Raw genomic sequence first — 72,089 nt, 5'->3', positions numbered from 1 at the left:
CAGTCTCATTGAAGTAAAATTTTTGCACGTTCAAGCAATGAAATTAGTTCCAAGCCGTTGAAGACAGGCTAGCTGTACTTTTTTTCTTGCATTAATTTCATTATTAACGTGATTAAAAGCATATTTTGTTAAAATTTTAAAATATTTTTCTTGTGGTGATCCTTTTTCAAAACGACATATTTTTTTCTTTAAGACAGTATTTACTTCAAAAAACGAGTCAACAAAGAACTATTTAATTCTATTGTCTTTTTTAACATGGCGTTTGGTGATTCGAGTCGATTGTTAGTAGAATTGCCTAAACTGTCCGTTACAAATTCGTCGTTCATAATCCATTCTTTTCGAATATTGTGCCAGTTCTTGTTGAAGTAAGTCATGATATTTTCTCAATTTAGAGCTTTAAGCTCCTCATATAATATCATGTATTCTTCTTCCGTTCTGCAGTGAACCATGTTGTTTAAGATCAATTTGGAATTGTCTCTTAATTCGCGGCTGATTCCCATTTTTTCGCAGGTTATCTCTATATTAAAAATTTGCTTGGTATGAAACATACAGATAAAAACATGAGCTTGAGGAAAATAAATTTTTATCACATCTTTTTCTAACATGTCCTTATCTGCCATTGCAACCTTTACCTGAGTCTACGACTCATTAAAATTTTTAAACGTTTCGAGAAACCATGTGATCGAATCTCGATCTTCATACATTAAAATACAAGCAGCAACGATTACACTCGTGCCATTCGAATCTTCTACAACAATTAAATAAACTGCTGCTTTAATGTTTAACAACGTATATGTAGCATCAATGAAAATAATTTTTCCATAAGCATTTATGCAAATTTTCATTGTTTCGGTCGTAAAAAAAAGACTTCTAAATTCCCCATTTTGAGTTACACATAACTGATATTGCGCACCTAAAACAATTCAAAAAATAAATTAGGCAAATGGTGAAAATTTATTTAAAATAAAATATTCACATATGATATTTTAAAAGTAATTAAGGTGTCCATCAAGACCTGTGAAAAAAATTTTATTCATTTTCATTTGATTAAATTTAAAATAATTTGATTTTTCAACTAATTATAATTTAGAGTAATTAAATTTTTAATTGATTAAACCCTTAAATAATTGGATTTTTTAATTGATTGGTCTTGAGAATAGTTGAATTTACTGACTGCAATTTCAAATTATTAAATTAATTAAAATGTAGAAAATTTAAACTTTTTTGTGCCTCAAAATTGATCCGAGACCTGTAATTTCTTTTTTAAATTAAAAATTTTTTTTTTAATTTTTCGGGACACCGTAATAATTATAAAAATATTTTTCCTGCTTAGAATTCATTTTTGTGAAATTGCTACCACATTCAAAGGCACAATAAAATTAAAAAATATAATTCTTACCATTTTTAGTTAAACGATTCGTTGTTTCTGTGATGTTATTCTCATCACTTACTTTTGGAGTAATTTAAATTTTTTTGGGAGTTTTAAATTTAAAAGTTATTTAAATTCTTTGGTTTAAAAATTTGTTTGAATTAAAATTATTTTATTAAAATTTTTAGGTAAATATTAAACTAAAAATTAAACAAAAACTTTCAAATATTTTATTTAAAAAATCAATTTTTCTGAGGCCTATTATTTTTTAAAAACAATTAAATTTTCAAATGTATTGAAAAAAGATAATTATTAAATTCTTTGACATTATTTTATAATTTAGGGACAATTTGTGCAAAATATTAATTTAATAATTTATGTATTCTATTTAAAAATTTACAAATGCATTTCTTAAATGATTTGAAAATTACCTTTATCACAGGATGATTATGTGTGTAGTTAACCTTAGATAAGATTAAACAATTCCCTTCCTCATTCGCCACCAAATTAAAAAAAGCTTGACAGGATTCTTTCGAAGTTCTGTAACTTATTATTATTAAAATAATTAAAATAATTAAAATAATTATTAAAATAATTATTAAAATAATTATTAAAATAATTATTAAAATAATTAAAATAATTATTAAAATAATTAAAATAATTAAAATAATTTTTAAAATAATTAAAATAACAATTATTATTAAAATAAATAATAGTTTGAAAAACAAGAGTTTATTTGCAAGCAATTACCTGTACGAATTGGAAAAAAAATTCTGAAAACTTACGTAGAATCTCGCACGCCTTTTCCTCTTGTTTTAAATTTTTACTCTCCCTTAAAACAAGAGTATTTCATTCTATAATATTTTAAAGTCGGATTGATTTTCTTTTTTATTTCCTTCTTTATACAACCATTGACAATAACACTGTTACGAACAAAAAAAGAAGTACATGTAAATTTTTGGAATTCATCCAATTTTTCTTTAAATTTATCAAATGATGAAACAGAATCACCAATTTTCAAAATTGCTTCATCCTTTATTTCAGTTTTAGTGTCTGATAGGAGAAAATCATTTTATTTTATAAATAAAACGTTCAGAATTTAAGGAACATAAATTATACGTAAATAAAATAAACATAATGAAACATAAATAAATAAACATTTTAAATATTACTCACTATCAATTTCCTCAGTTTCTGCACCAGACTTTTTAAATATAATTATTATTATTAACTAGCAACTTTGTCGTCCGCAAGCGGCCGACTACGTTGCTCGTGTGCATTAACCATATCTTTATTCACTTCTTTTTTTTCAAAAAATTTAATATTAGAAATTTTAAAAAAATTTCTTCATATTAAATCTACCACCCAAGGCACGGTTGGCCTGAACTAAATTTTATTCAAACTTTCAGTAACTCTAAATTTTTTTGTTGATTCTGAATTTATATTTTTTTAGCATTATTTTAAGACAAAAAAGAAAAAATTCGGCGGAGGGCTTTTTGAAATATACCATTTTAAAAAAAAAATTTTTTTTACTAAAAACTAAGTTACAGATTTATTTGAGTTGACTCGTTTTGTTTGTATTTTTTTTAAGCAGTCTAATAAATGTTAAGGTATTTAAAGGATAAGTAGGATTTCAAAGCTGCAAAAGGTTTTTAATTTGACAAACAATGTACCGTTGACAAAAAATATTTTATCGAACTAAATATTTGAAATATAATTTGTAATAAATCTGTAATAAAAATTACAATATTTTTTATACACATTTTAAAGATTTATAAATGAAGTTAAATTTTAAAAATGTTTATGCAAAATATATAAACATGTAGCTTCAGATGTGCGAACTATTATACTGACACACTGCACATCTGAAGCTACATGTTTATATATTTTGCATAAACATTTTTAAAATTTAACTTCATTTATAAATCGTTAAAATGTGTATAAAAAATATTGTAATTTTTATTACAGATTTATTACAAATTATATTTCAAATATTTAGTTCGATAAAATATTTTTTTGTCAACGGTACATTGTTTGTCAAATTAAAAACCTTTTGCAGCTATGAAATCCTACTTATCCTTTAAATACCTTAACATTTATTAGACTGCTTAAAAAAAATACAAACAAAACGAGTCAACTCAAATAAATCTGTAACTTAGTTTTTAGTAAAAAAATTTTTTTTTTTAAAATGGTATATTTCAAAAAGTCCTCCGCCGATTTTTTTCTTTTTTGTCTTAAAATAATGCTAAAAAAAATATAAATTCAGAATCAACAAAAAAATTTAGAGTTACTGAAAGTTTGAATAAAATTTAGTTCAGGCCAACCGTGAAGGAGCACGGAATATTGCTTGAATGTCAAGGTGATATCAAGCGGGAATATTTTTGTGACATTTAGGCGATATCATAATGTCCGCTTCATGGGGACATTCTACGGTGATATTCTTGTGAAATTCGCGTGATATTTGTATGGTACTGAGGGAATATTCCCGTGAAATTCACGCAATATTAAGAAAATATTCCTGGGATATTAAGGGAATATCCCTATGATATTGAGACAATATTCCTGTAATTTAGAAAATTCTAAAATGTTGTTTATTTTGAATATTTAATTAAACAAATAAATCAATGAAAAAAAATTGAAATTTTGTTAGAATTTTATAAATTATCTTATTAATATCACTGGAATATTCCCTCAATATCAGAGGAATAATTCACTCAATATCACACAAATTTCACGAGAATATTCCCTCAATATCATACGAATCACACGTGAATATCACCGAGGAATGTCCCCGTGAAGACATTATGATATCGCCTGAATGTCACAGGAATATTCCCACTTGATATCAATGTTACATTCAACCAATATTCCGTGCTACTTGGGCGCTTAACTTTACTTTTCCCTTATGACAGCAACTACTAAATAATCTATGTGACGGTCTCTCACACAGAAAATGTAACGCATAACAAAACTTACATTCTACATTCATCAAACCTAAATAATTCTGTGGAACCTTACTTTCATTGAAAACTTTAAGACATTATTGCATCTCCTACACTTTTTTATTTCGGTTATCGTTTTCACATGCCAAATTCTTTTCTTGACGCACTTTCTTTTCATCTTCCGTTTCCGTAGAAAATTTGTTCTTCTTACATGACAAATTATTTTCTTGACGCACTTTCTTTTCATCTTGAGATTCCATTGATATTTTTCTTTCCTACATGCCAAATTTTTATCCTTGTGTATTTTCTTTTCATCTTTAGTTTCTATAGATAATTTCTTTTTTTGCATGTCAAATTTTTTTTGCGCTCTTTCTTTTGTATTTCTGTTTCTGTTTCATTACGATTACGTTTTCTCAATCTACCATTCTCTTGTCTAATTATTTTCTGTTCATATTTAACTTCGCGCGTTGCCTTCCCTTTTCTTTAATTCCTAGAATTATCTTTTTATCAATTTCTTCACTCAGAAAATACTTCATTTCTGAATATTCAAGTGGTGAAATTTTGTTCATATTATTATTAGTTGTACAAATTATTTTCTCTTCACTAGTGTCATTTAGAGAATGTTTAATTTCTAAATATTGTGTTAATAGAACTCTGTTAATATTATTGCTGGGAAAAGTATTAAAACAGAACAAGGGTTCAAAATATTATTTTTAAGTTCCTGAGCTCGATTTATGAAAAGACGGTTCCAATCATTCTCTATTATCGAATTCCTATTGTGAGACGTTCTTATTGACGGAAAATGATTTAAGCGATTATTTTCAAACATTGACTTTAAATGGTTTCTCATTCTGTTATTATCAGTTTCATTATTTACGCTGTTTGACATTACGTTAAAAAATATAGATGTTGCAAATGCTATTGCATATACTCCACACTCAACACTACCAAAAGGTTGTTGATCAACAACTACAAAAAATACTGTTGGTTTAAAAGGGAACAATCTAATTAAATATTTCATTTGATGCACATTTAAACACCCCTCATTAAGGCTATAAAAGTATAAGTACTTTGCATATTGAAAAAAGAATTGGAATCTTTTCTTAATAAATCTTCAAATTTGTACATATGCATGTCATTTAACAATTTATTTCTATTTTTAACAATTTTTAAATCTTCATCACTCAAAATAACATACTCTTTTATGTTGGCCATAGTATACTTCGTTTAATTTTATTTTTGATTCATGAAAATCTAAATATCTTTAATCCTCTCGCTCACTCTCTCCAATATAACAAATTTTGCCATTTATTAAATATAACCAATTTTGCCTTTAATTCAATATAACAAATTTTGCCTTTTATCCAATACAACTACCAATATCCAATAGAATGAGAGAACTATGAATGAGTAACTACTGATCAGCCAATAAGTGCAAAAGGACACTCTTATATGATTAATCAGTAGTTCATTACAGATACCATATATACATATATATACACTTGTATTAAAACCCCGGATTAATTACCACAAAAATCCAACCCTTGGACAATAGAACCTTTGTTAAATAATCAATGAGAATTAACTCTGAGGACCCAGGTAATAATTTCTTTTCTCCCATTTATTACATGGAAAAATACCCTTAGACAATAGAACCTTTGTTGATAAGGATTAACTCTGAGAACTTAGGTAATAATTTAAAAATTTTTTTTATTAAAATTTTCAGGGACTCTAATACAGGTATGCACACACATATATATATATATATATATATATATTTATTTTTATTTTCAAAACAAAAATGAAAAAGATTAAGATTTTAGACGAAGATATTCTTATGCCATTTTGAATTGTCTAGATAGAGAAACGCAATGTTAAACGAAGAAGTACTTATGTTATATTCCTTGGTGTAAGAAAGAAAGGTATGCGTTACCTATTTAGTTTTAGACTTTCTTTATAGTTTTTTTTTCACGTGATAAAGACAGAAAGAAATTATTACCTGGGTCCTCAGAGTTATTAATTAATCCTCTTTAAAAGATTGCAGGTCAAGTGAACCCTCATTTGCAAAATAAAGATATATCTTTCTCTCTCCATAACTTGTTCTTTTTCTCTGTCACCGAAAACCCAGCAGGGGTCCGGACGGAATGAATGAATGGACGGAATGAAGGAATGGACAGAATGAAGGAATGAATTCAAAGATTATTATAGTTAATTAACTATAATAATCTTGGTATTCATTCATTCCGTCCGGACCCCTGCTGGGTTTTCGGTGACAGAGAAAAGAACAAGTTATCGAGAGAGAAAGATATATCTTTATTTTGCAAATGAGGGTTCGCTTGACCTGCAATCTGTTAAAGAGGATTAATTAATAACTCTGAGGACCCAGGTAATTATTTCTTTCTCCCTTTATCACGTGAAAAAGCTATAAAGAAAGGAATATAACATAAGTACTTCTTTGTTTAACATTGCGTTTCTCTATCTAGACGATTGAAAATGGCATAAGAACATCATCGTCTAAAATCTTAATCTTCTTCCTTTTTGTTTTAAAAATAAAAAAAAATATTCATATACAGTAGGACTCCGGTTATCCGAGCTAATGTGGACCGGACCTACCTCGGATAAAGCGAAAACTCGGATAATCCGAATTGTTATTACAATTTAACATTATTATTGTTTAAACAATTATTATTTATTACAAACGGGAACATAATATTTTATATATTTCATAATAATTTAAACAATTTGAATGTATTTAAAATAAACTCATATTTATAAAAAACTAAAATTAAAAATAACTCGGATGAAGTAGACTAGACTCAGATAATACAGAATTTCCTACTAAGACACCACCTCGGATAATCGAGACCTCGGATTAACGGGGTTTTACTGTATCTGTATATATGTATATAGGGAGAGTGACAAACAGTGAGACACTTTTTTTCAAAGACATATTAATATGTCAATTTTTTATATTTTTGGACACTTTTTGGTATTACCATAAAGTTGAAACTCTTTTTTACATAATGCATATATTCTATTTAAATTATATTGTGATTAAATAGAAAAATTTCAAGTTTTTGGAACTTGATACATTTTTCTTGTTTTGAAGGTTTGTGTTAAACAGTGGGACACCTATTATTAAATAATGAATAATTGTTTCAATAATGCTATTATTTTTTTTACGTTTATAGTACTCCTTTACAGTACGTCATAATTTGGTCATAATAAAAACAATTTGGAGGAAAATTTAAATAGTCGTTCTCTTATCAAGTGTTATTTTTCAAATGTTGCCGAACAATAATTGTAATAATTATAAATTTTAGTAGTAGGGCAGTGCCGGTTTTAAAACAGTTTGACCTTGAAACCCTTTTTTCAACCCTCTTGGCCCCCACCACCCCATAATTTGCATATTAACCCTTTTATTCACCACCCACCACCCCTAATTTGCATATTAACCCTTTTATTCACCAGCCACCGCCCCCTGATTTGCATATTAACCCTTTTATTCACCACCCACCACCCCACTAATTTGCATTTTAACTCTTTTTATCACCCCCACCACCCCTTACCACCCACTTTCAACCCTGTTGGCTACCCACCTTTTAAATTTTAACCCTTTTGATCACCTCCCACCACCCCTTAACCCACCTTCTTTCAATCCTCTTGGCCACCTACCCCCCCTAATTTTCATATGTATTTTTAAACTTTCACCCTTTTGGTCGCCCATCCACCCTAATTTGCATAACCCTTATCAGTATAAACATATACGGTCCCAAAAATTCAAAAATCATAATTAGAACCTCGAGGAACAAAGGGTTCGCGAGATACCTCGCGGGACTGTGGGTGGTTGGGAGTGGCGCACAGTGGATGAGTCAAAAGTGAAAGGTGCGCGGCAGATTTGCGCGTACGGTCACCGAGGCCCGTTGGTAGTCCATGCGTCAAGTGGGGATGGAGTTCAGTGGTGGGATGTTGTGTATGGTGGGGACTACATGTACCTCACTTGGTCACCCTCTACCACTCACTCACGTCATTTTAAGCTTCCCTCCCACTTTCCACCCACTAATTTGCATGCCGATTATATTTTTCATGCTATGTAACTATTTTACCATATACTAATGTTGTTTTTTAGAAGAAGGCGGCACTTTTTAAAACTTCTTTTTTCCATGGTAAGTCCCTATTTTTCAATGGTAACTCTACTTTATCATAGATCGATGTTACCGACTGTTGTCGCAAGATGGCGCTGTTTCTCGCGAGAATTTTTGAATTTTTAACCCCTTTGCATAAGTCCCTATTTATCAGTGGTTACAGGTTATATTTTAAAAAGGTTGCGTACAGACCGTTTTCAAGCTCTGACTTGACGCTCGGTCACAGTCCTCCGAACATTCATCCGTTGGTTCAGAGCATCGACATCGAACGTACTTTTTTAAAAGTTTATTTTTAAAAAATGACTGAAAATTATCATTTCGGTTTAATGAATCCAGTTGTTCTAAGTGCAATTGTGAATATGATTTGTGCCGATAACGATGATGATGCTGAGGAAATTTAAATTCTTCAAACATTAATAATGGCCAAAGAGGCCCACAAAAAAATTATAGGTTATTTTGAGGAAATAATTCCACGATATTCGTTATCAGGTAAGTTTAAACTCAAAATAAAAACGCATAAAAATGCTTACTTTTCTTAAATTTTATCAACAAATTCACACATTTTCACCAACGTTTAAATTATTGGTGACATTAATTTAATTAATAAAAGTTATAATTTATTAAAATTTGTAATCGATTTACAATTTAGTAAAACTAAATAAATTTATTGACAATTGTAATTTAATCGCTTTTTACTAATCTGAAGTCCACAACGTTAATGATCAAAGATTTTTAAAGAAATAATTTTTTAAAATAAAAAATTATATTTTGTGTGTAAGATATTTCTTTTAATTTTTACTCATCAATAAATTATAACAAAAACATCTTTTTAGATATCAAATATTACAATTTTTGGATTAAAGGAAAATTTTTTTTCTAATCATTGATCAAAAGCGTTGTTGATTTCAGCATCGTCTGAATACATTTTTATCAATTAGATACCTACAAGTAAAACAATTTCGATATTTTTGCAGATTTCAAATCACATTTTCGAATGACTCATTCAACATTCAAGAAAATGTTAGAAAATCTTGCCCCATTGTTAATTGGTGGAAAAAATGCTGGACAAGCTACCGTGGTTCCAGAGAAGCAATTATGTATAGCTGTGTGGATAATGTGCAACCAAGAGGTTTACAGGTATGATTAATTAATATTTAATAATTCACTACATGATTTTCTAATCGATTTGGAAACATATGATTCAAAAACTATTAAGTGTTATATATTATTATTTCCAAGAAACATAAATAAATTTATTCTGCACTGAAGAGTGATGAAACTGTGACTTAATAATTTTATTTTTAAATATTAATTAATGACTTTTATTAATTAATAATATTAATTTAGCATTAGTTTTAAGCCGAAGAGCTTCGATTCACATCTTCGAGGAATCAAGTTTTTCCAATTTTCGTTAAAAATAGTTGTAATATTTTTTTTTCATTTTTTTCACTTAAGGTATCACATCGGTAAAACCTTTTTCTATAGATTTTCTTGAAAATTTTACCATATGTTCTTATTATCATTCTTGACAAATTTGCAAAATATGAAGAATTTTCGCCGTACGAAACCAGAGATATTAGCAATCAAAGTTGCTTATTTTGCATGGGAGACGGGACTAATGTATGGGGGAGAAGTACATTTTCATAAATATCATCAGAAGTTTTCTATAAATTTTTTTCAAAAACTAATGTTGAATTCAGGAATAAATTTGGAACTAAAATATACAAAGAAATTTATAATTTACCGTGACGTTTATTTGTAATTATAAATTCTATTTCATGACGTCATTTGCAATATATAGCACACCCGCCACTTTGATGTGGCAACATCGCAGGATGGTAACATTAGTTAGAGAGAGACAGTAGTCCACAGTAGTCAAAGCGAGACTTATAGCGACGTTGTCAAACCTCCTACTCCTTCCAATCGCTGCTAGTGTGGGGTATACGTGTACGAGTGTATTTGTAGAAGTAGGTACAGTATGGGCTGAGAGTATAGGGAGTTGAGGGCGAAAGTATAGTGCGGGAAGTAGTAATGCGAGCTACAAACTTTTGACTCCGATTAGTGCCGATTTGATACCTTAAATTACACAGCCCCACAAAAAAAAAGTGTCATGTACTTTTGACCGGAATACCCTAACCCTATGTATTTTGACGCGCTGAACACGAATCCGAAGTCCGTTTTGCTCCATCACGTCAGCATTTTTTCTAACCTCAAAAAACATATCGGATTTTGAGAAGTAGGCGATTTTTTAAAAATTTAATGTATTAACTTCAAACTTGGTATCTGGGGGTTTTTCGTGTCGCTGATTACGAATCTGAAGTTAGATTTTCAAAATCAGAAATGGCAGATACAATATGGCGGACGAATTTTGAAAAAATTTTAAGATTTACTTCAAACTTGGTATCTAAAGGTTTTTTGGGTCGGTGATTACGAATCTGATGTCAGATTTCCGAAATTCGATATGTCTGATTCAATATTAAGGAATTATTTTTTAAAAATTGTCAGATTTTTATGAAATTTGGTATCTACAGATTTTCTAAGTTGCTGACAAGTAACACTAGGGAAGTGCCATACGCCGATTTTTCTGAAACTTGGCAGTTTTGTAGTTTTTTGAAAACACTTTGACACGTATGTTTTGTTTTTCCCCAAAAGCTGATTTAGGGGGGGGGGGGAAATACCCCTTGAATTTTTTTTTGGTAGGGGGACATTATTTTACGAAATTTTTCAAAAATTAATGTGCAATAGTGTATCTGGGCGTTTTTTGGGTCACTGATTACGAATCTGATGTCAGATTTCAAAAATTCAAAATGGCATATCCAACATGGACTTCTATCGGCCACATTAGATACGCCATTATCAATTTTTGAAAACTGACATCAGATTCGTAATCAGCGACCCAAAAAACCCCTAGATACCAAGTTTGAAGTAAATCTTAAAATTTTTTCAAAATTCGTCCGCCATATTGGATCCGCCATTTTCGATTTTGAAAATCTAACTTCAGATTCGTAATCAGCGACACAAAAAACCCCCAGATACCAAGTTTGAAGTTAATACATAAATTTTTAAAAAAATCGCCTACTTCTCAAAATCCGACATGTTTTTTCAGGTTAGAAAAAAATCCTGACGTGATGGAGCAAAACGGACTTCGGATTCGTGTTTAGCGCGTCAAAATACATAGGGTTAGGGTATTCCGGTCAAAAGTACATGACACTTTTTTTTGTGGGTCTGTCTTATTGCTAAATTAACATTATTAATTAATAAAAATCATTAAAAAAAATTATTTCAAGAAATAAGACTTTCGAAGAGAGAAGCCGAAGAGCTTCAATTCACATCTTCAAGGAATCAATTTTTTCCAATTTTCGTTAAAAATAGTTAATGATTTTTATTAATTAATAATGTTAATTTAGCATTACTTTGTGTGGAAAAAATACAAAAAAAATATTACAACTATTTTTTAATGAAAATTGAAAAAAATTGATCCCTTGAAGATGTCAATTGAAGCTTTTCGGCTTTTCTCCTTGAAATAAATTTTATAATGACTTTTATTAATTATAAGGTTATATTAGTATTACTTTGAGAGATAAAAATTAAAGTAATTAAAGTAAAGTAAAGTAATTATGTAAAAAATCCGGAGAATACATAAAGTGGCCTCAAGGAGAGGAATTGAGAAGAACTCAAGAGGAGTTTGAAGAAATTGGTGGATTTCCAAATGTTATTGGCGCTATTGACGGATCCCACATCGAGATAAGTGCTCCTTCTGTGGATGGTGACAGCTACGTAAATCGGAAAGGTTATCATTCATTACTTTTGCAAGGGATTTGCGACGCAAATTTACGCTTCATCGACATTTTTGCTGACATGTGTGGAAGCGTTCACGATGCTCGCGTTTGGAGCTTAAGCGACATAAAAGAATCTATTGAAGAAAACAAGCAGCAATATTTCCCAGGTGATTCACACATTCTCGGCGACTCGGCTTATGGTGTACAATCTTATTTGATGGTGCCTTATAAAGATTACGGCAACATGACAGCTGCACAAAAAAATTTTAATAAAATTCTCTCGAAACATCGAGTTGTCATCGAAAGAGCATTTTGCTTGCTTAAAGTGACCCGCGCGGAAAGCATCGCTTTGGAAACGTCTCATGAACCAAAAATTGAACGAAGATGGCGATGTGCAGCGCCATGTAGAGGAATTTTTCGAAATCGTTGGTAAATTGTTGGAATTAAGAATCGATGTCAGCAATGAGCTACAAACCATCATGACCGGAAACTGCCTGATTATCAGAAAGTGAATGAACCGACAAAAATCAGGGAAGCCCATACTGATTTTCAACTTGATGACGAAGAGGAAGTGATCGAGGAAAGAAACGACGACCTGATTCAACAAAGACGAGAAGAAAGAAGTGTGAATCAACAAAGGCAAGAAGAAACAAGAGCTCCAGGACGACCACGATTTGAAAGAACAGGGATACGAGGACGTCCGAGAAAATTATTTTCAACAGTTCAAAAATGCAACGAGGATCCTGACGAAAGTTTCGACGAATTGAACGATGAAATCGACGAAATCGAGGAACCATTGGAAAACAACGAGACTTTGGAATTCGATCAACAGCAAAACGAATCTAGGGAAAATTCGGAGTTTGCCGGACTGGCTGAGATACCTTGGAAACAGGCAATGAATGGAAGCGACGCTAAAGAGTGGAATGAATCCATCACCGACGAAATTGAGTATCTTGTCAAGAATGATACTTGGAAAACCGTTGATCGGCCTAACCAGAAAAATATCATCGGCAGCAGAACCATACTTCGAAACAAATACGATGCAAACGGAGTCGTCGAAAGGAGAAAAGCTAGAGTCGTAGCTCAAGGGTTCACACAACGACCAGGAATTGACTACAACGATACATTTGCTCCTGTTGCTCGCCTCAGCTCAGTACGTTTATTACTGGCGCTCGCCGTAAAATATGATTTTCGCATACGACAGTTGGACATTACGACAGCTTATTTGAACGGAACGATTGAAGAAGAAATTTACATGGAAAAACCGAAATTACTGAAAGAATCTCTGGAAAAAGTCATTTTACGCCAGGGAAATCAAAGCACAATTGGCAAGTGTGCAGCTGAAATGCTGAAGGAACTCGAATCCGGTGACAAAGTATGCAAATTGCAGAAATCCATTTATGGCTTAAAACAAGCAGGAAACCAATGGAACAAAAAGTTGAACCAGATTTTGAGTCGCCTACAAATGAAATCCAATGAAGCTGATCCCTGCGTTTACTATCTTCATCTGAACCGAGATATCCTGATTATTGTGGTCTATGTGGACGACATTCTTGTGGCATATCGAAAAAAAACTGATTTAGATTACTTTGTTGCAGGTCTTTCACAAGAACTTGAAGTAAGGGACCTAGGGGAAGTAAAGTATTGTTTAGGTTTCGAAGTCACGAGAAAGAAAAATTCCATCACCATAACACAGTCCGGGTACATCAGAGATATCTTGGGGAAATTCAACATGGAGGATGCCAAGCATGTGTCAATCCCGATCGCTGCAGGTATGAAATTCGATAAAAGTGAAACCAAGAACAACGTCGACTCGAAGAAAAGGCCCTACCGCGAACTGATCGGAGCGCTCAATTACATCGCTGTTGTCTCAAGACCCGACATCTCGCACGTGGTGAGCTGTCTAAGTCAGTTTAATGATTCTTCCGAAGAGCAACATTGGACGGCCGCCAAGAGAGTTTTACGATACCTCAAGGGAACAATAAATGTAGGTATTGTTTACACTAAAAACTCGTCAAATGTTGAAGGTTTTGTGGATGCTGACTGGGCAGGGTGTCCAATTGATCGAAGGTCTTTCACGGGATTCGTCTATAAGTTGAGTAATGCAGCCATAAAGTGGGAATCGAGGAAACAGCGAACAGTGGCATTGTCATCGACCGAATCCGAGTATATGGGTCTAACCGAGGCCGTCAAGGAAGCCCTTTATCTTCAAAAATTCCTCTCCAACCTTGGATTCGACGAAGCAAAAAGGATTGTCATTGGAAACGATAACCAAGGGGCTCTACAACTTGCCCGCAATCCCAAATTCCACTCTCGCAGTAAGCACGTCGACATCAAACACCACTTCGTCCGAGAAGCTCTCAAAAATCATCTTGTTGAGATTGTGTACGTGCCTACGGAGAAGATGCCCGCTGATGTCCTAACGAAGGGTTTGTCAAAAGACAAACATCAGAGATGTGTTCTGGACATTGGATTAAAGTGTTTAGTGTCCGATTCAAATGGTGTTCCATTCGAGGGGGTGTGTTAGACTGATTCGAATGTTGCGCCATTTTGGTGCTCTCAACGTAAATATATTATTATTTCTCTTTTACCGCGACATACGTCTCTTATGTTCTTTTACTTAAAACTACTTACAGTACACGTTCAGTATCTCATTTAATTCGAGACAGTTCGCATATATGGAATCTTTGTATATGGAACTTGGTTTTACTTCAATATATATAATTTGTCTATACCTTTAAACTTCACTGTTTTATTATCCTAATCCTGCTTAACAATTCGGAATAGTCTCATTCTTTTGAAAATTTTATAACCTTTCTAAATTTGTTTTAAAAATTTTTGTAGCTTTATTTTTTACTGATTTATCTAAGTTCTAATGCAGTCATGTTTTTAATAACGCTCAAAATAGGTATCCGCATGATTATGAACGGTACTGTAAACTAAAATATTAAGTATTTTTTTCTCTTAGACTATTTAAGGGTCAGTCCACTGAATTTTTAAAATGTATGACGCTTTATTAGGAATTATTAAGACCTTGGATGAAAACAGTTAATTTTTCGGTTTTTATGCTAATCTTCTATAAGGTATATATTCTACTTTAACTCCTGTTTTTAACCCACTCCCGTCCCAGCTTAATTTTGATTTTTATATTAAAATTTTCCATTTACTTCTGCTTACAGATATAAAAAGAAATCATGGATTTACAAAAACTCAACGCTATTGGTCACATGGAAAGTTTCCTGCCAACAAAACCGCTTGCTAAGTTGACTCCAAATGCTTTATATACTGTAACCAAAATAAAGAGGGTGTAGACAAAATTCGGAGGTAGGATTGTAGCAGAACTAGATACTAGATTCAACACTTTCCTCCCAGCAAGGTTCGCGAAGCTGTTCGAAGCTGAACCTACGTCACTCACAATGAAGGATGAAGCTGCGCAATCTCAAAAATTACAATTAAAATATATCGGCGGAAAGTTTAATTTAATCGAATTTGAATATAAGTAATATTAAAAACTTATTATAATATAAAATAAAAAAATAATTGTAATATAAAATTGTAAATATTCATAATGTGAGAAAAATAAATGTATTAATTTACATAAAAATGGTTTCTTTTCTTATTTTACCTTCATTATTAGTCTTAATACTAATGGTATAGGTTCAAGTAATAAATAGGCGTTTTTTTTTATTTTTTAAAAATTAATAAATTAATTTATTCAGATAAAGTATTTAAAATTTATCATACATAAGATTCAGAATTTTGATAAAAAGATTTTAAAGTAGTATAAGTACAATCCACTTCATCGACGCCATCTGATAAATTTCTCAATTCATTCGATACCTTCAGAAACCAATTTCGAAGAATCATATCCCCATAGCAGCCAATCTTTACTAAAAATTTTGTAAAGATTTCCTTGAAATCTTGGGAATATTTAATTGAAAAGTTTAATGAAAATTGCATAAAGATTTAAATGTCCCACCAAAATAAATATTTGGCGTAAAAGTTGACTACAAATTTAAATGAAATTTTCAGGAAATGTTCGTCGCGAAAATTAAGTAAAAATTTAAATGAAATTTTTATGAAATATTTGTCGCAAAAATTGAGTAAAAGTTTCAATGAAATTTTCAGGAAATGTTCGTCGCGAAAATTGAGTAAAGATTTAAATGAAATTTTCAGGAAATGTTCGTCGCAAAAATTTTAATGAAATTTTCAGGAAATGTTGGACGGAAATATCTGTAAAAAATACAAAAATAATATTAATAATAATAATAATAATAATAATAAATAGATAGATAGATCTTTATTATTATTATCAATAAAAAAAATCTACTATCTGGGAATAAAAATAAAATAAATAATATATAAACATTGTTGCTCTGCTTTAATGCTTTGTTTCACATTGAATCAAGCACTGCATACTTGATTGAGCAAGAACATTTGAAAACAAATTTTGGGGTGCTGGGGATTGAACCTACGTTCGCCGCGCGCTAGCTAAAGACCCTAACCACTACACTACAGATATCTGGCAGAAAAAAAAAATCTTCCACAAGCTCTACAACTTGCTGATAGACAATTAATCCTACTTATCGACCTAAAAGGGCGGGCTCATTTGAAAATGTTTTTCACAGAGATATTTGAATATTCTGAATATTCACATTGCAGGTGAATATAAAAATTAAAAGTATATCGAAATAATGCTGTAAAACCATGACTGAAGGTCATGTGAAAAGGTTATAATAAAATTAATTATTTTTTTAAATATTATCTATTAATTAAAAATTCACAAATTTGCGAAAATTAATTTAAAAATTTTTTATTTATTAATAAACAATTATATTAGTATTGTTAAAGACAAGAAAAAACGTTTTAAAAATAATTAAGAAAATAATTTTGTTACATCCCGTAACAAATTTCTTTTCTTAAAAGTATAAAGAACACGTATATGAGGCACTCCACGTCAAGTGATCCGGGTCTAAATTTTAATTACCTGGGATCAGGTTTAAAGTTTGCTTAAACTTTAGTCCTACTAGATACAACTTCAAGTACCAAAGATTATTAATTTATTTAAACAATTGTAAAAAGTGGAGGGAGTCAAAGTTTTAATTTTTTGCTCTACATCGTATATTTCAAAAATCTGCAATTCCTTTAAAACATAAAAAAAGAATGTTTATTATATATGAATTTTTTTGCATTTTTTACGCACTTTCTAATGGTATAAACAATTTTTCGAAAAAAAATTTTTTTGACCTTAAAAAAATAAAATTAAAAATAAAATTTTGATTTTTGAAAAAAAGACATCTTTTTTTAACTTTTTTATTTTTTTCATAAAGTTAAGATAATTTCCAAAAAAAATATATAGGGCAAAAAGTGGGACGAGAACTTTTAAAGGGTCAAATTTAGCGATGATTTCTGCGGTGCGACATGTCGTGCCCTGACAGTGTTTGCTTAGTTTTGATATAGTTCTTTCTGCATCCGCTAGGTGTCGACAAGAATGTATATGAAATTCTCTTGCTGGTGAGATTGAAACTAATAAGTATAAGTATAGAAGACTAAGAAAACCAATTATTTTAAAATCAAGAGTCTTCTATACTTATACTTATTAGTTTCAATCTCACCAGCAAGAGAATTTCATATACATTCTTGTCGACACCTAGCGGATGCAGAAAGAACTATATCAAAACTAAGCAAACACTGTCAGGGCACGACAATGTCGCACCGCAAAAATCATCGCTAAATTTGACCCTTTAAAAGTTCTCGTCCCACTTTTTGCCCTGTATATTTTTTTTGGAAATTATCTTAACTTTATGAAAAAAAAATAAAAAAGTTAAAAAAAGGTGTCTTTTTTTCAAAAATCAAAATTTTATTTTTAATTTTATTTTTTTAAGGTCAAAAAAATTTTTTTCGAAAAATTGTTTATACCATTAGAAAGTGCGTAAAAAATGCAAAAAAATTCATATATAATAAACATTCTTTTGTTATGTTTTAAAGGAATTGCAGATTTTTGAAATATACGATGTAGAGCAAAAAATTAAAACTTTGACTCCCTCCACTTTTTACAATTGTTTAAATAAATTTAATAATCTTTGGTACTTGAAGTTGTATCTAGTAGGACTAAAGTTTAAGCAAACTTTAAACCTGATCCCAGGTAATTAAAATTTAGACCCGGATCACTTGACGTGGAGTGCCTCATATACATAAAATAATCTAAATTATTAAGTATTAGTAGAAGGAGGGTGTATATAAGAAAATTCATTGTTCTCACCCATTCCTTCTGTTAATATTTGCAAGCAATCATGTTTAATACGAGTTGTTTTGGAAGCATTTTAGTTTAATATAAAGGATTCTTTGTTCAATTCTTTTCTCACGATGAGTCTTATGCAGTTGCATAGGCTAATATCTACCGATGTGTTTACATCAAATCAAGTCGCATGTACATTTAATAATACTCTTAGCAGTAAGAGACCTAAATGTTTAGTCTTCTTACAGCTATACTATGCCACTTGATATGATTTTCACACCATTACTATTATAAAAATGTAGCATCCGCAACTGAAGTCAATATATGACTCATATACTGCATCGCGAGGCGCAAGCACATAAGCTTATGCTACGTGACCACAGGGTAGCTTTCGCCTCGCGTTGCAATACAATACCCCTATAGAAAAGACTTTAGATGCATATGCCGAGCAGCGACCTATATCTATTAGATCCAAGAAATTGTCTTCGTGATTCTAAAATTATAATTCAATCAGGACGTGATCTCTGCTCATTTTCTCCCACTGAAGGATGATTTTGCTAGTATAAAAACCCTGCAATTAGCATGGGGCGTTGTCAGTTCTCCGGTTCTAAGATCGCACTTCACGTCAAATAATACGTCAACCATTTGCTCTTTTCGATAATTGTAAAATCTTTCAAGTCTAACAGTACAAGTAAACTCGTGTTCAAAAGAATAAGTTCTCTTGGTCGCCCGGCTTGCGAGTATATTCTCAAAAAATCTGCAAAATCATATCAAAATACGTATAGAGACATTTGTGCAGAGATTAACGTTCTGTCGAGAGACCCTTCGGTGATGCACTTAATTTAAACTTGCAAATTTCTAAAACTAAGTAAACTTGTGTTCTTAAAGAATAAGTTCTCTTATAAATTGAATTGTGAGACATTATTAAAATTCGCATCTAACCGTCGAATTAGTGTAACTTTTGAAAATAAGTAAGATTTCGGAAGTTATGAACTAAAAGAACAGTGAGTGTTAAAACAACGATTTTGTATAACAGTTGAACGAACGCCGCTGCGTAAAACTCTCAAGTGTTAACCACTTGACTCATCTTGTTTTTCGGCCCTCATAAGAGGTAGTTGTAAGTACCAATTATCTATTTGTTAACTTCTACATTTTCATTTAAATTGTAACACCTGTATTCACATTAAAACTGTACTTTTTCATATCATTTGCTTTTCAAATAATTCATTAAAATAAATCAAAAGATTACTATAATTTCGTTTTATTTCGTTTTATTCAAAAATTAATCATAAAACTCATAAATCCTATAAATAAAGGATAAAGTTTATATTTTTTGTAAAAGATTGTGGCCTTTACAAAATGGTTTTTAAAGTGGAAATAAAATTTTTTAAAAATTAATATTTCGATTCGAAATAAAATTGACTAAATAGACAGAAAAAAATGCTTGTAATATATTTATTTGTGACAATTTGTAAAATTTAATTATTTTCAAAATGTTGAATTACAATTCTTTAAAAATTCGTTTTTTTTAAATTTTACTATAATTAATTAAAAATTAATAATTTTTGAAAATTCAATTATTTTGAAAAGAATTGAATTAAAATATTTTTTAAAATCTAATTTTTTTAAATACCCACTTTAAATAAAAAAATTTTAAATACATACAAAAAAATTATATTAATTAGAAATAGGATAAGTAAATTAAACAATTAATATAAACACATTTATTACAAAATTTAAGTAAACACAAAAACATAGTATAATTCTGTTTGACAGAAATAAATGATATCTCAAGTAAAGGTCACCAGAAAAATAAAATTCGACCAGATTATTAAAAAATAAGCTTGTCTTTATTGATATGAGCTAGAATTTAATTTAATTCAATTCTTTTCAAAATAATTGAATTTTCAAAAATTATTAATTTTTAATTAATTATAGTAAAATTTAAAAAAAACGAATTTTTAAAGAATTGTAATTCAACATTTTGAAAATAATTAAATTTTACAAATTGTCACAAATAAATATATTACAAGCATTTTTTTCTGTCTATTTAGTCAATTTTATTTCGAATCGAAATATTAATTTTTAAAAAATTTTATTTCAACTTTAAAAACCATTTTGTAAAGGCCACAATCTTTTACAAAAAATAAAATATTTAAAAATTAATTTTTCATTAATTAATACATTTTTAATTATAATAAATAATTTTTGAATAATAATTTTGATTTAAATGTTTAAAAAATAGAATTTTTGTGTTCACATTCATTTTTCATTTTAATATATTGAAATTATTTTCTTAATTATTTTTAAAACGTTTTTTCTTGTCTTTAACAATACTAATATAATTGTTTATTAATAAATAAAAAAATTTTAAATTAATTTTCCCAAATTTGTGAATTTTTAATTAATAGATAATATTTAAAAAAATAATTTATTTTATTATAATCTTTTCACATGACCTTCAGTCATGGTTTTACAGCATTATTTCGATACACTATTAATTTTTATATTCATCTGCAATGTGAATATTCAGAATATTCAAATATCTCCGTGAAAAACATTTTCAAATGAGCCCGCCCTTTTAGGTCGATAAGTAGGATTAATTGTCTATCAGCAAGTTATAGAGCCTGTGGAAGATTTTTTTTTCTGCCAGATATCTGTAGTGTAGTGGTTAGGGTCTTTAGCTAGCGCGCGGCGAACGTAGGTTCAATCCCCAGCACCCCAAAATTTGTTTTCAAAAGTTCTTGCTCAATCAAGTATGCAGTGCTTGATTCAATGTGAAACAAAGCATTAAAGCAGAGCAACAATGTTTATATATTATTTATTTTATTTTTATTCCCAGATAGTAAATTTTTTTTATTGATAATAATAATAAAGATCTATCTATCTATTTATTATTATTATTATTATTATTATTAATATTATTTTTGTATTTTTTACAGATATTTCCGTCCAACATTTCCTGAAAATTTCATTTAAATTTTTGCTACGAACATTTCCTGAAAATTTCATTTAAATCTTTACTCAATTTTCGCGACGAACATTTCCTGAAAATTTCATTGAAACTTTTACTCAATTTTTGCGACAAACATTTCATAAAAATTTCATTTAAATTTTTACTCAATTTTCGCGACGAACATTTCCTGAAAATTTCATTTAAATTTTTAGTCAACTTTTACGCCAAATATTTATTTTGGTGGGACATTTAAATCTTTATGCAATTTTCATTAAACTTTTCAATTAAATATTCCCAAGATTTCAAGAAAATCTTTACGAAATTTTTAGTAAAGATTGGCTGCTGTGGGGGTAACAATGTTTACAGCACAATGATTAGTATCATATGTATCATCATATCAGAGCTTTCTTTTCTTGTTTCTACTAGCAGTTATGGTTGTTTACGTTTTGTATTCTTAGCTGTCTCAGATACTATTTTAATTGTCTCTCATTAAAGCAATCAATTTTCCGCTGTCAATAGTGGGAATGACTAGTAAGGTCTAGTTTACTTAGACCTACTACTCGAGCTTTTGGTGAAAACACTGGTAGACGAGGCTCCGTGATTCGCCCATCGGCAGACACGGCTCCGTGAATTCACCATAAGGTTTGAAACGCAACCCAAATATCGGCACGGAGATCCGATTGTTCAGAAAATTGAACACTAGCTATCCTTAACGACTTCGAATTCTTCTGATCGACAAGGAGTGGATATCTAACACGAAAAAGAGAGATAGTTTTCTTTTTTTGTTGATTCAGCTATTTCAATTTCTTTGTGAAGAGTACTGGTAGACGAGGCTCCGCGAATTGTTCGCTGGAAGACACGGCTCCGAAAACTCACTAAGGAATTTGGAAAGCACATGTTGCCGAGATGAAGAATTTCATTATCTAGTTTTGAAATTATCTGAGTTTTCTTTCTCAAGTGCTCTTATTTGATTTAATTGCAAGCGGTTTTGAGAGAATTTCGGACTGAGTGCAATCAGATATAGAATTCTTAATGTCGATTGGTGAAAACTACTGGTAGACGAGGCTCTGCGATTTGTTCGCAGGAAGACACGGCTCCGAGAATTCACCCTTATTGGCAGCAAAACCGTTTTGCAACAAAAATCGATACGACTCTACTTGTTTCTGGGTTCTTTGTCATAATGAAAAATCGCTATGCCAAATAACCTTCGAAAAAGGGGAAAAAAATCACGAAGGAAGGGTAGAGCTAGAAAGGAAAAGGGCTCGAAAAACCCCAACCCTCAAAATCAAGCTGTTCAGATAACGAAAGTAACACCTATTAAAAAAGACGACAATTTCGTGAAACCTTTCATTCCCGACTAAAAAAACTCAGTAAGGCGTATAAACAGACAACGCGCAACGAACGAACAAACGAACGCACATTACTTTGTAACGTATAACCCGAAGTATCCGCTTATGAACGTAGATCTAGTAAGCCAAAAGCAATTGAAAAAACTCTCATTGACCCTACTAAGATCTGCAGATATCGTCAACCGAAAACCTGGGTCATTTCTTCTCGTTAAAAGCATTGAAACAGTCAACTTCCCTCTTTCAAAAGTATTTGGAAAACTGTCGATGCTATGAACATCTGTTAACCAAGGTTATTTCTTTTCCTTTATTATAGCGTTGTTACGATGGCAATTTCTAGATACAATAACAATTCACAAACAATTACTGTAAGTTCAGAAAAACTAGTTCACTGCAATCTAGAAATTCCAATTAGCCCATGTACAAAATATAGCTACATCTGTCAATCAACACTTGCGCAAGACTGTCTTATTCTAGGGTTTCCGTCAGGAGATTGCATAAACAACGAGTATGCCGAAATTTTAGGCGTTGTGTACCTCGCTATCGAAGAAACCGAAATCTGTTTCCACGTGGTGCAATCTTCTTTCTCTGAGAATTGTTGCGTGACTCCAGGAATTCTTGGAATAAAAAGTATTTTGGAATTAGGGATTTCTGTCCAAGATCATACTAATCCTACATAGAAATTTCCATAGGAAAATTTCTTTTCAATCAGTAAATTTTACTTTTTAAATATATAAAAAAGAAGAGAAAGAGAAACGATTTCTTATTTTTCTAAAAATGCATCCTGAAAATGGAAAGAATGGAATATATTGTGAAATATAATCCCAAATTCCCAATATCCGATTTTGAAATTCTGACGCAAGACGAGCTATGAAAACTCCCGTTGACTCTTATAGAATCAGCTAATATCATAACGCCAACAATCAAGAGCACTCTTCGAACCAGAAGAATCGAAACTGTCAACTTCCCCATTTTGACAATTCCAAAGAAAATATTATTCTAGTAGATACATTTTGTCCTAGACAAACATCCACAGAATAAGGTATGCTTGTCTATTTCTATGATTCCAAATGTTTCCTCGAACGGTTAGGGTTGTAACGGGTTGCCCTCTAGAGCGTTACTTAGAATTATCTGAAAGAGCAGAAAATCTAGAGACATTCCATCAAAACCTTTACATTTATCACCTGGCTCTGCGCTGCAAGGCTGAGCAATTAGAAGTACGAACCAAATTCTTGGCCCAATGGTTGGCTACCCTTACCGATTCTAATTCCGGATTTTTTGTGAAAATCAAAACCTTAAAGGAAAAACTGTCTGAGCAACAAGACATTATTACAACTTTGACAGATGAACTCAATCGACTGACATTAGATTAAGACATAATTTATAAATGTCTCCTGACTGGAAGAATGTAATTTTTGACGACACACAAGAGGAGATAGTAAGAGTTAGTAATTTTTTCCAGTCTCTCACTATAGACAGTCTAGAATTACGGGTGAGGAATTTCCAGTTACAAAGACGATTGGACAAGGTAGAACGAGAATTAGACTTCTATTTTCGGCTAATTCGATTTGAAAGCGACAGATTTCTTCAGCTACAGGCATATATCTCAGAACTAGAAAGTCTGAGTTTTGAATCGATTTCTCCCTTTCTGACACCTTTGAAGAAATTGTCTAAGAACCAGGAAGGTCGATTTTGTCTCGATTATTCGCTGTTAAATAATAGCGAAACGAATTACCCCAGCTAGTAACAATCAACGGTCGCGCCGATCAAGGTATAGGAATTTTCCGCGGTGGAGATAATATACATACAGTAATCTCCCGCAAAGTTATTTTAGACAAAGAAGAAAGGAAAATCTGTCTATCTAATTTTATTTTCTTCTTCTCCCTTGTTCTCTATTTTTTTTCTTTTTATGCACATCTACTGCACCTTTTCTTAATCTAAGAAATAACTTTTGAGAGCAATCAGAATGGATGAAGATGAAGGTAACGATCCTCCCATTGGCAGGGCTGGGATGGGAGCGGGTCTTAACCCCAATGTTTCTATTCAACAGCAGGCAATTAATCATGACACGCGCGCGGCCATGACCTCCGTCTTGGAATGTCTAACCCTACAACATAGCACATATCATATTCCCAATTTTGACGGAAGAAATCCTCCCCTAAAAGAATTTATTCAGGACATTCTGAATGGGGCCGTTTTTATAACGGAGGCGACTGAGCCCGCATTTGTTAAAGCCGTGTTTAGCAAATTAAAAGGGGCTGCTCGAGAAAGTTGCAGGGATAAGCAATTTAACAGAGTAAGCACGTTAGTCGATCATTTAAACAAACGTTTTGCTCCCACGAAATCCAGTCAACATAGAAGAAGCCCTTAAACACGCGATCCGTGCCGAAGAAAGACAAAGATATTCCGAATAATCTAGGGCATCGTCATACCATATCACCCGAGTAGAAGATCGAGCGCGCTCAGTCAGCCCTTATTCGCGGCAGGTGGAAAAATCCAGCAACACGGAGAAACGTCGAGTAGAATCGGACCGAGAGGAAACCCTTTCAAATAAAACTCGTAGTGCCATCCCTAACACGTTGCAGCTGACCCCTGAAGAATTGGCCCAATTTTACCGGTCTATGATGTATCAATTGCCCACACCAATTTCGTACCAATCCCCTCCACCACAACAAATTCCAGTCCCGAATCCTCAATATCCTCCAGTATAGTACCAGCAGCATTTGCCCTATCCTAGACAGAATCAGGAGTATAAAGCAAGCGGAACACCCCCTAGATCAAGTTCGCCCGCGCCTTCCAACGATTACTTAATGGCGTTCTGAGTACAATGCTTGACGTAGAAGCATTCGTGTACTTGGACGACATCATTACTTATTCGAATACCTTGGAAGAACATGATAGACGAGCCAGACGCCTTTTTAATCGACTACGAGCGGCAAACCTAAAACTTCAGCCTGATAAATGCGAGTTCTTGAAAACTGAAGTTGCTTACCTCGGCCATGTTATAAGTGAAGAAGGCGTGAAACCCAACCCTAGCAAAATAATTGCAATAAAGAATTTCCCTACGCCAACATCCCCTAGGGACATCAAATGTTTCCTAGGACTGTCGGGATATTACCGACGATTTATAAAAAACTACGCAAAATGGGCCAAACCTCTAACCAAACTATAAAAAAAGGACGCCCCCTGGAATTGGGGAAAATCGCAAAGGAAAATTTTTTCTCGACTAAGAAAGTACCTTTGCCGCGAACCCATCCTCCAATATCCAGATTTTAACGCAAAATTTAAGTTAACGTGCGATGCATCCGAACACGCTGTCGGTGCAATGTTGACACAAGTAAAGGACGGGATTGACCTTCCGGTTGCATATTACTCGAAAATATTAAACGCGAACGAACAAAAGTATCCTAAGCCTGAAAGGGAATGTCTCGTGATTTTGTATGCTGTAGAACATTTTAGACCATATCTATACGGCCGCGAGTTTGTTTTAGCTTGTATTTTTGAACCCGTTCACTAGATGACTTACATTGATAATCCTGGACCTCGGATTCAAAGATGGAGAATCCGCCTGCAGAATTATCAATATAAGTTCGAGTATAAACCGGGAAAAATAAACCGAATTGTTGAAGCCTTATCAACCAACCCTGCAGATAGGGACAAAACCTCAAGGAACAGCCAAGAGTCTGACTGGTCTGACACGTCCTCTTTGACTTCTGATACATCAGACCCAATGACCAAAACCCCTAAGGACACTGATGACAATAAGGAACTAACCGAGGGACCCTCGGAAAACTACCGCGCTTTTCCTATAAAAACACGCTCCTCTTCTAGGCCACCTAAGGCAAGTAGTTTTCAAATAAGCCAAGAAGACCCAGTGAAGAACCCAAAAGACCCTCAAGAACCTCCTGCCCCTTCCCAACAGAAGAAGAGGAAGGGTAGTTTAAAGGAAGGGCTAAGGTCGGTTAAATCTAGGGTGGATTCAAATCTTCCTCACAGATCTATACTGAAGGCCCCCGCCACCCGTACTAAGAACAAAAAAGGATCAGATACCCCTTCACAATGGACAGCGAAACTAGGGGGATTAGCGAGTACATCAAACATTAACCGTCCTGCAGAAATAAAAATGACTCTATTAAGAAGGCCAACAGACGCATTACCAAGCCCTAGTGCTGAATTGACCGGCATAAAGTACCCCGTCCCAGATGCTGCCTCTGCCCGCACCTTTCCCGATGTAAAAGGACCCCCTAGACCAAGAGGAAGACCTAAAGGGACAACAAAGTCCAAGGAGCTATGTTATGATCAACCTTACGCTCCTCCGGCAAGATCGATAATAACTGATGCTGATAAAAGCTGCATTGCAGAACGTTTAAGGCCCAGAAAAGGACCTAGCGTTGCTCACCTATCAAGTGATCCTTCATCCTCAACAAATGAAGCATCAGCTGAAGACGACAGTGACTCCGACCCTCTGGCCTTCAGAAAGGATCACAGCGTTTTTCCACATTTACCCCCAGACCCTGAACCAATCCGATCTACTATTTCAATGGTTACCTCCCCTCAAGGTCAAAATCCAATTTCTTGCTCTCTATTAATTCCTGAAACCTATACGGACGTCTACGTGGACGGTGCATGTGGCGAGAATGGTGGAACAAGTCCAAGGGCTGGAATTGGAGTATGGTTTGGACCTGATAACCCACTCAACGTCTCCAAGCGATATAAGGGACGACAAACGAATAATGCATCAGAAATCGAAGCAGCCGCTGTGGCCGCACGTCAAGCAAGAAAGGCAGAAATCCAGAGGTTAAGAATTAAAACTGACTCGCAATATCTCGTTCATAGTGTAAGGAATTGGATACCACGGTGGCATCAAAATGGCTGGAAAACCGCTGAAAATTAATCAGTAAGAAATCGAAAGGCTTACGAACGACTGATCAACGCCATAGGACCCCTCGATGTCCTCTGGGAGCATGTTCCAGGCCATGATGGCATCACTGGAAACGAAAACGCCGATCGCCTGGCTCGAGAGGGAACATTAATGGAACCAAAACCAAGTTCTGCATCATCCTCAGAATCAGAGGAACAGCTACCCCCCGAAAATATCATCATTGAAGTAGAGCGACGTCTAACGAGCAGTGATGAAGACACAGAAAGCCAAGTTGAACTTCAACCGATGGGACCTCTGACGGAAAAAGAGCAAATGATTGACGATGTGGAAAAATCGATTAAAAAGTTCGATACTACTGTTGCCAGTTTAGGACTCAACTCCCCTGAGCTCACCAACAACACCTTATTTTGGGATTACGAAAGGTTAGATTGCAGTCCCAGGAAACAGCATGTTTCCGACGGAGAAGAGGATCAGGAACATTTAGAATATCTCAAGTCGCTAGATCCCGCGACTGGCTTTGAAGATGGGCTCCCTGCACGAGTTGTAGCATTCTTGGACAATTTTAACCGCAGCCGTAAGAGAAATCAATCTGGAAGCAAGGAATCTCCTCCTTCACGAAAAACCTCGCCAAATATTTTTCCAGAATCAACAAATAACACCCCGGTCTCCGCCCGACCCTCAACATTCGAGAAAAGAAGTGTTGTTCGATTTAAGGATATTCCCGAAATATTTGAGCAGGATGAAAAAGATCTAGATGGTTCATCTAAAGTTCAACTCTTCACACCAGGACCTCAAGATGGTCCCAGAGCTCAATCTACTCCATTTACTAATTTACGGGTTAACGAGGAAGAACAAAGACAATTCGGACACAAAAAGAGAACCGATGTAGTGCCGCGTCGAATTCAACCAAAAGATAGTGAAAATAGTGTGAAGTGCGCGCCTCTTATCAGTTCATTCATAGACATTAAGGTTCCCTATTGTGATCCCCCGTCCCCTCTTTCCTCCACTGAATCCTCGAGTGACGAGGAGAAGGTGCCAAAGGTACCAACAACCTCAGTTGACGACAAACCTCGTTTAGTCATAATAAATAAATGGACTGAACCCCTAACATACAAACGTGACAATTATGCCCACTTCATTTAAGAAGACTGTGAGCCCGTGGACTCAATCTCTAAGCTTTTGATGGCTACTGAAAAAATTGACCTCCGGGATATTCGCGATCAGAAGCCAACCAAGGGACAGATTTACGTTACCCCCTGCGGTAAATATAAAGTTTATTCCATCATCGTGAAACAACGCCACTTTGACGAAGTAAACTGGAATAATGTGATCACGGGACTGAATAATCTAAAAATCGCCCTCGAAAATGACAAACAAAGATCTTATCGAATGGCAAATACTGGAGACCTGCTGGGCGCTCTGCCCCAAAGTAAAATGTCAGAACTTGTAACAGGAATTTTCCGCGGTGGCGACGTAACCATCACCTTATGCCACGGAAAAATTGAAGTACCCCCTATAGAGTTACGTCCTAAAATCATTTCTGAATTTCACGCTAGTTTGATTGGAGGCCACAAGGGTATAACTAAGACCTGGACCGTCTTCCTGGACATTGGCAAACAATGCAGATTTTTTGATGACTTGAAATCCAGACTGGAGAAATTGAAGAAACAGTGTAGACCTAACGAGCAGTGGTGTGAAGAATTAGTAGGAGTCTTTGAATGGGAGGACAGATGGGAAATGGCCTCGGAACTTCAAAATCAGTTCCAAACCCAGATCGAAGAACTAGAAAATACTAAAAGAACCTCACCTAGGAAGATGTCCTCACAATTGCGACTGCGCAGAGCTGTGCCCTTGCTCGGGTTTCTCGGGAAGATTGCTGGACCTGTTGCTGGAATGCTGACGTATGATGATGCAGAACGATACGATACTGCAATAAAGGACCTTAATGAGGCCCAAGCAAATCTCTCGCACTTGGCTGGTCAACAAACACACGTGGTCAGGTCCCAGCTTGACTCGCTGCACTCCCAGATCCAGCAGCATGGTTCATTAGTAAAGAAAATGCAGATGTATCTTCAAGCAATGCTCACCAATGACCAGGAAGGTCCCAACTCGAAAGCCAATATGCAGCGAAGAAACCTTACATACGCCCTAGCAAGAACGTTAAAGTTTAGTCTCGACCATAGCATCCGAGCAACAACGACTATGCTTCATGCAGTGTATGAGGCCAGGCAAGGTCAGCTACACCCAGGCCTTTTTACATCAGAACAACTGGAGCCCATCCTACGAGAAATACAAGATAATTTAAAGGACGTTACTTTTCCCATTCAAGGACCACGAATCAGCATCGATGAACTGATGCGAATCTCAACTGTTACCATCCTGTGCGAGAACTCCCAATTAAAGGTCCTGATTGACGTTCTACTCCTGGAAAAATATAATTATCAGGCATACAAAATACATTCACTCCCGATTACTAAGGATGTGCTCAGTAACGGCACTGGAAGAGCATATATAAAATCAAATTATGACTACCTGATAGTAGATGAGGATCTGCGGACCTATCTGTTGCTAAAGGAAGAAGAATGGGAGCTCTGGAAATCCACCGCAGCTTACCATGCCTGTTTAAAGGGAGCTCCGATCTACGAATTCCAACTTCGATCATCGTGTGAAGCCCTGCTCCTGATCAGTCCAACTCTCGAAGCGTTAAAACTCTGTAATGTCCGCATAACTATCAGCTTGGAGTCCTATTGGAAGCCACTAACAACCTTGGCTGGGTGGATTTATTCGCTGGCAACTGCTGAAACATTGACAGTCGTGTGCCACTCCGTTGACCCAATTAAGATTTCCCTGAGTGGCACCGGAATTCTAAAATTGGCGCCCGGATGCTCGATCAAGGCAAAGGATGTCATAATTCCAGCATCCACGTTTCCAACAGGACAATCTGAGGTGATATATGAGTCTGAACTGCACCTAAATCTTACAGAATTGTCACCCTCTCTATCGAAGTATCACCACATCCTGAAGGAATCAACAATTTAAATTAATCAAGAATTAGGCCTGGAATCAAAATTGTTTTCGTTCGAAGCTAACTCTAAAACATTGGACGATTTGGAACAGCAACTGCACGGACTTGCTTTCCAACGACAGTTAAGAGGGAAACAATCCTACCTCGTTTATGGATCCTATCTGGGACTTGTTCTTCTATGCGTGTTTTTGCTTTTGTACATTCTCCGGTTGACACTGAGGAATTTGACCAGTATCTTGACTACTTTAATATGCAAAAGATCAAGATCCGAGAAAATCAAAATATCCACACTAAGGAAAGAATTTTCTACATCCAAACCCCGAGAGAACTCAATCCAACCTTATGAAGAGATTGAAACCTCTCAAAAATCTAGAAGATCACCCTCCGAGGCGCCGGCGCCCTCTCACTCCGCATCCACCTCAAGGAGTGAGATAAAGCCTGCAACATTTGAAGAAAATTCTCCCATGAAGATCAGATGACTCGACGTGATATTGGACACTGAAAACCATGAGGCAACATCTGGTTTTGTAATTAAAACAACAACGGAAGAAAAATGCGGTTCAAGTAAGTTATCCAAGGAAAGGGACTCCATCACTCTTTGTTCTAAGGAGTGTCAACAAGAGACAACACCAACAACGATAACAATTGAGGCACCCAATCGAACAACCGGTCGCGAGCTCGGGCCAGACGCTCGGAAGCCAGTCAGCGTACGAAAATGTCAATAAAATTGAAATTCAAAATTTTAATTTTTTAAATATATTACCTTATAGAAAATTAAAAGGCCCATCTTTTTTTCCTTTAACTTTTTTTGCATCTTTTTTTCTTAATAAGAAATTTTCCATCTTTTTCCGTTTTCGAAATATAAGAGAAAAACTGTTTTTTAAAAAAAGAAAATTTTAATTGTTTTTTTGACTTCAACTCGCGACAGCTCAGACAATTTTACGAATTTCTTAATGAAACAAAAACGAAAATACGTGTTATTATATTCTACGAGTGACTAAAAAAAGAAAAAAGTTGTTTTGATTAAAAATAAAAAAGTTATTAATTTTTTAATGAGACATTGCAAAATTCATGAACTGCAATTTTCACCCTGTGAGGAATTTTCGTAAATTTTCACCAGCAACAAACTTCCAGTAAGAAAGTTGTTCATTAAGGTCTAAAGAAGTTTTCTGGAAAGTTACAATGCAATTGAACAATTAATAACAAAATGGTGAATGTTTAAACTTTAAAGTTGCGCGAGCGGCTGAACGTTTGGCGTGCGTTTGCTACGTAATAACTTAATTTCTTATTAAGAAAAAAAGATGCAAAAAAAAGTTAAAGGAAAAAAAGATGCGCCTTTTAATTTTCTATAAGGTAATATATTTAAAAAATTAAAATATTGAATTTCAATTTTATTGATATTTTTGTACGCTGACTGGCTTCCGAGCGTCCGGCCAGAGCTCGCGACCGGTTGTTCGATTGGGTGCCTCAATTTCACCTGCCACAATAGGAAGATCTCCACCGAAGAGGTTGCTGCAATTGCCAGTCCAGCGTTAAAAAATTCTTAAAAAATTCTTGTTCCATTACAATAGAAGAGAATATTGCACTTATATATATACTTCATACGGGATAGCCGAATTAATTTTGTTCATACTGTTATTTTGCGTCAGTAGTATAAGGCGAATAGAAATATGCATTTTTTTTGTTTTGATTAGTTTGACTACAGGAAGGGCAAGAAGAATTTTACTACTTAAAAAAAAAGGAGAGAGGAAAAGTAACGTGATGTGTCAATGGAAGTATTTATCTCGTTTCATATTAATAAAGTAAACGTCATAATGAGGGTATTCCATTTTTGTTCATATTTTCTATTCTTAGTTTATTTTTTTTTATATATAATTCTGGTAATTATTACAATTCCTCTGAATTCATTTTGTTTGCTGATAAAAAAAAGAGGTTGTGAAAGGGAAAAGCTTGCCTTAAAAAAAAAAAAAAAAGAAAGAAGGAGAAGAAGAAAAGAGGGCAGGGGTTTAAAACGTGCCACTACCACCAATCTTCCTCTTCAACTATTTCCTCCTCGTTTTTTAAAAGTCCCTCCTCGCCAACATCCTCCCAAGTCTAAAAAGGGGAGGTATATATGTATGTATATAATTAAAAGGCAGGTTTAAAATAAAATTTATCAAAATAAAACACATTTAAACAATATTTATCATTTTATCAAATTGAATAAAGGAACATGACTTACCACTTGCCAATTGGCGTAAGATTGTGCTTCCCCTTTCGACGTACGATAAAATGTTTGTACGAAGGACAACCGCAAAGGTTTGTAAAAGAGTTGACAACCCTCTTCTAAAGGTACCCTTGGAAGAGATCGCAAGGACCTAAAAAAAAATATAATATTTAATGCGCATATCGCGGCCCGCACTCACCCAGTGAAGGATCTTATTAAATTCTTTATAACATTGACATTTCTTTGTTATAATCAACTGAAACATGAAGGTCCATTACCGTGTGGCGGTTCCCTCCTTTTCGTTCCAGGCCCCTTGGACAAGCTTCAAAAAGCCAAGATCCCTGCGGATTCCCGCTGGATTCTTGAAGTTTTTCTACAACAAAAGAAACACTAGGAATAACTTTATTTTCAACGTAGTTCTTTTCTGGGCAATTAATATTGCACTCGACTAAGAGTTTATTAACTAATACCGAAATTTACGATTAATTAATTTTAATTCAGTTTAATTTTAGTTTTATAATCATTCAGTAATAGTTAATACAATAAAGTAGACGTCAAATGTCTCACTGAGGAAATAATTTCATTATCTTACCGTCGCCCAATAACCCCTGCAAAGGTATCTCCGAGTATCCTCCTCCCAGGTGTACTCTTGACACCAACTGCTCTTAGTATAAAGTCGTTGGGGACTTCTGCCTATTAGCTGTCTACTATGGAACCATAGTTCTTTTTCGTCCCTTCGAGAGGGAGCAGGTTTCCAATTCCCGAACCTTACAGAAAAGCTAGAAAGAAATACATTTATTTTATCACGGATAAATTAAAAAAAAAATTTTTTTAAAAAGAGAAGAGATGAGGAAGGGGATTGTGCTATATTCACATGAGCCACTATTGTTTTTTTTACATTCTCATCACATGAGAAGGTATTATAATTGGTCGAAAATTGACTTTTACTATTTCCATGAAATCTTTACGTTTTGAGGTGCCCTGAGTCGAAAAAACATGGTCCGGCGAAAGTGTCTGTCTGTGTGTCTGTATGTATGTATGTACGTATGTAGACACAAAATGTTGTTGACACAATAACTTTTGTAAATCGAAACAAATCGTTTTGCAATTTTGCATACACAAAGTTAGTATCAAAATACAGGTTAAGTTCGTTAGCCAGCCATTTTCATCAAAAAATGCAAAAACTGCGGGATTTTCAAAATTTTGAAATTTAATTTTTTTAAAAAAAAAATTTTTTTCACTACACAGCATTACAGTCCAGGAAAAAGAAAACATTTTTTTTAAATAAAATTTTTTGATTAAATTAAAATTGTAAAAGTTACAGTGGTTTAATTGTCGAAAAACACCTAAAAAACGCCCAAAAAGACTTTTTTTATGAAAAATTTAATTTTATTAATGGGGTGAAAAAAATCAGTCCATAAAATAGACACATTCTCATCATAATAGACTCAGAAAATATGATACAAGTGAAAAAAATATCAATTTAGAAAAAAACCACTCTATATACATATTATTTATATTTTTTTACACAAAAATCAGAATTTCTGATTCAATTATCTTGTAATGTATTCATCTTGGCATAATGACCCCACAGACTTTTTTCTTCAAAATTTTATCAGCTACAACTTTCCCATTAAACATTATTCTCTATCTCTTTACGTTTTTAAGATTTTAATGAAAAAAGCATTAATTTTTACATTCTCATCACATAAGAAGGTATTATAATTGGTCGAAAATTGACTTTTACTATTTCCATGAAATCTTTACGTTTTGAGGTGCCCTGAGTCGAAAAATCATGGTCCGGCGAAGTGTCTGTCTGTGTGTATGTGTGTATGTATGTATGTATGTACGTACGTATATAGACATAAAATGTTGTTGACAAAATAACTTTTATAAATCGAAACAAATAGATTTGCAATTTTGCACACACAACAGTCACAAAGTCGCAAACAAATACACTTGCATATACCTGTAAAGGTTCATGTACTTTGTTCCAATTCTTTTTACAGGTTTGTTTTCTGCTCTTGTACAAGATCACGCGAATGTGCTAGTACTTGAACTTGAACAAAAAAATGTACATGATATTGTACAAGATTTTTCAACTGGGAATAGTATATATAACCCTTACTTTTATGTATAACAAGCTTGAAGTAAATAAAATAAATTGTTTAATTAAAAAAACTATTTGAAAAAAATAATGGAGATGAGATACTAACCCCTTAAATGTATTCGTTTGCTCAAATGTTTCATATATTTAAATAATAAAAAATCCAAATACTCAAAAACACTTCTAATTCCGCATCATACATTCGAGCGTGAAACGCGAGTGCCAAGATGAGAATGTTCTCCTTAAAGTCGAAGAACTTTAAGAAAATTAATCCTATATAATAATAATAAAATTATTGTATATAATTTTTATATTAAAATATTATAATATAATATTAAATGTAGAGTCAGCATAACATTTGGAGCGAGTAGCGCGACGGAATGCTCTTCGCGCCCCAAGGCGCGCTCAAACCCGCGAGCGCAGCGAGCCCCCTCGCGCGAAGCGCGGATGTGAATGTGTCCGCTACCCCGAAGGGGGAGCGGGCAGATTTTTTTTCATAATACTATTCCATGTAAAGATCGTTTATTGCATGAATAAACGTCGTGTGAAGTTAGAAAGACTATAAAACACTTAAGAAACATGATAAAATTGCCTCCCTTCTCTCTATATAGAGTTTGCTTGGGATCCATGCGTTTTTCGGGTGGATTTCTTGCAAATGGGACTGGACAAAATATATGTACGTTTGTATACTATTAATACCTTTGAATACTATCTATATATGTGCCTTTTTTTAAATTAACGCCAACTTCAAAAAAAAAAATTTTTGTTTTGCAAGAGTATAATATATTTATCTTATACATATATTTTTTTTTCTCTCCCCGTGTTCATTTGAATTAAAAAAAAATATATGTATAAAACCTTAAAATTATGTTTAAATAGTGAATTTTTCTGCAATTAATTAACATATTAAAATTTTAAATGATTGAAATATAAAATCGATGCTTGGGTGTAGTGCGGTGCTGTCTCGGGGTAGGGTTTGTGCCGTGCTATCTCACATTTTGTAGTTTCGAGTAAGAGTAAATTAAAAAAAAATTAACTCTATTATTAAAAACATTAATCACGGTATTATATTTGAAATATCACTTTACTTATTTCGCGATAGATTTTTCTACCATAATATAAACCTATTATTTGTTATATACCAAAAAAAAAATATATATATATAGACGTTATTTAATAAAAATAGTAAAATATAATTAAAAGGCAAACGTAAAACAAGGTTAACCTGTTTTAATGAAATAAAACAATTATAAAAAAAAAATTTTTATATTTTTTTTTGAATCACATGTTTTATAACAATTAATACAAGCTTATTTTTTTTATTATGTTTCAAATAAGTAAACTTTTTATAAACTTCTACAAAATAAAAAAAAATATATTTTTGTATACCGGCATTAAAAAAAAATTTTTTTTTTTTAATTTCTATTTTAAAATTTCTATTGCTAATATTTTATTATGTTTTAAAAATCTAAAGTAAATTATATAAATACTATAAATACTATAAAAATACTATATAAATTAAATAATAATTACTGTAATTGACGTTAATAATTAAAGGAAAACAGTTTATTTCAATGAATTAGTTATTGAATATTTTATCACCTATTTAACAACTTAGATCCATTTTTCTACCTTTCAGTAAAACTTTTAATCCTATCAAAGGTTATAAGAACCTCACTTTGTAGATTGTTTCTTGACAGACGCAACACAAATGATAGACGGAACAGTTTTACATTCAAGTTAAAAGGCGTAATTATTTTAATTACTTTTTTTTCTCCCCTCTCTCACATATTGTAAAAAATTATTAATTTTATATAACATATTTATTATATAAAACATATATAGATACATAATATGATAGTATGTAGATAAAATATAAATAATGATAATATAAAAAAAAACTTTATATATAATATTACTTACCCGCGTAAAGAGGTTTTTTCTGCCACTAACTTTTTGTACAGGAGGCAAGTTTTCATCCTATGAAGATGTGCCGCCGCTATTAGGGATGGACTCCTAAACTTTTTCTCCTCCATCTCCCACAATTGCTTGGCGGTCAGGGTCGCTCTGTTCTCCAAAAACCCTAAAAGTTTTTTAGTCTTGGGCTTAACCCCACAGAAGCTGACATGTCAACGGCACCCTCCAGAGCAGGCTGTCACGTCCCGAGCTAAGGTAGAGTTTATTTATTATTTATAATAATAAAAAGGAGATAAGTTGCTGATTAATCAGGTTGGTAAAGCCTGATATTTATTTTTAATGTAGGATCGCGTCACTTCCTCAAAACTAAGGGTTTTGTGTTAAATAATTTAAGAGAGATATTCCTTTTTATGACTGACAATTTATTATAAACATTTGTTAATTATAAAAGTACTTACAATTGATGCGACGATACAGTAATGTAACAAGCTGCAACCAGGATTACAGAAGTGAGTCTCTGGATGCGTCGTAATTATTAATGATACAGTTCGCCTTTATTACACCTTCACAATTTTGAATATTACGACAATTAAGAATTGTTTAAATTGACACTAAAATGTTGTTTTATAGTTACAATGAAAATATGAACTTTTAAATAATAATAAGAAATTAAGAAGTTCACGAAATTCACGATTAACAGCAATGAGTGATAAACAATTACGAAATCGAAGGGCCGAATTTAAGACACCGTTCGGGCAGAAACTCGTCTGAACAATTGACATTTTGCAATAGAAAAACTGGGGTTTATATACTACATGATCTTTGTTCATAGGGGTAGAATTGTCACGTATAATTTGCAGACAGCGCAATTATCACGTACAATTTTCATTTAGCGCAAAAGTCACGTACATTATTTATTAATAGAATTATAATAATATCTTAATTAATTTATTAAGAATTTAGTTTATTGATTATTAATTATAAAACTATCTTTTATATTTGTTAGATTTTTATCAATAGTTATTGATTGATATTTGATTATTGATTTATATGATATTCTATTAATAATTAATATACATATATGTTTTTATTATTATTAATATTATTGAAGTAATGTAATGATGATTGTTTAAACAATTACGAAATTCATTAAAGATATATGGTTGCAGTTAGTTTGTAATTTCGGCATCTTATACACATACATCATTACTTGATAATAGACCGACTAACGATTAGTCATTCATATAGTCACAGTCGGTTTCTTACCGAGATTAATGTAGATAATTAACCGACTGTAATCTTTTGTCTATTAAATCTTGATCGATAATAAAATCTTTTATATACTGTAAGAGATTATACATTGATTATAATATTTAAGAATTACTTATTATTTTAATGACATATGCTTGTATTTGCATATATTAATAATTATGATATATATATATATAATTATTATATATATTTATTCTAACTCATATATACCATATTTATTATAATTAAAGCTATTGTAATTTTGGTTGCCTAGTTGTAGGCGAATTTAATAATTGAAGAAAAAGAATTTGTTATATCGGGATGTAACACAGGCATCGCGGATGAAGGGCCTACTACGACATCCCCTGCACCACCGTCCTCCGTCGGAAAAGCGCCATACACGCGACCTAGGAGGTACTCCCTGAGTCGAGCGAATCTTTCCCCCGGAATCAGAGTGCGTATCTTTTGAGCCCTCGCATTTGCGTCCTCATTAGAAAATGTCAAGTCGCTATTTTCATCCGAAATTCTATCCTCTTCCATCTCGCAGTAACTTTTCACCAAGTAATTCCACGAACTTTCCAATTCAAGCAAAACTTTTTCGATATTTTCTTCCGACATTATTAAAAAAAGGGGGGAACTTCTTTCTTCTCCACTTCACAATTTCACAATTTAAAAGGTAATAATAAGAGGGAGAGGCACTAAAAAAATATATATATATATTTTTCTGACCGTGTAGTGGACAACCTATTTCGATAACTGCCAGAGAGCAACTAAGTCGCAAATGCAAGGTGCTGAGTCGGGGCGACAAGGGCCCATACATTAGTCATAAGACTGAACCGTATCAAAGCAATCCCAAACCCCCTACGGAAACTGCCATGGTACAAATGATGTAAAGAAAATACATCGGGATAAAGGTTCTTGAGAACTAAGTTTAACGTCTCTAAGAAGCAGTTGATAAAATGAATTGTTATAAAATTTGTTAATAATTACCATTTTCCACACGGAACAAATAAAAGAAAAAAAAATAAGACTACATCTGAAAAGAAGTACATTTTATTGTGATATCAAGCGTCTCTTCCCATTCTAAATAAATTAATTCGGGGAAAAGATTTTGCCTACAACATAGAATTAAAATTGGCAAAATAATATATATGAAATTAGTCTCTTCTTGCCGTTCCTGTAAGTTTAAACTCTATCGCCGCATCATAATAAGGGCACTATTTAGTAAATAAGTAAACAAATGTAATCAATCGCAATCATAAGGAATAATTACTAGCTGCACTTATCTTGTTGGTAGGGATACAACTCTGTAAAAAAAAACAAACAAAAAAAACAACAACTCTAAAATTATGAAATAATATTGGGTATGACATTATAATGTTAAATAATAAAAAAAAAGATTTTTTTTTGGAACACGGAAGTCAGGAGGAAATTGCGCCTCATAATACCATGATGAGTCGCAGCCAAGCGCAATGAGTTTTTGGGGACAAAAACGGAATTTTCACGGTGGATTGTCACGATTTCAGAATTTAACACCAAAATCAAATTTAATAAAATTTTGCAAGTACTGTATATTTGTATGATAATGAATGATTGTGGGTTGCAGGTGATTATAAATTAACTATATATGATTTCGTGGTCATTTGTTTGTCATAAAAAAAAATTCGATTATAAGTAATATAGTATATACGAGGTTAATTTCGTTTTGTCTCCCGCTTTTCTTTTCTTGTTCTGTTGCTTGGTGGTTAGGCTAGCGGCAATGAAATATGAACCACCGACAACAGATAAGCAGCACGTAAAAGCGCTTGCCTGTGCCTCAAGAGAACTGGCATGATTTCATGAAAGAAATGTTTCCCTATAATATTCACTTGGTTATAATTCATTTTAAAAACTAGTTTAAGTTTAATAAATTTTGTCAATTAAATGTGTAGACATTTAATAATTAAAGGAATCTAAACGGTAGTGTTGTAACCATTTAAATTTAAATAATAAAGCGATGTGGCGGAATTTCAATTTAAAATAATTCTTTTTTTTTCTTTTCTCTTTCTTCTCTTCTCATGTATGTATGCGTGTCGAAGCAAATATTGGGTTGAAAATTAAGAAAAACCAACCAAACAAAACATTTCTTTCTCTCTGTGGATGTAGCATGTGTTGGGGCGGCTACGGCAACACACACACAACCACGGGCTCCCGGTTCACGAGTATCAACACAACCATGAATTCTTCGTACTACGGTAACACACACACCGCATGCCTTTACTCGCCGCCATGGCTGTCTTACGGAGATCCCCTCAACCCTCAAATGCCGGAGGAGTGCGAATTGCGGGTGTATTAAATATGAAAAATACCCCCTGTAATTGGCACTAACACAGGATTATGACGGTGTTTGTGACTGTGGGTGGGTCACAGTTGTAATTAAACTTAACATTGCAATTGTGACTTACCACTTATAGTTAACAAAAAAAAAGACATTAACATAAAATATATATTAAAAAAAATATATATAAATAATATTTCCAGAAAAATATCAAATTTCTTTTGATATTTCCGTTCTCACGGAGACCATCGTGAGATTAAGAACCATGTCAGCAAAATATACTGTCCAATGGGCCTTGTGTGTTTTCCCTACTTCCATTCTTATTACCCCCAAAACCATGAATTATCCCACCTAGACTTCGAGGCGAGGACTAAAGGCATGTTAAAAAATCTTAATAGGGGCAGTACAACTTTCCTCGCTTATTAATAAACACTTCTCCTGGCTCTGGCCTGGTAGAAGAGTTCCTTAAGCTTGGAAACGCCGCGACTTAGCCCGTCCGCGCGTCGAGTCCATGTTAAAACTTTCTATTAAGTAAACTTGGGTGGACAAAAAAAAATAATAAGAAAATAAAAAAAAACAACTTTTCTGTTACGGACGGATTTCCGTAATTTTTAAATTTTTTTTAGGCGATAAATATTATTTATTAAAAATAATATTTATATTATCAACGTTACAACTATATGGGCAAATCCACAGAACCGGCCGATTTTTACTTATCAAGATGAAAATTTTCCAAATAGCAAGCACACCTTTTATTTATGGTTTACTTTCTTTAAAATATATTCAAGAACAATTATCTTCTTGCGTGATTCATTTTTATTTTAATGCCGTTTGAGTTAAAAGCCAAAAACGAAAATATTATTTTTCTTCTGGAAACTATAATTAAAAATGGCATTTCTTTGTTTTTTTATATATTATTTGAAATATGTGCAAAACATTTTTAATAATAAAATATGATAAAATACAAATAACACAGCCCCACAAAAAAAAAAAGTGTCGTGCGCGGCAGACCAGACTAGTCATTTCCTATGTATTTTGACGCGCTGAACACGAATCCGAAGTCCGTTTTGCTCCATCACGTCAGGATTTTTTTCTAACCACCAAAAACCTGTCGGATTTTGAGAGGTAGGCTATTTTTGTAAAAATTGATGGATTTACTTCAAACTTGGTATCTAGGGGTTTTTTGGGTCGCTGATTACGAATCTAAAGTTAGATTTTCAAAATTTAAAATGGCGGCTCCAATATGGCGAACGAATTTAAAAAAATTGGTGGATTTACATCAAACTTGGTATCTAGGGGTTTTTTGGGTCGCTGATTACGAATCTGAAGTTAGATTTTCAAAACTAGAAATGGAATTTCTTATATACATAAGTAAGGTATTCACGTCTTTTTATGATAGCGCACACTTTTGTCCTCAAAGGATCTGTGTAATGGTTTTCTTTTCAAATTGGTGCCTCCAGGTACAATATCCCTTTTCAGCATCCAACAGTAGTCGGCCATCATATTTATATCCCATCTTCCTTGATAACGACGCTCAAATTCTTTCAGATCTTGATGGAATCGTTCTCCTTGTTCTTCACTGTAATCTCCAAAATTTTCAGGGAATTGATCCCGATGCGTGTCTAAGTAATGCAACTTTATGCTCATTAAGCATCCTAACTTACCAAAGTTTTTAATCATATCACTAACTATTTGCTCCCAATTTTCACTCTTGTGATTACCCAGAAAATTTTTGACAACTGCTTTGAAACTAAGCCTTGCGGATTTCTCCTTTTTATTCATCTTGGTGATAAATTGCTCATCTTTTAACAATTTGCGAATACGTGGTCCGTCGAAAACACCTTCTTTTAGTTTCGCATCAGAGATTTCTGGAAACTTTTGTTCCAGGTATTTGAAACAGTTTCCTTTTTTATCTAAGGCTTTGACAAACTGTTTAATTGCTCCTAGTTTCGTGTGTAAGGGCGGAATTATCACCTTTGAAGGGTCGATATAATCCGCCATATTGGAGCCGCCATTTTAAATTTTGAAAATCTAACTTTAGATTCGTAATCAACGACCCAAAAAACCCCTAGATACCAAGTTTGAAGTAAATCCATCAATTTTTACAAAATTCGTCCGCCATATTGGAGCCGACATTTTGAATTTTGAAAATCTAACTTCAAATTCGTCATCAGCGACCCAAAAAACCCCTAGATACCAATTTTGAATTAAATCCATCAATTTTAAAAAAAATAGCCTACCTCTCAAAATCCGACAGGTTTTTGGAGGTTAGAAAAAAATCCTGACGTGATGGAGCAAAACGGACTTCGGATTCGTGTTCAGCGCGTCAAAATACATAGGAAATGACTAGTCTGGTCTGCCGCGCACGACACTTTTTTTTTTTGTGGGGCTGTGTTATTTCTCCTGCGGCCTCATCTCGCTTCGAAATATCTTTTTTTTTCTCTCTGCAAATTTGTCCCATTTCGGAACAACCATTGAATTTGACGAATTCCTTTTCAGTCGTGGTTGTTAATATATGACTGGTTTTATCGGTTGAGGTCTTGCAGGTGTTGCACTACTACTTCGCACTGGTAGCGAACGCATAACTTCGCGTGACGTCAAATTACCGACTGGTTTGACGCCAAGAATTCTTGGAACCGCATTTTCTGATGATTCCAAATTATCAACCAAGAAGTCTTCATCTGGAATGTTGATAGTTTCAAAATGATGATTAAGCAGTGGTAACCGATCGATTGGCTTTAAATCAGTCGGTGGTTTGACGCCAAGAATTCTTGGAACCGCATTTTCTGATGATTCCAAATTATCAACCAAGAAGTCTTCATCTGGAATGTTGATAGTTTCAAAATGATGATTAAGCAGTGGTAGCCGACCGATAGGCTTTAAATCAGTCGGTGGTTTGATGTCATTAATTCTTGGAACGGAATTTTTTGATGATTCCAAATTATTAACCGAGAATTCTTCATCTGGAATGTTGTTAGTTTCAAGATGACAATTAAGGAGTGGTGGCGGATCGATTGGCTTCAAATCAGGCGGTGGTTTCACGTCTCGAATTATTTGAACCGCATCTTCCAAGGAGTTCACATCATCATCATCATCATCATCATCATCATCAGAGGAGTCTTCATTTAAGTTAATAATTTTCAGATGAAAATCTTCATTATACTCAAATGTTTGACCTGGTCGAAGTACCGGTGGTGCTATTCCAATATTTTCTTCCATTATTTTATTTGGAATTGGATTTTTTTTTTTTTTTTTTTTATTAAGGAATTGGATTTTCTTGTGCGATAATGAAATTATCGATCGAATAAATGTTAATCGAATTATCCAAATGTTCTTCTTCAATCGTTTCATTTTCCTGACAATTAAACCGTGAAGTCATGACATCTGGAAAAAGAAGTAAAAAGAAAATTAACAATTTAAACCGTTAACTAATGACATTTGGAAAAAGAAGTAAAAAAAAATTAACAATTTTAAATAATTATCTCAGCTCATAAAAATTATGATTTAAAAAAATCGAAAAAATCACATTTTGAATTTAAATCGGAGTTTATCGTAATTTTGAAAAATTGAAAATTCTTTAATAATAATTTTTTCCTTAAATTCAATAGCGACTGATCGATTTATAAAGTAATAATTTTTTTTCCTTTCTTGAAAAATGTATATATTTAATTTTTTAAAAAATTGCTTTTTAAATTTATTTCAATTTTATAATGTTTTATATCGGTTTTAGTTTGAAAAAAAATTTATACACAAATTTTTAAATTAAAATAAAAATTTTTGTTCTTAAAACTTTAAAAAAGTATTATCTTTTTATATTAACAGTATTCTATTACAAAAAACTGATATCTATACACTAAAAAGAGAATTTTAATTTATAAGAAAGAAAAATGTCTTATTTTAAAATGCAAAAATTTTAGTATGATATTTTTTAAAAACTTTTTGTTAAAACATACTTTTAAAAATTATAATAAAAAAATATTTTTGATTTAAATCATAATAGACCTAATAATTTTAATTAAATATTATTATAATTAAATATATACTACTTATACTCACAATCATGTTCATTTAAGTACAGCATTGACTCATCGTTGGACGTGCTTGGTTCCTCGTTGAAAACTGGTTGATGTGTCAATTGAGACATATTGTCATAATTATTCATAATCACTCCATCTTTAAATAAAAGAAGGAAATTAACAAATATTAAAAATGTTTTAAATTTAAAGTACAATTTTAAAATAATAATTTTAATAACAACCTTCAAGGTACATAATTGAATCGTTACTTGACGTAGATTGTTCGTTAAACATTAACTGTCCATGACACAATTTTGGTTTTCTGAAAAATCATTTTAAAATAATTATTGTAAAAAGCGGAATATAACGTAATATTAAACTAAAAAAGTATTAAATTGTAACTCAACGCACTTATAATAAAATAGTCATTACAAAAAAAAGATTAAAAATGAGAACAATTTTTTTAAAATTTAACTAATTTAAATTTTTTCATTTACAAAAGTGACATGACAATTTTTTAATTTTTTCAATTTTAATTTAATTACTTTGATAAAATTTAATAATTATTTATATTATAATTTTTTTTGCATTTAAGATTTTTGTTTTGAAATTGAAATTTATTATAAGTATATTATTTAAAGGTTGTGGTAATTTTTGTTTTAATACAAAAATGAAAATTATAAATTATCTATTTTGAGCACAAATGTTTTTGAAATTAAAAATTCTTAAATAACAAATTTTTTTTTTAAATTTAACAGCGACAGATCGATTCATAAAATAATTAATTTTTTCCTTTGTTGAAAAATGGATATATCATTTTTTAAAAAATTGCATGTGAAATTTATTTCCACTTTAAACTGCTTAATATTGTTTATTGTTTTAATTAAGATTCAAAATTTTTAGTATGATATTTTTTAAAACTTTTGTAAAGAAACATTTTTAAAAATTTTACTAAAAAAATTTTTTGGATTTAAATTATTCCAGACCTGATATAAATTAAAATTTTAAATACCGATTCTTAGACATACCTTATTCTTTGTTTGATGAAGGGTTGCAAAAAGCACAGATCAGTAAAGTATACCCAGCCAATATTTCGATTTCTATTGTGAGTTGTGAAATTCGCCTTGAAACGCTTCCACTTATTAATTGGATCTGAAATAATAATTATTTATTTTTAAAATAAGAACTTTTTATACATAATCAAGTAAATTAAATTTTGAACTGAAAATTTTTAAACAAACGTAATGTTACCGTAATGAATTTAGTAAAATTACAAAAGTTTGTCACAAAATTTATTACAAATTAATTTACTAAGTGCGGACGGAATGAATAAATAAATAAAAAGATTAATAGTTTACTCACCAACAATGTTAAGTCCATGCCTTGCCAACAGTTTCGACAAATTGTTCCACATTCGTTGCTTTGCATCTTTATCATAAATTTTGTTTAACTGAGGGTCATAAATCCAACGATTGCTTTTAATTATTGTTATAAACAATCTGTCCGCAGCAACGACGTCATTTTTTTTCTTATTCATTTTAAAATTAAACACGTATAAGATTGAAAAAGGTCTGAGAAACGTTGCGAAAAATGGCGTATAAGAAAGGTTAAGTTAGGTTTTATTGCGCATTTACTTGTGCGCAATCCACTTCAGTACCGGATTAAAATAAATGTATCCCGGGACAAAATGGTAATTAAAGGCCCTCAAACACTCAATTACCTAAACGATAACTAAAAAAGAGGTTATTGATATTTACATCTATACTTATTGCTATGATATTTTTTTGTTTTCTTTTGGAGGCCACCCTCGGAAAAACGATTAACAGGTGACCTGCCCCTCTTAACCCTCTCTATGTTCGGCACTGATCAAATGTATATATATATGTTCCTATATGAGCACCTCAGAGCATGTATAGAAGTATGTATACGCGTCGTCAATTTAAGTGGTTTTGAAATTTTATGAAAATAAATAAATAAATGAACAATATGCAAGTAGACGCCGCGGAAAACTTATTTAATGAAGTTTTGATTCAGTTAGTTTCTGGAAAAAGATTCTTAAATGATAAGACTTCCAAGTTCTATAAAGATAACTGCAAGCGAAGAGATGCATGGCAGGATATTGCTACCAATGTTAGTTTAATAGCTAACATCGAAACAACACGTAAGTAAACGCATATTTACACAGACGTTACAGCATGTCTAAAGAATGTTTAGTTAACAGAATGCTTTAAAATATGCAACTGAAACTGTATATAAATATTTAAATTGCATTATGTTTTACAAGAGCTAATATTCGGCGCGAGAAGTTCGGTTACTTTGAATTTGAAAATAAACAAAGGGGCGGATACAGACTTTTTTTTGGGGGGGCAATCACAGTATTGCAAAACTTTTACGTTTATATGAATGACAACACCTAATATTACATGTAAAAAAAATCGCATAGTACCATATTTTTCCTATTTTTATTTAGCCGAACATATTCAAAGCTCTTGGGAAAAATTAAGACAATTATTCGAAGATGAAAATAAAGCAAGAAATGCTTACACCCAATCGGGTTCAGCGGCTCCAGAAGAAACGGCAGGAGGTTTCGCTTATTTTGAGATGATGTCTTTTTTAAAAAATAGTCCTAAACAAAGCGCGTAAGTTTTTATTGTTATTTTTACCTATATAGAAAATTATTAAAATATCAAATTTTCATATTTTAATTTCAATTAAATTTTTGAAAAATAATAATTTGAAGTTTGAAAAACCAACGATTAATTTATGATATTGTGTGATTTTTAATAAATCCTTCTTTTTCAGGGCAATAAGTTGTTACAGAAAACCAAAAGAAAATCTGGTAGATATTCGCGAGATCCATGGTGCGTCATGTTCTGATGAATCTCTTGTAAATGTGGAAGGTTAGTATCCGGCTGTACAATTAAAAAAAATTGTGGAAGGTCATGATTTTTTAGGGTTTTAAAATTTTCATAGTTATTTGGTATTTTTTTCGATTAAGTTGTGCATATTTTTTTCAGAAATAAATATTCTTCAGTCAAAGAGAGGCGTTTCTTGTACTGCGGGGGCATCAATCGGGGGTACTACGAGCGAACCAGATGCAGAAATCGAAAACATTGCTCGCAAAATAGAAGTAGATAATGATTTCTATCATGTAATCGAGAACACGTTTCGGAGAGTTCCTGATGATAAGCAAGGAGAGTGTTTTTTCGCAATTCGAAGATTAATTAGAAGTGCTAAAGAAAATCGTTTAAAAAATTAATTTTAAATATTTTAAATAATCACCATTCTAAATTTACAAAATATCGATAATTTTATATTATATTAAAATGTTAAATGTTGTTCTTGAAAATAAAATAACAAAAATTAGATAACATTTTCTTAATATTAATAATAATAATAACAATGTTTTAAAATAAATATGATTAATCAGGATTATTTTAGGTAATAAATTGAGATTTGCGAATTCATTGTCAGATTCGTAATTGACGACCCAAAAAATAATGCAAAAGAATTTCAAGTAAATCTCTTAAAATTGTTAAAAAATTAACCTTATTCGTTGTGCAATTTTTAATTTTATTAATCTAATTTTTTATTCATAATTTAATTAAGGGGTTTGAAATTATACTTATTACTAAAATATATATGTACAAAAAAAGTATTTTTATAATTTTCATAATTTGTTTTAAAAATCAAATTAATACCGAATTTATCTTCTAATTACGCATTGCGCCAGCATCGGAATTTAAATAAGTCATCAACAATTGAAGCTGCTCAATCGGATTTCTTGGAATTCTCTCGTTTTCTTCATCTTGATCCTCTTCCTCATTCCTAGCTCTGTCATCTAAAATCATGGAATATAATAATACAAGTTACTTCGTAAAATGTACATTTTTTTTCTGTACTTAACTAATTTATTTTTTGACATTTAAAACTGTTGCAAATAAAATCAGTTAAAATTAACCTTTTGAAAATACAGTCTGTTACTGGGGAATATGTTTTTTAAAAATTTTTGTATGCCTCTTCTGGCCTTAAAAATTACAATAGATATATATAAATAGGAAAAAAATTGTACATTTATTAATATTTTAATTCTAAAAAAAATCAAGGATGCCAGGAATCCTGCCAATGAAGTACACGATGCGATATAAAAACTTTATGTTAAATGAGATTTTATTTGCATATAAATTACTTTGTATCAATGATTATAATTAACTTCTTACCTGGATTACTACTGAATACAGGGATGTCTATAGTCTCTCCCCTTTGCAACTTCCTTGTTAAAATAAAATTATGCAGACAGATAGTGGCCAAAACAACTTTTATGTTTGTATCCAAGTGGAAGTTCAACGAATTCTTTAAAATTTGCCACATAGCCGTTAAAATTCCGAAAGCAGCTTCAATAGTATGTCGAGCTCTTGATATTCTGAAAAAGGAACCAATTTAATGTCAGTTATTTTACTCTTTACTCTCATTATAGTTATAAATAAATAATATTTTCCTGACAATGTTATAATCACTGCAAATACCTGTAATTATAATGCCTTTCAGCATCAGTGAGCGGTCTGCGACGAGCGAATGGGATCATTAAGGAACTTTGTGCGGTAAATATTTCGTCACTAATAAAAAAATAGGGCATCCTGATGTTTGAACTCGGTAGTCTTGAGCTCGGAGGTATGTTCAATTAGTTTTTTCCTAGGGCATCGTAAAAATCCGTATTTCGGAAAGATGCTAGGTCACTTTGAGAACCTGCGTAACAAGTAAACGTAATTACATAATAAAATCAATCTTTTAATTCACATTTGCTTTGAAAACAATTTAATTTCTCCCGATACTTGACTGGCCATTTCAATTCCCTGAATTGTCCTTGACATTAATGTTTTTTAAATTTTATTTTAATTCTTAATCTGTTTTTTATTTCAATTGCTTTTCAGGGATTAACATTAATTTAATTAATTACGTTTTTATATTTGAAACAAAGTTCTTACCACAGTCACCAGCTTCGACCCAAGTAAAACGACAATTAGCATCACAAATAGCAAGAAGTTTGAAGCTAAAAAACTTCTTGTAATTGTAAAATAAAGTCCCGGTATGTGGTGGACATTTGATGGCAATCTCCTTTCCGTCTATCGCTCTAATGCAATGCGGTAAATCCCATTTAGTTTGAAATCCGGCAGCAATCACTCTCCATTCTCTTGTGCTTCTATTTCTCAAATACCAAGGTGAGAGTTCTTCCCAAATGACAGTACAAACTTCCTCTATCATGTGGTATATTGTTGATCGTCCAACTCGAAACAAATTTTGAGTAGTTCGTATGCTGTCACCATTAGCAAGTACACTGTTAAAAAACATACTCAAATAATATTATGAAAATATGACTTAATACATTTTTATATAAGGGGAGAAACAAAAAATTTTTAAAAAATTTTTAACTATAAAATAAATATATAAAGTATGTACATATTCTTACTTTAAGACTAAACAAAGTCTAAGTCTGGACGGCAAGGGCTCTCTTAAACTCGTCTTATTTAGTCGAGAGCCAATTAAATCATGGAGTGTTTCAAATTCATCTGGAGTCATCCTAGTCATGTTATAAAACTCTTCATGGTCCTGATGCATATAATATAAAAATAACCGTTGGTAGGCACCAAATAAATTTCTCATAGCCGGCCTTATGTGAAATTTCACCCACCAACGTCTTAAAACGGACGAATCATCGAACAATTGTAAGAACAGTTGTACTATATGCATCCATTGAGTGATGACATTTATAATGGTTATGAAGATATTCATAATTTTTAATGGCCTGTAATTAAAATATTATTTTATTTAAAAAATTGTGTTCAAAATCTAGATTTTTTAAATAAATAAAACTTGTTCATTTAATAACGTATAAACAAAATTTTAAAACATATAATTTAACAAAGAGAATTGTAAACATTATTTCAGAGAGTAAAATCTTTATTAATTATTACGTTTGACAACAAATTTGCAGCTTTAATTTTAGGTTATGTTAAAGGGTTAAGCATTAGAAAATATCCAGAACAAACCAAACGAAATACTTCGGTTAACACAATATTAATATCCTACATTTAAAATTATGTTTGTTTTATGGACATTTAATACATTATAAATCCAAAAGTTACTTACGTTTAATAAGAGGTCAAATGTTGTAAACAATTACACTTTTTAGGTAATTCAACACTAACACTATTTATATGTAAAAATTATTTTTCACGTTGAATATAAAATCGTCCGGTCGGATCAAGAGGAACGTGGAACGAAACACTACCTTTTTGGTTTTGTCAAGTTGGCAACGAGCTAAGCAAGATAATTCTCTTAACAAGGTGTTTAAGCATATCTTGCAAAGCTGATCTGTTTAACGTGGTCTATTGTGGACTCAACCTAACAAAACCACACTATAAAGTCATAAACGTGACGTTTGATATGATTTTTGACTTTAAGCATTTGTCGGCTCAGATGAATTGGTTACAGTCTGTGCAAAATAAGAATAAATTAAAAATGATACCTCTACCAATTTCTAAATTGAGACAAATATTTGCTTCGCATGAAAATCAGAATCAGTTGCTTTACAAAACTTCATTTGACTCAAATTTCGAAACTTTAGTGATAAGAAAAGAAAAATCCCATGTAAATGTCAAAAAGTATTTTCCTAGAGCCGCATATACGAGCCTTCAAGGAATTTCTGCTGCAAAATTAAAAGATTTTAAAACTTTATGTAATACAAACATTATTCCACCACAATATCACAATTACTATCACTCTTTTGGAGAAAGAAACACTGTTACCAACAATCAAGATTCGAGTGACGAAGAGAATTAAAAAATTCAAAGCGCATTAATAATTATTTATTGCTTATAATCCTAAAGTAGAATTGCAAATTTGTCGATTTAAAATTTGAGAGAGAAATAATCTATAGATTATGCATTTTTGAGAAACAAGCCATTAAATTATTAATATTTTAATAAATATTTAAATATTAATCTTTATATAAACTACCTAAGATTTTGTTTTCATTATAAATGCAAGACAGAATTTTATATTTAAAATCGACGAAATTACTAGGAAAAAACGTTTAGATTTGATTGTGAATTAATTTATAATTATAATTGCAATTATTTTCGTTTTTAAATTTCTATTATACATTTATAGTAATTTATTCTTTATAGTATAATTATAATCCGTTATTATACTAAAAGTAATATAAAGTTAGCCTAATGGACGAAATACTTAAATAAAATGTTGATTTTCACGATTTTAATACATTTTTGCGTCAATTTATTCTTTAAATTTGTTAATTTTGCTTATAAAGAAAAATTATGTAAATTAGAAATTTCTCTTTTAAAAAAAAGTATCAAACATTGAAGAAATAATATTTTTGAAAATAGAATAAGCCTTTGATTTTTTAAGAATACTCTATTTCGGTTTGCATAATCTTATTTATGAATTTAAATACTTTAAATTCAAATCGGCGAAGAATTTGCATTGCATTCAGTAAGTATTATTATACCTAATTATTTTCATAAAATAAAAAAAGGTAATATATTATTATTTTTCATTTAAATAATTTTTTTATAAATAAAAAATTATATATACCTAATATATTTAAAACATATTCTAAATTAATTAATAAATATAAAAATTATTATTCCAACTATTATTCAATTAAATTTGTATTCTTTTATAATAGACTTATTTTTAAAAAGTACAATATGCATCAAATGATAAAACTGAGTTTATATAAATAGATTAATAAATTTTCTATTCAGAAATCCAATTAAAAGTAAACAGAATAAAAAAAATTTACGAAACATGTTACCTTTTAGTTGACAATAATTTAATATTATATCAAAAGAATCATGTAAATTAATTAAATAATTTATTATTAAATAATCTGATATAAATGCGTTTATAGTTAACCGATAATGGCAAAAACTATAAGTTAAGATTATTTTTAGAGGTTTTTATTATTTTGAGGTTGAGTGAGCATTGTTTTACGTTGTCAGAAGTTGGAATTGTCTTGCATTAACATTTTTGATGGAATTATATTGTCCGCAGCTTCACGTGTTATTATATTGCACGCAAATTTGAATTAGAATTGTCTTGCAGTGAATATTGAAAAAGAATTATCTTGCAGAATTTTTATTGTTAACTTTATATTGCACTTGTTTTTCAATTAGAATTATCTTGCTTTGACATTTATGTTAACATTTTATGAACGGGGGGCGTCGAATTCTTTTATTAAAATTATATTACTCCCAAGAATTTAGTTCTTTGTATATTTGAGTTATATCCTTCCATATTTTATTAACGAGATGAAAAATAAATGATCATAGGAAGGTCAATAAAAAGAAATCAAAATACTTTCTTTTCAAATAGCGACTTTTCGTTGGCTCAGGTTTGCCAACCTCTTCAGGCTTAAATAAGGAAACAAAACTATTTTTATTAATCACTCATTCGAAATTTGTTATAAATTGTTGTTGTCTTATTAAAAATAGTTTTGTTTCCTTATTTAAGCCTGAAGAGGTTGGCAAACCTGAGCCAACGAAACGTCGCTATTTGAAAAGAAAGTATTTTGATTTCTTTTTATTGACCTTCCTATGATCATTTATTTTTCATCTCGTTAATTTAGTTCTTTATTAAACAACAAAGGTTAGAAGCTAGTTTAAACTTTTTCATTTATACACTACCGTCCGAAATTGTGCGAACTCTGCTTTTTCAACAACTATAAAACTGTTCAAATCTTCAAGAATATTAAAACTAAAATTTTTTCCTCTTTATTTTATTAAAGCTAATAAAATTCTGAAAGAAATGACACCTTGACAAAGAGAATATGTTAATTTTTCAATTAGATATCTAAGAAAAACCCAATTTTCAATGTTTTTACTATTTTTTTTATTTCTCTGGCAAAAATTAATATTTTTAAACGTTCTTAGGCTCATTGAAATCGTATTTTGTTATGCAATTCAAATTATATAAAACAATTCATGTACACATTCTTCCCTAGCGTATGCAAACCGTGAAAGTTGGCTCATAAAATGTCAAAAAATTTAAATTCAATTCTACAATAAAATATAATGTTTAAAAATCAAGTAAATATATCATTCTAAACTTCTCTGATTTATGTAAGTAAATTTAAGATTTATACATTTTACTGATCATTTTTTGTCATATAAATATTAATCACAATTTTTTGACATTTTATGAGCCAACTTTCACGGTTTGCATACGCTAGGGAGGAATGTGTACATGAATTGTTTTATATAATTTGAATTGCATAACAAAATACGATTTCAATGAGCCTAAGAACGTTTAAAAATATTAATTTTTGCCAGAGAAATAAAAAAAATAGTAAAAACATTGAAAATTGGGTTTTTCTTAGATATCTAATTGAAAAATTATCATATTCTCTTTGTCAAGGTGTCATTTCTTTCAGAATTTTATTAGCTTTAATAAAATAAAGAGGAAAAAATTTTAGTTTTAATATTCTTGAAGATTTGAACAGTTTTATAGTTGTTGAAAAAGCAGAGTTCGCACAATTTCGGACGGTAGTGTAAATGATATCTATTATTTATTTTTATTTACATTATTATTATTATTATTAAGTAATAAACTATTTCTTCGTCTTATAAAATGATTATATCGATTTTTGTACCAATTTTAAAAATTGTATTTAATTAAATAGACTAAATACCACAAATATTCTCATATTTTATATTTAAAAATTAGTAATTATGTAACAATAAAAATTAATTACCTTTTGACAAGGGTTTTGAAAAAGGAAATTCAATTTTTCTTTCCGTCACCCCTTGGGATTAAATTAGACAAAAAAACGAAAACTTTCAAACCCGTCAAACTTCCTATGTTTGTAATAAGTCAAAAGCATTCTTTTGTAAATTTAATGTAAAATCTGCGAAAACAAATATTTTTTTGCCTATTAGTCTTCTTTTCTTCAGAAACGTCTAAAGAATGAACTCTAATTGTTTCTAAATAAACCCTATAAAATGGCTCAACTTCTTTATCCTACCCAGCTCATTGTCAGAGGTTTGAATTTACAATCTCGATGTTTACATACGCTGAAAGCTGACGCTTTTACCTTTCCAACGATATATTTTTTTATTTTTAGGGTTCCGTACCCGAAGGGGGAACCCTATTAATGAGACTAGTGAAGCAAGGCATGTACCCCCCCCCCTAGCGGCCACACGAATTTATCTAGATGGCTGAAATTTGGTATACATATGTATTTTGGCGTGTAGATTACAGGAAAAATATAGCGAATCTCATAGGAATTAATTATCATAGCGTTGTCAAGGAAAAACCATGAATTTTTACGAAAAATCCCTAAAAATGACTATGTACCCCCCCCCCTGGTTGCCACATCTTTTTAGATAGAGAGCTCAAATTTGGTACACTTATGTATTTTTACGTGAAAATTACAGGAAAAATATAGCGAACATGATTCGGATTAATTTACATAGCGTTGTCAAGGAAAAATCAAAAATTTTGAAAAAAAGCGATTAATCCTCCTAGCGCACACAATATTTGACGAAGGCAGTTCATATTTGGTATACTTACGTATTTTTGCGTGTAAATTACAGGAAAAATATAGCGAGCACAATTGGAGTTGATGTTCATATTGTTTTTAAGGAAAACTCATATTTTTAGAAAAAATCATGGATTTTTCGAATAAAAAAAGAAGAAAATTTTATCCTAAGGGATCCAAATTTATACTTTTTTACGTATTTTTACTTGTAGATTACAAAAAAAATACAGCGAGAACGATTGGAGTTAATTATCATAGTGTTTTCAAGGAAAAGCTGATAATTTTCGATAAAAATCATGATTTTTCCTCAAAAAACGAAGAATATTTTATCTAAAGAGTTTCAAATTTATACACTTTTACGTATTTTTGCGTGTAGATTACAAAAAAAATATAGCGAGAACTCCAATTGTGCTTGCTATATTTTTTTGTAGTGTTTTGCCATTCTTTATAATTTGCCATTTTTGCCATTTTCTTTTTTTTTACCATTTGCTATTTTTTTTATCTTTTGACATTTTTTATTTGTTGATATTTTTATTAATTGGTGAAATCTAAAAAAATCATAAAATTGAAAATGTTAAATGATAAAAAAATTAAAAAATTTTTAAAAACTTATGATATGTATTTCCATGCTCACATTACAAGAAAAATTAAGCAAAATTGGAATTTTTCCATCGGCCTTCATACTTTAAACCCCTCAAATTTTAGGATTAGGGGTACGGAACCCTCGGTTTTTATGCGAGTGTAACTCGCACTTGTCCGATTTTTTTTTATCTAAATCCATGTTAATTGTACACTCACCTAAGTGTTTTTTATACTGCTGGAAGGATGTTGAATACTATGGTTAAGGTTTAAAAAACAAAATTAATTAAATATTTTTTTAACAGGTGTATCTTGGACTAATTCCCTAGCGGATGGGTTCAACGCGATTTGAACGGAATAGCGTTGAAACACCGTTGGGAACACAACGGCCACTAAAAATGTTATTTAAACAATAAAATATAACAAAGTATTTATTGGTATTTGTAGAAAAAGTGTTCATGAGTAATTTAAGACCTTATTTGTATCAATTTAATACGAAATAAGTGAAATAAAAGATAAAATATGGAGCACTGTTATATCAGGGTTTTCTGTCAAATTTTTATATAATTCAATGAAAAGTGTTTTAGATATGATTTTTTAGTAATAAAAAAACAGTGAAAAAGTATTAATTTCTGATTTTAAAGCATTTGAAAGGGTAATAAATAGTGAAAATTAATGTGTTTATTGTGTACTATTTGTGTGTATTGGACAACGTTTATCGACTGCAAGTTACAGGTGACATCGGTGAACGCTAGATGGCGGCACAGTAAACAATTAATAAGACTTTGACAAGAAAAATATTTAACCCACTGAACGTCGATGATGCATAGTGATGCATTTGAGCGATATGATACGATATTTGCGTCAAACTTCTTTTGTTATCGTTTTGACAATCGAGAAGTTTGGTTATTTTATTTTACAAAAATGAGATTCTCATTGTTCCGATATATCATAAGTTTTTACCGAGATTCTCGTAATGAAAAAGTATAACTATTATATTAGAGCAAATTTTCAGTGTTTAATTAAATAGCATGGTTATATTATTAATTAATGTTTTTAAATTGTGTTTTTAAATAGAATTTTATTAGAAAATATTGTTTTACTCTTTGTAAAGAATACATCAATGACATAATAAATATTCAACTTACCTTTATAATTTTTAACACAAGTGATAGTTGACAATATTGACAAATGTCTTGAAATTTTGTATACTCAAAAGATAAAATTAATAATTTCAATTTAATTTAAAAAATTAATAATTTAATAATTACTTATTTATATTTATAAATATTTTAAATTGTTAGTAGAATTTATTTTGAAAAATCAAATTTTTACTTAATTAAGGTTTTCTTTTTTAATTAGACTATTTGATTTATATTAACTAATATAGGAATTTATTTTGAAGTTGATTAATTCAAGTATTTAATGTTTTTCATAGCGAATCCAATTTAAATAATTTTCAGTTTAATTTTTTCTAAGATAATAATTTATTATCTAAAGAATGAAGAATTAATACAAGAAATATAACTTTTCAAACCGAGATATGCTAGTATTAAATTAACTATTTAAAGTTTTTAAGAAAACGCTCAAATCTTTTTGATTTGACCAATTATTAATACACATAAGTTCTCTAATCAGATCGTTTCCTAAACGATTTCGGTGTTTTCTTACAGTCAACGAAGATCGCGAAAATAATCTTTCTGACGATACTGATGATGCTTGAATAGCAAGTAAATCGCGTGCCATCCGTGCCAAATCTGGAAATCTATTTTGATTTTGTTTCCACCATAAAAGAATGTCCGTTTTTGAATCAGCTGTCTCTTCTTTACAGTAATCATCAATTTCTTTTTTCCAGTTATCCTGTTTTCCACTGGAGGACGATGGCATTGTTCTTTTGGATTTTTTAGTTTTTTCATAAAATGAATATAAATTGACATCACTATCGTCCGAGTCAACATCAGAAATTTGAGAAGTTTCAGTTTCCTCATTACTGCTGTTTTCCTGTTTTGGAATAAAATAGATTTTCCTGAAAATCTCGTAAAATTTTTCGATCGAATTTTTGGACATTTCTTTTCCCCATTCTGTTTCGAAGAATGTTTCTACCTTATGCCTTGGATCCAAAACTAAAATTGCACAGTAAATCCAATTGAATTTATTATAATGTTTTAATAACTTTCCTCTTGCCGCAAAAAAAGCGTTTCGCAATTTCTCATTAATTAAGCAACGATCAAGTTCATCTAATTTTTTTATCCCTTTTTCAATTTGATCCAGGAGCAAATTGAATCCAATGATGACTAACGGAATTGTGACATACTTATCACCGCACACAGCATCCGATAACACTTTAAAATATTTTAAATATTTATGTGCAGCTTCCAAGAGAGCCCATTCAGATTCTGTGATTAAAAAATCCTGCAAGTCCTGATTGTTGGAACACAACAATTTAAGAGGTTCTTTCATTTTCAAGCCTTTTCCAATCATATATTCCGTTGAATTCCATCGGGTTTTGACATCCAAACTTGGCATTGTCATTTTTACGTTGAGCGTAATACAGCAGCATTCTAACTTGCGACGCAATTGCTCACTGAACTTGAGTTTTTTAAATAAAAGTCTTAATTTTTTAATCGGAGATTCATATTTGATGTCATTTTCCGCTTCGTTTTGTGAGTGTTCGTTTCCACATCAGTCTCTTCATCATCGAACAAAAATTCTTCTTCGTCATTCGGGTTTCGTAAATTCAGTTCGACCAAAAAATCCTGAGCAGCTATATTCGAAATGTGCGCAACACACCGAAAATGCTGATTTTCTGAATCAAAAAATACTCCATTTCTGTCCATAAGTAAACGAAATTCCTGGATGAAGGTCGTATTGTTCGACGCATTGTCTACCGTAATGCCTTCGATTTTTTCCATTAAACCATAATCCTGAACGCAATCGTAGAAAATTTTGGCAATACTTTTTCCCGTGTGTTCTCCATTAGAAGGAGTGAATTCCAACGTAATCGAATGAATTGTCCAATTGTCATCAATGTAATGACCTATGAAATGGTTTATTTTCATTGAAATGAAGTATGAATTATCAGTTGATCAAGAATTATTTATAATTAAAAAAATATTGTGTAATATGAGTTTAATTCAATGTTTATTAGTTATTATTCTTATACAAATTTTAAAATATTTAATTAAACAAAATTTTTTCATTATTTTTTTATTATTTTTATTTAATATTGTACTATTTATTATTTATTTTAATTTAACAAAATTAAATTATAAACAAATATTTCAATTTTTTAAATTAAATATATTTAATTTTTTATAATAAACAAAAATATATTTTTAAATTATTAATATAATTTTTAAAATTGTGTAAACTAACAGTTAATTCCTAAATAAGACTTGCCAGCAACTGATGACCAACCATCTAAATCAAATGAAAATTTTGATCGATTCTTTTGTAAAACTTTTTTCAGTTCTTCTTTCATACTCTGAAATCTTGCGGTCGTTAGACTTTTTAACTCAGTTCTCAACGGAAATTTGGCATCTTTGTTGATATATTTAAACAAAGTTTGAGTTGCTTCGTCGTTGAAAAAACTTATTGGCAAATATTTCTTCGCAATCCATTCAACAATCATGTCATTTAATTTGGTTTGATTAAATTTCTAATAAAATCATAATAAATTAATTTGAATATTTAAAGCATCATAATTGATAATAATAAAGCTCTATTTGAATATAATAAAAAATAAGTAAGAAGTAAAGTTATTGAATTGTTATTCGTAATGTGCTTTTTCATATTTTTTATCATTTATAGAAAATATTTATGAAAATAAGGTATGTTTCAAGGTACATACAATTAAATACGCTTAAAATTTAAAAAAATGTAATTTAAAAATTTTTTGAATTACAAATACAAATTCTCAAAATTATTTTTCTAACCAAAATCAAGAAATTGATTGTTTTAAATTAAATTACTTATAATTTAATAGCATATAAGTACTTCTTGATTGTTTCCAGTGTTGGGAAAAGCTAATTGAAATTCATCTTCATGATAATTTCTTAAATGTCTCTTGACACCCGTAGTATTGCCGTCTTTCATTTTTATTATCTTTTCTGTCCCTTTTTGTTGCAAACATTTTTTACATTTTGCGAATTTTTCCTTTGTGTCTGATGTCAAACAGTATTCAAAAGTTGCGTTCAAAATTTCAACTTTTCTTTTTTTTGCCGATGTGTTTGGTTCGGAATCATCAATAACCTTATCACTATTTAAATGAAAAGAAAAATTGTATTTCAAATAAGTCAATTAATTATTTACACTTTTTAGGAAAGTAATAATAATTATTATAATTATTATTTTATGGATATTTTAATAGAACCTAATTATTTATTTTATTTATTATTAATTGCATTATTTTTTTTTTACAAAATATACAATAAATGTTAATTATAAATATTAGTTACTGACTTCTCTCGAGTTGGAATTATTTCCTCTGCTTCGTTGGCCATTTTTTAAATCTTACTAAATAATAATTTAACTTTTCATTTAAAACGTCATAATGACTTTTCTCGTTAAATATTGATCGGTTTCCTTAGAGATGTCGATCGTTTAAAAATGTTATAAAACAAAAGAAAATTTGAGATGCTCGATTAAAAGATTTCTCGAAATCCGAGCGAAACCGAGAAAAAAAACTGAAATTCTCGTATCGTCATGCATCACTAATGATGCATCTAGACACAAATAAAAAAAAATGCTAAAGGCTTATTGAATATTCTTAAAAAATGTTACTAGGGGGTTTTCAAATTTGATATCAGATTTCCAAAATTCAAAATACCAAATAAAATATAACGAATAGAAAAAAATTAAAACATAATCAAATTCTCCATTAGCTTGTAGCTCGGGGGTTTTTGGGTTCGCTGATTACGTATATAATAACAAATTCGATTATTGTTTAATTCTTTGATCCGCCATATTGGATCCGCCATTTTGATTTTTGGAAATCTGTTATTATATTCGTAATCAGCGACCCAAAAAACCCCCGAGTAACGTACTTCCAGAGAATTTGTTTTAAGTTTAATTTTTTTTGTTTCAACATTTTGAATTTTCAAAATTTGTTATTAAATTCGTAATCAGCGAACCCAAAAACCCCCGAGTAGCAAGCTGATGAAGAATTTGATTATGTTTTAATTTTTTTCTATTTTGTTATATTTTATTTGGTATTTTGAAAATCTGTTATCAAATTTGTAATTAGCGACCCTGAAAACCCCCTAGTAACATTTTTTAAGAATATTCAATAAGTCTTTAGCATTTTTTTTATTTGTGTCTAGATGCACCATCGACGTTCAGTGGGTTAAATATTTTTCTTGTCAAAGTCTTATTAATTGTTTACTGTGCTGCCATCTAGCGTTCACCGATGTAACCTGTAACTTGCTGTCGATAAACGTTGTCCTATACACACAAATAGTACACAATAAACACATTAATTTTTACTATTTATTACCCTTTCAAATGCTTTAAAATAATAAATTAATATTTTTCCACTGTTTTTTATTATTAAAAAATCATATCTAAAACACTTTTCATTGAATTATATAAAAATTTGACAGAAAACCCTGATATAACAGTGCTCCATATTTTATCTTTTATTTCACTTATTTCGTATTAAATTGATACAAATAAGGTCTTAAATTACTCATGAACACGTTTTCTACAAATACCAATAAATACTTTATCATATTTTATTTTTTAAATAACATTTTTAGTGACCGTCGTGTTCCCAACGGTGTTTCAACGCTATTCCGTTCAAATCGCGTTGAACCCATCCACTAGGGTTACTACATCTTTGTAGATACATGGGAATTAATGCTCCTTAAAAATGACTCCAAATTTACAAGAGATATGGCAGAAATATTCTGGGGCAGGGAAGTTTTAAAAAATAGATGTATAAGAATGCCTTATGGATCTAACGCCGAAGAGGAAGGGATAGACAATTTTAAATGCTTGACTCCTTCTAAATATAAGGTTTTGAGAGATGCTGTGCGATATAAAATTAATAATAAAAGGAATATTGACGATGTAACTCGCGCTTTAAGAATAAAAAAAATCGGAGGCTATTTAACTCAAAAAATTTATGATTGTAAACGTTCTCTCAGGAGAGAACGTCATCAGAGAAATATCAGACAACGAGGTTAAGAAAACTGCCTAAAAATATTTTGTAAGTAGGGTACATAGTATGATTATATAGAAGTTGATTTCTTTTACTCCCATACGTTTTTCTTTGCTGTATATTCTTGAGGATAAAAAAGCTCATTAAATTTGAACAAAACCATTTAAAAATAGGTGAAAATTTCTTAATTGAACGAAAATAGAAAGTTTATAGAAGTTTATCAAGTTCCGCATCCAACGATTTGTTTGAAAAATATTTCATTTTTGATTAACAATTTTAAATTAAGTAATTTTTACCTCATTAAAGACAAACTTTATTTTAAAATTTTCCTTAACTTAATTTTGGAGGATGTTTATACGTATTTTAACAATATCTGACTGGAAAAAACAATTTATTTTACTTATCAATACGCAAAAAATGGAAATGTTGGCAACTAAAAATTCAATTTAATTATTAATTATATTCAAAATTATTACTGTTATTATTATCATTAATAATACAAAATACTTTATATTGGGCTCAGGAGATCCAGAATTAGGTAAAGAGTAAACTTATAAATTTACAATTAATCTAACCTTATTTAAAAAAAATGTCATTTTTTTCTTGTTTTGTCAGTAAAAAATATTTAATTATGATTTAAATTAAATGATAATTAATACTACTTAAAAAAGCTAGACTAATGCTAAATTTATAATCTTAAAGTTTATTAAATTCCGGGTCCAAAGAGCCCAATATAAATTATTTTGGATTAATAGATTATGTATAAATAATTATTAATAAAAATTAATTCATTATTTATTTTCTTAAAATCTTTAATTCAAAAATGCTTTATCTTGGACTCGTTGATGGATGCGGAATTTGATCATATAATAATTTTAGAATTACCGTAACTAATTATTTAATTAATAATTAATTATTATTAATTGATTATTATAATTAATTTTTCTTTTATTTGTTTGTAAAATATTTACTTTTTAATAATTTTTATTAATCAATTTATTGATATCTCAAAATGTTACAAACCGGAAAATTAATTAATATAAAATTATCAATTTTGAGGTTAGGGGAGGCACCAAGCTGCCAGAATTTTAAGTTAACCGAAGGTGTATAAGGAAAAGGTGCTTAAAACTGTTTATTTTTAAGTGGGATCGTTTATCCTTTTTTTTAATAATAAAAAAAAACGTTCCGCTAAACCACTTTGTGTAGAAAAGAAGATGGAAAATTGAAGCTAGTTGTTATGAAGGTAGAATAAGACAAGACTTAGAAATTTCATTAATCTTTATCATTTATTACAATTAAGTTTAACCCTCGGAGCACATACTGGGTCACACAGACCCTGTCATTAATTTCAATGAAGTGTAATTTGAAAAGTCGGCAATACAACACGAACCTAAGGCCATATAGTGGTAACTAACTAGTAAGGAATAATAAGTAACATGATAATCCAAAGAAAATAATAAAATACTAGTAAATATGTTATTAAAAAAGTATAGTTTTAAAAAGTTGTGTCGAAAATCACATTTTTATCGTCTTAAAAGTTACCTTCGTTAAACAACAAAATAAATACCTTTTTTAAAAAATAAAATAAGGTGGTATTTTTTCCCTTATTCTAACATACTTCGAGAATATAAATCCCAATTTTTAGCTTAAAATATTAAAAATTACAAAAGTTACATTTTTTTTTAAATTCAATTTTTTCTTTTTAATTAGTTAACTTCACGAATTTTTTTTCAATATGCAAATAATTTAATAATATTTCTAAACTGCGTATTCTTATTTTACAAGGTTCAATGAATAAAAAAATATTTTTTTTGTGTTGATCAGTCTAATAGTTCAAAAATGGGGGAGTTTTGTAAAGTAAACAGGGTCACAGTGACCCAGACTGTGCTACTTGTTCAAAAAAAGAGGTGTGTGCTCCGAGGGTTAGGGAATACAAGAATTATTTTTAGGAACGATACTCATTCTACTTACGGTAGGTGTTTCTTAATTACCGCTGTACGTCGTCCACGCACGGGTTTTACGACGTCGTCCAGCGGGCAAACAAAGATAGGTAGCTTTTTCTCTCTCTCTCTGTGGGTCCACCAATTCTAGGACGGCTCAGGCACTTGCATGCGGGCCGGCCGGTTTGGAAAACAAAAATCCCAGCTATTGCATGAAAATGACAACTGTACTTTTCACCCAAAATGGCCCCCACGGGACTCCGCCGATTTGGAGAATTTAAAGAAAATGTTAAAGACGGATGTTGATTAACAAAAAAAATAAATAAAGTAAAATAAATTTTGAAGAAAAATAATAAGTTAGAAACTACACTAATCTTTATTATTAACAACCCGCTTATTCGGTAAGCGTAATTGCTCTTCGCTACACAAGATAGAAAAAGGTAGTGGACTGTTGCTTAGAGTGTTATCTATTCAACACCCCCGGGTAGACGGTATTTCGTTGAAAATATTCACAAAGAAAGAAATGAGATAAACACAAATAAAGGTGATTAAATAAATTGAGAATTGAATTGACATAAAATAAGGTAACATTTATTCATACAACCCCCAATAGAAAATACATTCAAAACCCCAATTGATCTTTAAATAAAAAATGATTACAATGGAAAATACTGCTACGTTAAGCTACTTGAATTGATAATTCAAGTCTCACAAAAATCATATATTATGAACACAAACAAGAGATCAATAATGAGTGTAGGATTTTAATAACAACAGCAAAAAATTAATTCGTGTAAATGAAACAAGTGTAATAGTGTTGGTTTTATGAGATTCTGTAATTTCCAAATCATGAATATAAATTCAAGACAACTCACCCAAATAATAATAACTAAAATGATACCGAAAAGTATCAAATTACTTTCTCACTCTCAGAAGTTAAATTGTTATCTGTCATATGAATCTGCAGTATGCGATTCCACCTTCGTTTATTTTTATATATTTTCTTTTATTAAACTTGTTTTTGTTAATTGTCTTCGGACAATTATTTCAATATTTCAATTTCTGTTTATTAAAAATTCAGAATATTGGGTCACAAAATCTGAATTTTCTGAACAGTAAACTTGAAATATAAACAATTGCGAATATATAATAAATACTTTTAGACAAGAAATGGATTCTTCACTTTAACAATTAGAACACTTTATACTTTTCAGATAATCTTCTTGATTTTAATGAACTTTTATGTACTCGTCGACTTCACAGATTGTGGAATAAACACTTATATTTTTAATAAATAAAACTCGACGAACTTCAACCCTTACTATGGGGAATAAATGATCCTCTCTACCACTCTTAGTGGGAGTTAAACTTAAATATTCATCCGCTCCTTGGCGGGAAACACATCCGCTCTGCGGGAAAAACAAATTAAGACTCTTCGAATAATAATTTTGTGGCCACGATCACACCCATTTGGTATATAATTTTAGGTGGTGGGAGGGTTGATTTTGCAATCAACACCTCGTTGTTTCCATGCAAGTTTTAGCCAAACTTGCATTTTAATCGTGGCGTGATCGGTTCAACCACCTTTATTAACGGTATACTTTATGTGTTTCCTCATTTTCCTAAAATAATGTGGCAACTCTTAGAGTGTAAGTCCCACAACTTGCGAAATCGACTGTGAATTTAGTTTGAATTATTTCGCAATATGAAGTTCAATAATCTGAACTCATTTGCGAAATAAACTTTGATTTAGAAATTAAATAAAAAAAATGAATTTATAAATATTTATTGAATTAATTAGAAATATTATTTAACTATTCTAGTGTCTGAAACTTAGTATGTGTGTGTGTTGTGTGTTGTATAGACGTATGTATATAATTGACATATAGTTGTAACGTTGATAATATAAATATTATTTTTAATAAATAATATTTATCGCCTAAAAAAAATTTAAAAATTACGGAAATCCGTCCGTAACAAATACCCCCCTTTATTCTGGCTGACGTCCCTTGGCAGCCTGTGTAGGTGTGATGTCATCTATTTATAATTTTTTGTTTTACAAAGGGTCCTTTAGTGGTTTTACATTTTTTAAATGTTTACAAATTGTCCAAGAACGCAAAATGTTGTATGTTGTAGATTAGCTGAAAAAAAAGAATCTAACGAGAACTGATTTTCCTTTTATAATGATAAATAGTCGTTTCCTCTTTTTTTTGTTTTAGGAAGATTTTTAGGGAAAGGTCAAATAAGTTCTCGTCCTTAAAGGAAAAAAAATGTTGTTTGTACGAGAAAAAAAAATGATAGAAAAAAAAACTGATATTTTTTTTATAAAAAAAAATGAAATATAAAGAATAAAATCAAAACCAGCAAATTATTAAATTTCATTATTTTGATTATGTTATAAATTGGTATTTATGAAAAAAAATATTAGAAAAATTTTTTTTGTTAAGTTTGGTTAATTTAAAATTATTATATAATTATATTTATTTTTGATAATTAAAAAATTAATTATAATCCTCTGCTGTAAAGATATTTAAAAGCTAAATGCAGAGGCTATTAAATTAATACATTTACAATCTGAAGATATTCACTCCAGAAAGGGCGGAAAAACAGATACGATAAATCCAGCGTATGGAAACATCATTCAACATGTAAGCCCTCCAAGTGGGTATTTAAAGTTATTTTACAAAGAGTGGATAACTCTTTCAGAAGAAGAGCAAGATGATCTGTTCGAATTAATTATCACAACAATTCAAAAATTCATTTAAAAATATGACATTTTTTTCCAGATGTGGCCATGTTTAGTTTACTTTTAAGTTCCGCTAACGCATTCAATATTTTTGTAATTACTGCTTGAAATATATGCTTGAATTTATTTTTAAAACTTGAAAACCTTGAGAATCTTGTTTTATCCTTGAATTTAGTTTTGAAACTTGAATTCTGCTTGAAAATTATTTTTTAACCTTGGAAACATTGAAAACCTTTCATATTATAAATATATTTAAATTTTTAACCTTCAATGTTGCTTAAAATTTATTTTTTCGCCTTGGAAAATTTAAGAATTTAAAGAAATTCTTATATTTTTAGATTAAATTGATATTTAAAAAACTTTACTTTGCATCTTATAAACCTTAATTTTTTTCATAAAATTTGATTAATTATTTTTATACAAAAGAAATTTTTTTTAATTTTTATATTAGAAATATATATATATTTTTTAAATTTATAAATTATTCATAATTTACAATTAAATTAAATGTATATTACATTATCAATATTTAAGAATTATAATTATTTACAATCTATATTTTTTAATTCATTTCTATTGAACTACAGGAACGCGCGGAACATGGGCCGCAGTGTTCAAGTTTTAGTTTTCAGCAATTGGCAACTGTCTACGTGCCAATCTTAACAAGCTGTTTAAGCATATCTTGCAAAGCTGATCTGTTTAACGTGGTCTATTGTGGACTCAACCTTAGTTTCGCTGATTCTATAATATTACTCCAATCACTTAAAGTGAAAATTTTGCGTCCCTTTGCGTGCCTTTCTATAGTAGCATGTACAGAATCTCCTTCGCTTTGAGTATGGCCAACTTCTAAAAAGGAGTGTTTAATGTTAATATTATATTTCGATGCAGCATAAACGTACATTGAAAATACATGTTTATTTCTGTTTTGGCCACCGCAGTTGTCCGACCACAAGAAAAAGTCTTTAATGCCTACAGAAACTTTTTTTTCAATATAATTAAGTAAGCAACTAGCTACTTCGTTGGAACCTTTCTTCGCGTCGTTCTTAGTCCACAGATAACAATGTGCGTCGTGATTTACAACATCATAGATTGTAAAATTGTAGATGGAGAGTTTACGCTTATAATATAAAGAACTGACTTCTGTTTTTGGAGTATTTAGTACCTTCTGAAAATCAAAGATAATCATACTTGATGAGCTTTTGGTTTCTTTTGCAAAATTTTTATCAGCTTCTTTAGCATTCCTGGCTATATTTTTATTTTCAATGTGAATTTTATATTTTTTTTCCATTGTCTCTTTTTCTGTTGCATTCTTATAACCTTCACATATCTCGCATTGGTCTTTCTTAGGTTTGAAGAAACCAATATTAAATTGAGTGTTAAACACGTCATAATAATAATGTTTCGTTACCAAGGGTTTATTGTTCTCCTTCGCCCAGATGACGTACAATTCGAACATTCTACTGAGTGATAAAGTCTCTTCGAAATATTCACGATTGGAATCTTTACGAACATAATGCGATTCAATTCTTGGAAACATATTTATATGATCTTTAACGCCTTCAGTTGCCTCTTCGCTAACAGCTCGTGGTCTTTTCTTCGACGTACCTCTTTTATCAATCAAATTCGACTCTCCGCTTCGTACCTTTTTAAATGCTGTTTCTACCATTTGCGCGCTGATATTTAAGGTATTTAAAAACATTGTTTTACAAACAGAAATATTTTTCTCTCTTTCATTAATAGAATATATTCTAGAGTAATTTCTTTTTGATGTTTCATCTACATTTTCTTTGTTGCATTTTTCAGAAACATGCCTTAAAATGAAATCGAATTTTCTGCAATGTTCTGAAATTTTCCAGAATTCATTAAAAAATGCAGTTCGTGTTGCTTCAGAAATCTTTTTGTCACATTTACATTTACAACCAGGACCACATGTTCTTTGCATTGTGCGTGCTGGTATTGTCTTCTTTGTAAATGGGGATGTGTATTCTTGTCCAAGGCTCGAAGCCATTTTTGTGATGTTCCTCTTCCAGTTTTGAGGATTGCACAATCTCTTTCTTGTCAAATTTTTCGGTTCTTCGTTCTTTCTCTTCTCTCCGCTATTAGACGATTCTGCTTCATCAAAATCATTATCAATGGCGAGGCAAGTATTTACATTTTCATCAAAATTAGATACGTAATCTTCATCATCTGAAGATAGAAATACATTTTCTTTTACAATACAATCATCAGAATTGTTGACATCATTAATATCGTCGTTTAAAAGCTTTGTTATTAAATTATTGTTTGACTGAGAATCTAATTCAAAAGTATCAATTTCATCTGAATTTTGAGTATAACATTTGTCTTTCATAGGATTTAAAATTAAATTATTATTGATCTGTGAATTTAATCCACTGAATGTTCCAAAAATATCTTCATCCAAAGGTTCTAATTCATTATTTAGTTGAAGAGAATTACTTAAGGAAGAGATATTTTCACAATTTTGAGGGAAATTACATTCAGAAAAACTATTCTTTGTCGTAACAGTTCCTGATTCTATATCAAGGATTTTCTGTACCTCTTCTGATAAATCTGAACGAAAAATAACAAAATTATTTTACAAACATTATTATTTATGAACTTATGTAATTTGTTATAACTTGTTTTCACTTTGAATTAATATGCCTTCGATTTTATTTGGAGTTAAAAATTCAAATTGAACACAAATGAATACTACCCACATTAGACTTGTATTAATTTTTAAGACTTTGAATTTAAAAACATAAAATTTATACTTATTAGAATTTAAGGATAAAGATATCTTATTAAACTAAATTTTCATGTCGAAAATATTTTATTTGACTGAATTCTTATTCAACAAAATTTCTATTCTGCCTCACATTTATATAGCAGATTTTCTAGTTCACCGAATTTTTAATTAAAATATTTTTCATTTTAACAGGATTTATTTATAGTTAAATTTATATAAAAATAATTTTAATTTAACAAAATTGTTCTTTTATCAAATTTCAACTCATCTAAATATTTCCTTAATATTTTGATTTAATTGAATTCAAATTTAATAGAATTTCTGTTTAATAACACTGTTATTCGAATAAATTTTCCTTAAAAATTACTTTTAATTTAAGAAATTATTATTTAACAGAATTAATAATTATCTGAATTTCTACTTGGCTGGATTTTCAATAGCGAAACTTTTCATTTTTACCGAAACTCTACTTGACCGAAATTTCATTTGCTCGAATTATTATTTCGCAGAATCTTCAAGTTATAGAATTTCCAAGTGATCGAAATTCCAAATGTCCGAAGTAAGACCCGCTATAAGCATTTAAACGCGAATTTTAAACTTGACCAATCAAAAATTCTGTAAAAGAATGTGATTCTTTGAGTTTAAATTTCGCGGCTTAATATTTATGACGAGTCTTACTTCGGATATTTGGAATTTCGATCACTTAGAAATTTGATAACTTGAAGATTATGTGAAATGATAAATTGAGCAAATAAAATTTCGGACAAGTAGAGTTTTAGTAAAATGGAAATTCTCTGATTTAAAAATCTAACCAAGTAGAAATTCAGTTAATTATTAATTCTGTTAAATAATAATTTCTTTGATTAAAAGTAATTGTTTATGAAAATTCGTTTGAATAAAGTTGTTATTAAATAAATATTTTAATAAATGTGAATGCAATTAAATTAAAATGTATTAAGGAATATTTGGATCATAAGAAATTCGATTAAAGAAAAATTGTTATAATAAAATTGTCTTTTATTTACAACTACCTAAACATAAATCTTGTTTAAATGGAAATTCTGTTAGAAGAAAATTTGGCGAACTAATAAATTTGTTATGTAAATGTGCGTTTATATAAAAATTTTGTTAAATAAAAATTCAGTTAAATTGTCGTCTTTGATACGAAAATTTAGTTTAATATAAAATCTTTTTTATAAAATTTTGATACATTGAAATTCTTTGTTTTTTAGTTCATCGACATAAAAATTTCTACAAGCCTAATGTGGGGAGTAATCATGCGTCCCGGTAAAAAAATGATGTTAAATAAAAGTGAATTGAAATTAACGTAAAGTGAATTCAAAGTATAGTAAAATCAAAGTGATATGAAATCAAAGTAAAGTGAATTTAAAGTGATGTAAAATTTAGGTGAGGTAAATTTAAAGTAGAATTAAGTTACAGAATATCACTCCAGTAAGAAAGTTTTTATTGTAAAACTATATATATATATATATAGGTATAATACTTTGTTTTACATAGTCGCATGTTTTAATCATAAAATGATTTTAATGTATCAGATATTCTTTGATAATTAGTGTTTATATTTTAATTTAAATTGCTTTAAAGAGTTTTATTATTTTTAAGAACTTTAAAGAATGTACATTTTCAGAAATTTTGTAAATGAAAAAAATTATTTAAAAAAATTTACCGCTGGATGTTGATGCTCTAGAATCCATAATAAAATAATTATTGTTTTAATTAATTGATAGTTTAGAACCACTTCTGACAAATCTAAAGAAAAAATATTTAAAGTTAATTAACATTAAACATTATTATTCCTATTTTTACTATTTCTCTCTCTAATTTTTTTAAAATACATTAAATTATTATTTTCTCTTATCTTTTCACAATGCATATACTTTTTAATCCTAACATATATTTAATTTTAATATGCATTATACAAATAACACAAAAATTATTTAATTTAATAATCAAGTAAGATGAATAAAATAAGAACAAATTCTGATTTATGTAAAACTAAATTTTATGTAACATAAATTGTTTAAAATGCATACCAGTTTAAGCAAACGCTCCAGAAAAGTTATTTTTTCAATTTATATTGGAAACATCCTTTAAATATTGTTTCAATAATATCCTTACAAAATATTAAAAATTTGATATTATTATTAAATTGTCATAAGATAGACAGATAAGTGACATTTCAGAAATTGTAATTTGTCAAATGTCATTTGTTTTCTTATTTAAGACAAATTCAAAATCGTTATTTTTAGAATACATTAATGAAATTTAAAATATTAAATAATTAAAAAAGTAGCTGCATTCTAAACATTTATTTAAATTATTATTTTTTTATTTCAACAACAAGTTCATCTTAAAGACAATTTGTTTTTCCTACTTATTTCGGCAATTTTAAATAATTACTTTAATTAGAAGTTTTTACGATTAATTTTCATAATGTAAATTGTGATCAAATATATTTTTCGACTAAAAAAGTACATGTCTCATGAAAAAATTAATTTATTTAATTTCGTGAATTAATGAAAAAAAGCTAACAAAAGTGGTATACAAGTATAACGTGAAATAATATAATTTAGGGTCATTTGGGGTAAATGTAAACGGATTTGCTTAGTTTCGACAATAACGTAAGTTTTTTATTTTAAAAAGCAATACTTCCGGTTTTCTACTGCATGAACTTGTTACTTCACTTCCCTAGAAACATTTTATGAGGTAAAAAAAAATATTGATCAACTTGAATCGCTTAAAACTGACTGTTTACATTTACCCCGAGATTTTGAAATTTTCCCAAAATTCGGGGTAAATGTAAACACCCCTGTAGTTTAAAGAGGTTTAAGAAAAAA

General features: G+C 30.6%; 3 protein-coding genes across 3 annotated transcripts; 1 reads left to right on the top strand and 2 right to left on the bottom strand.

Moving 5' to 3' along the window:
- Positions 1-26,292: 26,292 nt before the first annotated feature.
- LOC127282161 (uncharacterized) lies at positions 26,293-27,669 on the top strand. The gene has a single exon (XM_051306260.1). The coding sequence runs from the start codon at positions 26,293-26,295 to the stop codon at positions 27,667-27,669; it is 1,377 nt and encodes a 458-aa protein (XP_051162217.1).
- Positions 27,670-42,988: 15,319 nt separating this feature from the next.
- On the bottom strand, positions 42,989-45,947 carry LOC127282160 (uncharacterized). The gene is made up of 4 exons (XM_051306259.1): positions 45,859-45,947; positions 45,525-45,648; positions 44,537-44,818; positions 42,989-43,545 (listed from the first exon to the last, which is right to left on the bottom strand). The coding sequence occupies exons 3-4, from the start codon at positions 44,640-44,642 to the stop codon at positions 42,989-42,991; spliced, it is 663 nt and encodes a 220-aa protein (XP_051162216.1). The 5' UTR covers positions 44,643-44,818; positions 45,525-45,648; positions 45,859-45,947.
- Positions 45,948-49,177: 3,230 nt separating this feature from the next.
- On the bottom strand, positions 49,178-50,073 carry LOC127282159 (uncharacterized). The gene is made up of 3 exons (XM_051306258.1): positions 49,964-50,073; positions 49,482-49,831; positions 49,178-49,242 (listed from the first exon to the last, which is right to left on the bottom strand). The coding sequence occupies exons 1-3, from the start codon at positions 50,071-50,073 to the stop codon at positions 49,178-49,180; spliced, it is 525 nt and encodes a 174-aa protein (XP_051162215.1).
- Positions 50,074-72,089: the final 22,016 nt, after the last annotated feature.

Source organism: Leptopilina boulardi, unplaced genomic scaffold (assembly GCF_019393585.1).
Source record: "Leptopilina boulardi isolate dan_hultmark-lab unplaced genomic scaffold, ZJU_Lbou_2.1 LbouV2_285, whole genome shotgun sequence".
Taxonomy (NCBI): Eukaryota; Metazoa; Arthropoda; class Insecta; order Hymenoptera; family Figitidae; genus Leptopilina; species Leptopilina boulardi.
Note: the sequence above shows the minus strand (reverse complement) of the source record. Positions and strands in the feature narration are given on the sequence as shown.

Excerpts from the sequence above, each read along its gene's own strand:
- LOC127282159 (XM_051306258.1), bottom strand. The coding sequence starts at position 50,073 with ATGACTCCAGATGAATTTGAAACACTCCATGATTTAATTGGCTCTCGA. Across the intron at positions 49,832-49,963 it reads AGACTTTGTTTAGTCTTAAA|TGTACTTGCTAATGGTGACA; the intron begins GTAAGAATATGT and ends GTTTTTTAACAG. Across the intron at positions 49,243-49,481 it reads GGTCGAAGCTGGTGACTGTG|GTTCTCAAAGTGACCTAGCA; the intron begins GTAAGAACTTTG and ends CTTGTTACGCAG.
- LOC127282160 (XM_051306259.1), bottom strand. The coding sequence starts at position 44,642 with ATGAATAATTATGACAATATGTCTCAATTGACACATCAACCAGTTTTC. Across the intron at positions 43,546-44,536 it reads GTACTTAAATGAACATGATT|ATGCGGTTCAAATAATTCGA; the intron begins GTGAGTATAAGT and ends ACTCCTTGGAAG.
- LOC127282161 (XM_051306260.1), top strand. The coding sequence starts at position 26,293 with ATGACTTACATTGATAATCCTGGACCTCGGATTCAAAGATGGAGAATC.